General features: G+C 37.9%; 1 protein-coding gene across 4 annotated transcripts; it reads right to left on the bottom strand.

Moving 5' to 3' along the window:
- Nucleotides 1–32363: 32363 nt before the first annotated feature.
- LYPLAL1 (lysophospholipase like 1) lies at nt 32364–59883 on the bottom strand. Of its 4 annotated transcripts, none has more exons than XM_074897237.1 (5): nt 59757–59883; nt 55461–55577; nt 44757–44903; nt 33238–33353; nt 32364–32625 (listed from the first exon to the last, which is right to left on the bottom strand). In XM_074897237.1, exons 1-5 carry the CDS (start codon nt 59839–59841, stop codon nt 32386–32388), a joined length of 705 nt encoding a protein of 234 aa, XP_074753338.1. In that variant the 5' UTR covers nt 59842–59883; the 3' UTR covers nt 32364–32385. The 4 variants fall into 4 exon arrangements, with proteins under 4 accessions (XP_074753338.1, XP_074753340.1, XP_074753337.1 ...); XM_074897239.1 differs by lacking the exon at nt 44757–44903 and adding an exon at nt 45845–45861 and having other exon boundaries at nt 55478–55577; XM_074897236.1 differs by having other exon boundaries at nt 44757–44926; nt 55478–55577.
- Nucleotides 59884–72089: the final 12206 nt, after the last annotated feature.

The raw sequence follows: 72089 nt of genomic DNA, 5'->3' as shown, positions 1-72089 counted from the left end.
GGGTTTATGGTGGGGGTTTTTATAATCCTTCCTTCTGAAATGTGTGAAGGATGACACAAAAGGGCAGGAAAGGAAGCAGGAGAGGTATGTATAAGGAGACACCAAAGCAAACTTAAGAAATCGGCTGCTGTGTAATTTCCCAGGAATTTCAGAATAAGTGGCTTCAAAGCAGGATGACACTTCACCAAATAGAGATGATACAGCCTGTTCTTTCTTTTTGTTCTGCTTGTGGTGCTATACCATGTCTGTCACTACTGTATGTGGCTTTCTGTCAGTATTCAGTTTAATAGGTTGACTGCTGCATCACTGAAAATAAAGCCACCTCTCTTTAACTCGGTTTAAAAAAGTTTCCACCTCTGCATGCTGGTGGGCCAGTTGTCAATGGTTCTCGAACTCCTTCCCATATCACCATGCAGAGGCTGAAATGGCAAAGCTACTAACGCATTTACAGAGTGGATCTTGGACCTGTCTGTCCCTGTGTGGGAAAGGGATTCAAATGAGTGTACACTTACAAGGTCAGAAGAGGGAATCTTTGGCAATGACACCTTAGGTGGCTGTCATGTGCCTTCACATGTGCCTTTTTCATGTGCTGGCCCTGCTGGCAGACACTGAATGCTGTCAGAGTTCCATGGACTAAACTCTGCCAAAAGTGGCATTAGTGAGATCTGGTGTTTGTTGTTAATAATCTTCTGCAGGGCAGCACAGAGTGATGGTCAGAGTGGCCTCTGCTTGGTTTGCCATCAGCCTCATAATTGAAGTGCTAATCAACTGCCAGCAGCCCCGGTTCACATGATCTGCTTGTAGAGAACCATGTTAAACAACTCCAAGCAAAGGCAAAGCAAGGTTGTTTGTTAATTGGATCTCAGTCTGAGATGCTGCCAAATGCTACACGGCCCATATGCACATTACAAAACAATATGTTTTTGCTGTACTCCCACAAAGTCATGCTAGATATTTTCCTGTTCAAGCACAGAGCAGAACATTTGTGAATATAGGAAGCCTTCTATTTATTACAAATTCAATCTATTTTTATTGTAATGTTTCAGCAGGTTTTTTAACTTAAATCTGTCAGTGTCACACACAACGTGTATGTATGTGTATTTATTTTTTCCACAGAATTCCAAATCATAATTTTGGTGTAAGGCCATCAATAACCCCATGCGCTTCAGAGAGTAGGTAATCCTTTAGGAGTGGAAACAGAAGACAGATTTGCTTCCAATGGTGAGCTCATTCCTAGGTCACCACTGAAAGCAGAGAAAGAAACATGCTCCAAAATAAACAACAATTTGAACTCGAAAGCATTTTTCTTTTAGGGTGCCCAGCTTTGCATGAAGGCATTTCTGCAAATTCTCCTTAACTGTTCTGAGGGCTATTATGGTTTCCCAGGTCATTAGTGCGCATTTCCAGAGAGCACTGTGACAATGTACTGACTCTGATACATTTTGAAGAGGAGGATTTAAAAGAAATGGGTCACCAGATCCCTCACAGGATCACGGCTGGAGTTGCTTGGAGGGGGGAGCAGGGGGGTAGACACAAAAGCAGTTATGAACAATGCAAATGAACACCTTGACTTGGTGAGTAAAACAAACCCGAGAGAGTGCCAGGCAGTTTAACTTTTCCCAACCTAGAGTTTTGCAGCAACTATTGGCTAGCAGATTTGCATCTGTAAACTCTTGCAATCCTCCCATTAAGCAAATAAAATACAGTTTCAGGTAGGCTGCATAAAACTGATTAATGAAAACTCCATTGGTTACCATGAAATAAAGCAAGAAAAAGCATTTAGTTGTGAAGGTCACAAATGTGAGGAGTACCATGTTGTGTAGTACCAGGTGAGGGCTGCCTGGTGGGACTCCTTATCAGACTGAGGGATTTCTATGATAGAGGAAAGCCCAGACATAAAAAATAGGTTATTTTCCAATGATCTGACATTCAAAGGGATATCTGCCTTTTGGAAAGCCAAGTTTTTGGCTACCAGACTGGTAAGATACAGGCAGATAGCTGACAACTGGAAACAGCAGGAGAAAACCCCTCTGTCAGAGAGTGAAGTATTTGGTTTATGAAGAAGCAGAACAAATGGTTTCATGAGGTCAGATATCCCCAGTGGAGGACTCCAATGCAGAAAATAGATGGACTAATCTGCAATGACCAGCCAAGCCCACATTTGATAAGGGGAGTTAGGTAGGAAGGAGGTAGACAGTGACTGCAGTGGGGCGATGGTCCTTTCTCTGAAGAAACAGAGGATGAGACTCAACAGACCTATTAACTGAGTGAAAGGATTTTCACTTTTATGTTTAGGTATTTGAAAGTTAGGGCACTCTGCTGCTGTTAGGAAATGGGCAGTCTTTAATTTTCTTTTGGATGCCAAATTTTGGGAGAGCTGTTTTCAGAAAAAAGCAGACGTTCAATATGACAATATTCCATTAATTTGTCATGGGTTTATGAAATTGGTCTGGCTGATTTTTATTTTTTTTTCCAAGTTGATATATTTCTTTTCTGCATTTCTGAAAGAAAACATTTTAGTATTTGATAAGTTGCTTTACATTTAAAATATCACCCACTTTTATTAAAAAAAAAAGAAAAATAATTTGAAACAATGGAAAAAGAAAAAGCCAATGAATAAGAAAAGTTATTCATACATTTGTTTCAGAGACCTTAATCTCATGTTACCCCCCTGACTCATGCTCATATTTGTCCTGCTGAGGCAAAAGTATGCTTATGGGGTTGAAAGCTGTGTCCACTGGGGGATTCCTTCCTCCCTCCCCAATGGAGGCACAGGAAACTTGTCTTAAATATATTTCCTCCCATCCATCCATCTGCCTTAGAGACAAAGGGTGGCCTCCATCCAACTCATTCAGTGATCTGCTCTCAAAAGTCTTTTAAAATATGCTGTCAAATAAACAGATTATTTAAGTCCTGCTAATCAAATCAAATAATGCATAACTATCTTAAAAAAAAAAAAAAAAAAAAAAAGACTTCCTCACACAGTGATTTCTTAATTCCCAGCTCTCTAACTATACCAACCATCAGTATCTAGGCTTTGTAACAATAGTCTCTTATTCTCTTTATAACTGCAGTGATGAAGATTGTTTAACAAAATAATACAGCTATGAAGAAGAATTAAACACTAAAGATCCATAAGCATTAAATTTAATAGGTAAGCCAAAGCTGCTGGGAACAAAATTTGCTTGAGCAGAAGGTATCTACCTGCCTACTCCTGTTAGAGCTCACAGTCATAACCTCTGAGGTATTAGAGGGGATCTGCTGAGATCATCCAGACATTCTTCCTGCAAAGGATGGCTTTGTAAGTAATTTCTTGGCTTGTGACTCTCCTGGTAGAGACACCCTGAAATTCTGGAAAGAGAATGGCTTGTCATTGTATTCACTGCTGGGAAGGAGAGACATGTCACTGTTGTGGCAGTCTGCCACACTCGTGACTGACTTGCCACCTTATTCTTTGCCTTTTATTCATCAGGGGGTATGTAGCCACTATGGTTCTCCTTATTACTGCTGGTCTTGATTTTTTTTTTTTTTTTTTATCCCTCAGTTTAAACTGAGATCAGTCTCCTTTGGATCGTTCTGATCACAGGAACAAAAACCTGTCATAATAGGACTGAGGAAAGACACTGAATTTCCCAGTATGTGGTAATTGGATAGGTTTGGTACCAGTTGCCATTCTGAGAGGTTAAATGAAGAGTCCAGCCATGACTAGTGATCTTTGGAGGTTCTTTGTAACCCCTGTGACTGTGGGCTTGGGACCTGGGCTACAACCCAAGATCTCATTGCCCATGCTGCCTGCGTATGTCTGATCTGTACCCTGGTGCGAGCAGAGACAAAGGGGTTCCTTAGGTAGACAAATACAAATGCAATTTTGGGACTTGTTTGAAACAGATTCTCACTGCCACAAGTTTTGAATGATCATATAGGGAATTTAAGAAGTTTGGTATGACTAACAAACGGTATAGACAAGACCTACCTTAGTGAAAATTCACAAGCCAATTTTAAGCCTTTTTCTGTGGTTTCAGAGAAGACAGGATGATTTTTTCTTTTTACATCCTCTTTCTTCATTCTCCGCTCTGACTACTGCAAATATACACTGAAATCTTAATTCTCCCTTCTTGTGCTGGCCTCCCACTCTCCCAAGCATCTTTGACATTTGTACTTGCCTTCCAGCAGGAAGCTGGAGAGTCAGCTGAACAACCTGTATTCTGTATTTATTTACTACCAAAGTGCTCTTTGCATGGTCTCCACTCAGGATGAGGGGAGAGATGCTCACCCTGGAACCTCTGGCCAAGGTTTTTTATGGGTGACATAATCCAGTTGCAGATCTTGATTTATGGAAGAAAACTGGGCTGTGATGAGCAAATTACAGCTCCCACCACATATTCCAACTTCTTCATTCAGGCAGGAGCTTTTAGGCCTTGATTTGTACTTTCCTGAAAGTGGAAACATTTCCTTCTTGGAAAATGGGAGAGGAAGAGAGGACGTTTTTCTTCTAAAATATTTTTTTTTTTTGAAAGAGAGCGGTAGGATGAAGAGAAGCCACTAAAGTTCAATTTCATTTTTTTTCTGTTCCCATGAGCCTGTTCTTTTAATTCCTAATTTCTCCATTCTCCTGCTCTGTTCCTGAAGTGTTACTGAGTGCACCAGAAGGTGAATCAGGATTTTGCTTCATAATTACATCTTAATAAACAGTCATGGTTATACTGACCCATATTGTCCAACATCACTCTGAATCAACTGGTAAAAATTTTTGTAAAAAATCTGAACACATCTGGGAAATTGTGGCACTGAAATGATAACAAGGTGATGATTATGTTCCAGTTTCAATCTGAATACTCATGATGCTTAAGGGGAAGCAGATCCTGTTTTAACAGTTTCTGAAACCTCAGATTGCTTTCACCATTGGTTTCTGTCTAGATGCAGGACTAAAAATGCCATTACAGCATTTAAAAATAAATTTCAAGGTATTTTAGGCAAATGAAGCTACAAAAAAAAATATGATACACTATTTCTAGATCAATTATATATATAGGCTCAGCTGAATATACAAGCTGTCCAGATCTCAGGGACCCTTTCCAGAAGGTACTTCAGGAAAACTTGATGCAAAAGGAGTTTAAAAGGGATGACAGACATAGTGACTGTATGGCTTGTGCAAGGGACACTTCAGGTTAGGGGTAAGAGATTAAAAATGGGAATACTTTTTTAGATTAAAAAATCTTGTATGTTTGCCTGGAAAAATTTCCTGAGGAATACTCATCACTAATTATGAGATCTACATTATCTTAATTATTTTTTTCCATAAAAATGTACTTAAAATTCAACAGTGCTTTCTGAACGACAGAATTTGTAACATGCTATTAAAAAGAAGAGAAAAAAAACCCAAAACAAAACAGCAGAACCCAAGAGCTTTCTATTTCACAACTCACTATAACACTATATTTCAAAGTTTCAGCTTAGCTGTTGTGCCACAGGGACGTCAATATCTGGATTAAAACAAAACAAAACAAAACAAACCCAAAAAAACCCCAAAAAAACAACAGGGAAAAAATGGATAGTAAATATGGGTTCTTGAATGAAATCTTGTTTCAGATAAGAAGTGATGGTGTCTTTCTTTTAAAATTTCTACGTAGGAAGAAGTAAAATGATTGCCGCAGCACTTAAAAATAAGCCATATGGTATTACTTTGGCAAAAAATATTCATTTGAGTTGAGCAATTAATCAAATAAGTATGGTGGTAGGCACTACCTACGGTTAGTATGTGAGCTGTAACAAGGCTCCTGGTTTAAATTTCTAATTCTTCCAGTGACTCACAGACAAGTCAGTATGTCTATTCTCTCAAGAAGTTTTGTGAAACTTGCCTTGATAATAGCAGCACAGGTAGCCAAGTTACTGGTATTTCCCAAGAGGAGATGCAGCATCTATTGTATTTTCCTTGTCTGCAAATTTTGATAATATCATCTACCTTGTGCAAATGTTGTGAAACTCAACAGATTAACGTTAGTATAAGAAAGCGGGAGCAAAACAAACTTGAGCAAAGGTCAAATGAAAGCTACCACATATAAGGTGGAACGTGTTATTCACATTTTATCATCACTTTATGATCAGTATTAAAGTCATATGTATAGTCCCCTCTCACAACTGAGGATTCTGTGAAGAGTTCAAACAAATACCTTATTAAATACAATTTAAGTATCCTATTTAACCAAATGGCAAGGTCCACAATGACTAACTAAACTGAGACAAGCAGTTTGCCTTGCAGACTAGACAAATGCTCAGGAAATGACTAAAGTCAGACGTTCATGCTCACAGAAACTGGCAACAGGGAGAGAAGTCGATGGGCAAACCTTTTGGGTTTTGGATGACTGGCTGTGGTCGCTGCAAGTTGTTTTCCATTGCACTCACCAGTTACTTTCAAAATACCCTGTGGCAAGCAATAAATAAATAAAAAATTAGGTTCGGAGCCTTTACAATAAATTCCAACCATTAATCCAGTCCCATGATGGTAGGACATAGTTGGGGGCTGATACCTTCAAATGTCACTCTGTGTTTCAATAATGTCTTCAGAAAGAACATGAAATTCCAGTTGCTGTATAAAGAATGCTTTTTTTGTTTTGTTTTTCATTAATCCATCTTTTGTCAACATTGTACCTGTTGACAGTAAATTAATTCCTTTCAGACACTATCCTTAAAAAGCGCAGCTGAGAAGACAGGACAAACCAAAGTAAAAGAATGCTATTTTAAAAACTTTTTTTCATTGTAAGAGAATTTCTAGTGCTATATTAGTCTGATCAGTTTCCGCCTTTACAGTTAGAGAGTACACCATGAGCTGGATGTTTTACAACACGTATCACTTAAATGGATTTTTCTTTACTAGCAGCATTTTAGAGTTAAGCTTCTGCCAAGTCTGTCAGATTTGCATGAAAGTGATGTTGGCTTTTTTTATCAGACTTTTTATCAGACTTTTTATCAGACTTTTCGACAGCCACAACATTTGTTTGCAGCATTAAATACATGCTTGCAGCAAATGTTTTTTGCCAAAGGGAGGTATGTCTTCTGAGGAAGGTGGCAAGCATCTGCTTTCTGGTCATAGAGAAAATTAATGTAACATTTTCATGGAAATATATAGTGTCTGATGGGAACTAGATTTTGAATATATTAGAATTAAATTTCAAAGGCTTTCAGATTCTATTCTAAAGATGCAGACATGTCTGAGTAGGTTTTTCAAAAGTGCCTAGCCATATATGAATTATTTGTCTGAAAGACAGTTTCTTTAGGATCCCACTATTTCTGTCTCTTTTGGTGATTAAACATAAAATTAATCCATAAAATCTGGATCAGCTGGCTCTCCACGTAAAAGATCTCAAAATATTTTGTAATAAGCAAAATACCCTGTGTCTCTGCCTCGAACAAAATTTCCTAACTTCCATGGAAAGCAGGGTGAAATTTTGAGCTGAAAACTATTTTTACCATTTTAAATTTATTTTAAATTACTGTGTTAAAATCTCATTTTTTAGAAAAAAAGACAGTGACACTTAAACATCACAGAAATGTAATGTGTTTTCTTTTTACTTCAAATACTTAAATACATGGGTGCCTGTCTTAAGACATTATGGATTTTTTAGAGATTTAATCAGGGAAGAAGGGTTATGGCAATAACCTAACTGGATATACCACATGTTTTATTGTCTCTTCTTTGTCATTGTCTCACTCCTCCTTAGAGCTTAAGAAACACTTTGTAGTGCTTTGTCAAAATCCCAGCTACACAAAGACAGCTATATACTATTCACTGAAGAACTGATCTGTTTTGTATGGAGCTACTAATGAGCTAATGTGTTGTTACTGCTTTGGAAAGCTGATATATGTGCCCTGACATGGCCTTCAGCTGAACAGTGATGGGGACTGAAGCCTGCTTGATTGCCTTAACCGGAGGTTTTTTCAGAAAGGAGGCAGGCGCATAATGGAGACGCTAATCTACTGTACTTCTGATCTCCCCTGAATGACCTTATTGCTATAGACAAAAAGCTGTGCTATTAATCCTTGCCTGTGCTCAAATAATGCTTGGCTTCAACTAAAATTGCTTTGAAGGGTGTTAATTAGCATTCTGCAGATAACCGAATTTGTGATCCTGCCATTTATCCAATGAGAATGTGGATTAGGATCATTAGACAGCATGCACCTGCAATACTAGATGGAAATGATTGTAATCCACAATGCAAACATAGTTTTAGTCATCGTAATCAGAGCAGAAAGTCTTAATTTCACATTCTCAAAAAATCAGAATCTCTAAAAAAGGTCATGCAAATATCTTTGACTCCTTATTCTTCTTTTATTTCACTTTACTAAAAAATGAGAACATTTGGCCTACAATACAGGCTCTTGGTGAGATAACAAACATGCACAAGGAACAGAAAAGAGGGAAAAGAAAGAGACAGCTCCACTGTATTTTTCTCTTCTTTCAACAAATAGTTTTGTTGAAGTGCAGGGATTTTGTTAATTTAGCTTTTATTTAATCAAAGAAGAATAAAGTTACATATGAAAAGCAATGCAAACATTGAAGAAAGTGCTAGTTGTTGATATCCCTGTTAGGATGCTGCTATTGTTATTGTGCTCTCTGTAATACAGGGCCACAGGCTGGGGAGAGACCTCCTGGGCTCACTGGGCCACTCAATAACCGCATTATACAAGCTCCTTTTGTAACTAACCATGCTCCAACTGAAAGTAGGTCAGTGTTTCACCCATTTCTCCTGACTGCAAGACTGTTCTAGATCCCGTACTTTAGCTTATTCTGAAAGCTTAATTTCTTCAGGAATTGTTCAAGCTCATTTGTTCATGGGCCAGAAGTATCCTTTAATTATTCCCTTTCCCATTAATCCCCATGACTGGCTCACAGAGATCAGTCATCTTTCTCATTTTTCTGTGCTGCACAACCAAGGGTTCACTCTCTCTTCACAGGAGACACATGTATTAATTTAGTTAATTTTTCCATAGCACAGATGACCAGAGTTGTGTACTGCAGTTCAGATGCTATCTCACCAGCACCCTTCACAATGGCATTATTCCTTCTCTTATTGAAATCTAGTGAAGCAAGTAAGGTTGACATCTTCCCCAAAAAAGTTTATCAACATCAAACAGTTGCTTATATCCTAGGGAATTTTAGAAATGTGAATCCCTACTTTATTGAAAATTATTTGTGTAAGAAGAAACGGGCATAGTCCTAATCAGACCTGTATTTAACTGATTAACTACTTTCATCCAAAACAATTTAATGCTTATTTTCAGTTTTACCTGTCCATCTAGCTGTGGCCAGGATTTGGAAGGCAAGTTGTGCTTACTAATTCTGCAATGCTCCAACAGCAGCATTGCTTGGAACAAATTCAGGGATTCATTTGAGTTAAAGCAGTTGCCCAGTAATAGTCAAAAGTCTATTCTGCATCCAGCTCTCTTCTTAGGTCAGCAGATGAACTTAAGAAAAAAAAAAAAGTCAAAAGACAAACAGTTTCCAAGCAAACATTAATATCTTATTTAAATTTGTTTAAATAAATATTAAGATTTATAAAAATAATCCAAGTACAACCAACAACATTTTGTTCACACAAAAAGAAAGGTCCATTGTTTCATTCTTTGGCTAAGATTTTAAGACAGTATTTTCCTCTAAGATTCGAGGTAAATTTTTAACGGCACCTTGATAATGAGTTAGTCATGAAAAATGGCTAGCAACTTGAAACAGAATGTAAAAATAATCTGCATTTCAAAAAATGAAAAAACCCCCAAAGGCATTCCTGAAAGCAAATCCTGCATTAAAAAATTTTCACAGTGAATTACTTGGATGTTTTCTAAATCATTCCTGTCCTTTTTGGGATCAAAAACATGTAAAAAATCCAGTTGCTCACCTACAATGAGGGTAGGGCAAAGCAACCAAACTTCAAGGTAATGGAATTCTACACGTGACTTCAGGCACTCCCCTCCTGTACCAAGATCTCTGCAGCTGGAGAAGTTTGCAAATGTGGTTACAAAGCACCAGAGGCAGCTTCTTCTGCAGGCAGCCTGCACAGCTGGGGGGTTACCCAGAGAGCATGGGAAAAACATTTATATTTTGATCAGTGAATTGACTGCTCTGAGTCAGGATATGGCTGTTCTTCAAAGAGTGTAATTGTTAATGAGCAAACTCTATTTTGTGCTGAGAGAGATAGCACAGTTTCTCTCAGGATTTGGTTAATTCTGGGTCTTTAGATGAACTATAAAAATATTTGGAGGGCTCTGATAGAAATGAGCTAGAAATCATCTGTAAGATAATTTGTTCTGTGATTTATTTTGGGAAAAAATTACATATTGTCCCTAAGTTAAATATGTAACCTCAAGTACTGTAATAAATGCTTTGGTAACACTATTCTAATGGCTGTAGAATAAAAAAAAAAAACCTAATCTATTAAAAGAAATAATAAGTTTTCTATTTGTCTCTCTGGTGCTCAGGAACACAGATTTTATGAAAACTGCTTGGTCAATATATAAATCAAGTTTGACCGATGTTTCAATGAACAAATGGATTATGAACACTCTTTTACATAAGTAGAAATAGAAAATACACATAGGCATGATTTGTAATCTTACTATGCAAAAGAGGTTTTTAACCAAGACCAATAAAGATGTTTATTTTCAGGGAGCCATTAATCTCAGAGGAGGCTTGAAAATAGATGGAATTAGATTTCTTGATAATTTCTAACTTTTTAACTTCTTTTTTAAGTCCCTTGCCCTTTGTTTCCCTCTTTCCTAATTTACTGCGTCAAAGAGTCAGGAGCCATGGATTTCTACTGTGATGTTTAGGCCTCTGTTGTTTTTCTAGAATCATTACAACACAGGAAACTTCTCATAAGTTTCAAAACTTCACATCTCCAACCAAGATACCGCAATACTTGCTAAAGATTCTTTTGTGACTTCTATTTGTCCTTGAGGAAAGCACAAAGCACAGACTTTCCATCATAAATTTTAACAGAAAACATACTATCACACACTGCAAAGGAAGAGAAATGAAAGTCAAAATCAAACATGGCTAAGGCCATGCCTGAACTTGCTCCTTGATGAAATAAGGAGGCAAAAGGACGCACACCAAATTAAAGTAAATCTTGCCTGGCCATTTTTAAAATTCAGGCTGTAATCACCCCTGGAATGAGAGGAAACTAATGAGATGAACATTCAAAATGATCAAGATCATCACCATCCCCATACGGTCTAAGTGATGCTTCTGTGGATATCAGTGCTTTCTTTTAAATATATATGTTACACTATAACTTAATGATAGAAGGGAGTGTGACCAGTTAACCTAGAAGAAGAGATCCTGTTCCATAGACCTTACCACTTTGAAGGTTTCTTACAAGTGGACAAGTGTGTTTTGGTTTTAAAATATTGCACCCTAGTAAAACTATTCAATAGGTCAAAATTAAAATTGGCTTTGGTCAAGCAATGTAGAAAACTCTGTAAATTACCCTACTAGTGGTAACTGCTGGTAAAAGATTTCACCCCTGTAGATCTGTTGGTAACATGGCTGTGGCAATTATTTGGAATTAATTCTAATTTTTTTCTTTGCTAGAGAAGTCCTACACTTAAACCACACATTTGGCTTATGTTTGTAAGTAAAATATAAAATTAGTTTCATTTTTTCTCTGTCTTAGTACATAAATAAAACTCCCAAACTATTGAGCCCATTGTTATGTATAACCTCATTGCCTCATTTACTGATACACACCAAAGACAGCACTTTCACACAACTGGACTAACAGCTGGCAGCACTTTGAAGGCTTCACTCTTTATCTGACAATAGGTCAGTAAGTATATGATATTCTTTTTTCCTCACTTCTGCAAACTGAGAAATCTAGCTGTCATCTGGAAGTGGAAGGTACAGTAACAGCTTAACCTCTAATTTAAGATGGATTCTTCATTAATCGTTGTTCTTTGTCAACTCATCCCAGGGGTCTCAAAGACTGTATAGCTTCCTTTTGGAAAATTGGGGCATTCATACTTTCTACTTTTCTACAACTCTCAAAAAAATTGTAATATATCTATGGTGATGCTTTCTAACTTTCTTATTAGAAATATTTTTTGGTCAACTTACCCTAAGATGCTATTTGGTAACTTGGACTCCTTATGTGTAAATATGTTTCAAGAACAGAGCCCTTAGCAATCATATAATTTTATTTTCTGTATTGCCCCATTCCAATTCATAATAATGCTGACAGTGCCACTAAGTGTCAGAAGCAGCTGACCATAGTTTAACAATTGTGAGCTTATTCTGCACGAATTTCCTGAAGCAATGAGCTAGGAACTACTTTGTTTCTGCATCATACCAAATAGCTACAGAAGCATGGTAAGGTATAGTGAAAAATCCAATTAATGTTTTTGAGGGAACGTGTGGGTTTCAAAGATAAACCTATGCTGGGTTGGAATTAGCACACATTGCTTTCCAAGGGCAACAAAAGCTTATTTAGTATTTGGCAGATATTTCTGATATTTTAGAAAAACAAAATTAAAGTGACTGATTTCTATTACCAGTAGAGAGATCCACCCAGGCTCGCTGAAATTCTTGCAGGTTCTGATTCCCTTGGAGAAAGTAATTGAAGCTTCATCAAGTATACAAATCAACAACTGTCTATAACATTGAGGCTTTTCAAGAAGAATTCAAACAAAGTAAAAGCTTCCAAATATTAACCTAAGAAGTATTCAGAATGAATCAAAGAGATTAAGGAGCTGATGGACATCTCAGCATCCTCTGAAATATTACAGGGTATCTAAGCACACATCAGAAGGCTGAATTTATTGTTGACTTCTGCTAAGGATCCACTTCCGGCACTTGTTTTCTGTTTTTTCTTTTGCTTTTTGCTCCCTGCTGTCAAGAATGACTACTCAAGCTCAGCTGCTGTCATTCCCCTTCGCTGGCCTTTGTGGCAAGTCAGTCTGGATTTCTTCTTTTTCCACACTGTCATAACCCCCCAACTCATTATGTGTTCTCAGCCTACTGAGTCACTGGTCCACCATCTACTCTATTATGCAGAATTTCAGCCTCAGAGACCAGACTATTTCCTTTTTTTCCTATGCAGTGCACTCATCTTTATTGCATAAAAATTTAAAATCTGTTCCTTTGTTTTCATCTTCAGATCATAAACTTTGCCTTTCTCTTATCAAACTGGCATTTGTTGTTTTGCTACTATGTTGGTTTAAGCCCTGCTGGGACTGGAGACCACGTTGCCGTTGTACTTCCCCCACCCTCAGACACAAGTAGGGCACAAACCCCATGTTGAAATATGAAGAAATTTAATACAACAGTGTAATAAACAGTCTGAACAACAACAGTAAACAGCAATAACAGTGAACAAGACAAAAGATATACAGAGAAATACCGCAATGGTTACAGACAGCCCCGTGCTCCCCGTGACCAAAGCCACAAAGGAAAAAAGTTCCCTCGCTCCTGCGCCCGGACCTGATGTCAGCATGGTATGAATAACTCGGCTGGAGATCCCTTCCCCCTCTCTGCTGGGGAAACTTAACCCTATCCTAGCTGAACCAGGACAGCTACTCAAATTCATTCCTGTCTCAGTGACTTGAATACCACGGTTTACTGGGAATAACCACAATAGAAATAATTAACTGAAATCCCAGTCAGAGTTTGGGTCATCAAACTGTGAAATGACAAAAAGACAAGTCTTGTCTGATGGAGCTTGAGTCTCTAAGAGTTTGGCAAATGACATATGGTAGTAAAAACTACAGAGAGTAGGTGGAAGCAAAGAAGCAATTAGATTGTGATGCTACATTAGAATCAGTAATCCTAGAATCAACACTTCTGACATGCAAAGACAAATCTTCTAACTAAATCCTACCCAGAGATTGATGAATAAGGAAACTTTTATGAGAAATTTTACTGACAAAGGTAGTAAAGTGCTCCAGAGAAAGCTGGGCATATAAGCATAAGAAGCTGCAATCACCACCAGAGCTGAAATTAGAAATTATGACCCTAAACCACATAAAATAAGGAAGCCTTGACACAGATGAAGATCATTCTGTTTGGTCCTGAATAAATACAACAATTACCAAAAACAGAAGGGGGTTGTTTCAAAGTATCTTGCCACCACATGAGTATGCCAACAGGTAAATTACATGCTTTGGAGAGCATAAAGACAATAAACGATAGAGAAAAATCTCTGCCAGTCTGTCCCACTGGTGTTTTAAGCTGTCAACGGTTATGTTACAAATACACACAAATCATATGGATACCACATTTTATATATTGCCTTTTGCTGTCTAAGGGAAAAGTGAAATCACAATGAGGCTCCCCATCATGAATGAAGGGTATTGAAGTAGCCTGCACGTGCCCTGGCAGTGCCACATGACATCATAGGATAGCTCAAGATGGATTTCATGTTGACGTAAACCACTGTTTAATTTCAGGAGTATAGGTATCAAACAGCTCTAAGACTTGCTTCATGGACATTAAAAGAAATGTTTACTTTTTCAAGCAATTACTTAACTTTCCCAATTATCCAGAAAAATGACCTCATTGTAGCACGTAAATGTGCATTGGAGACTCTGTATGTAAGCTATAAAAAAAAAATATAGCTTTTAAAAATAGATATGCAACAGGATTGAGATACTTGAGCCCTAGACACATGCAGTATGTATGCAGTGAGACTAAAGGGATCTTTTCTACTGTCATTACCACCCAAGCCCCACTGAACTTTTACTAAAATATCTTGTGAAGTGTTTATAATGGTATCTACCATATTTTCAGGTAACCAGCCAGATGTGATGACAAAGATCAAGTTTTCAAACTGTGTGAAAAACAAACCTTTGCTTCCAACCTCCTCCTCCAACCCTTCAACAGCCCTTACTACTCTGTGTTGGCGCTTTGTTACCATACCATCATATAGATACAGTTGTGGGATGGGACCTTATTGGATCAAAAAAGATCTGAGCTATTGCATCTCTCAGCCTCTAAACTGAGTATAAAGAAGTAACGTGGGGCTTTTATTAATTCCATTTACCTTTAAACCTTTTTGTAGGCAGCATATAGTCATTCGTTGCTGCAGGTTTAGTGAAGACGGCAGCTGTAATATTCTCTAATAAAAAAGTATTTTGGTGTCTTGTACATGGTTTGAAAGGCTACCATCAATACAAGCATGATTTGGAAATAGCTTTCTTGGGCAAGCGGCTTGTGATACAAACTATTATAAAGATAACTAAATGCCTGCCTAAAATAATGAAAGGAACCTATTTGTGTGAGAGCTACTATAAGGTCAGGAAGTTGTCAGGCATTTCCTAAAAATTATTTTGTCCTTACTTGCAACCCCCTGTCCTCCATTCAGCTGTGTCTTTCCTTGTAAATCCTGCAGATTTAATCTGTGCAAATTAGGAAAGAGCAGGCAAAGGCTGGAAGACAATCAGTGATGCCAGCTACAAATTGCTTCTCACACTCTTCAACAGCCTCAAAGAGCCATGTAGGCATATGCACGCGCAATACACGTGTGAAAAAAAATGGGTTATGCGTCAGTTTACTAAATATCTATAGGATTCGGATCAGTCCTGTAGGTATTCTTTCTTCCAGGAGACATTGCATATATTTTCCCAAACAAAATAATACAGTGGAGACTGAAGGGATAAACTCACGGGTGGCACTGAAAAGTATGATGCAAACACAAGCTTTACTGTCACCTTCTAATGTCTCTCTGTAAAATATTAAAAGGAAAAATTATCATCAAAAGAAGTTTACATCCAATGTTTCGAGAGAGCTGGTTAATATGCACAGTTGTCCCAATAAATTGTTAAATGTGTTTGCAGTGAATTCGTAAATCACTGTGTGAGGCATTGAAATAACTGGCACTACTGTTTTGGCTCAGTTACCAGTTTTACATCAGGGACTTATTTTACAGTTTTTTTCCTCTAAGTTGCTCTAATCATGTGCTGCAGTTGAATCTAAACTGAATGGCATGCACAATAAATATGCTCCCTCACTGAGATCATGCAAGCACTATAAAATGTAAAAGAAAACAGTGGAAGGCATTGAAGTGGTTCACACTGTGACCTTTTATAAACCAAGAAGAGAAAAATAGCAGAAAAGCAAAATTTGTCAGATTTATCTGCTCCTTTTGGCATAACACAGACTATGTTTGCTTGTCTTGTGTGGACTTCTATAGAGTAGGAAAAAGCCTACCTGAGCAGAAAAAAAAAAAATCTCAGCTCTGAGCCTTCTTTCATCCACTCACAGATGCGACCCAACTGTGTATTTTTTTTCAGAATCATATATCTGAAGCGATGACCCTTATGTAAAAGGAGTCACTGGAGTGAGCAGACACTGACTTGCAAAGTAAGCAACATGTTTGGAGCCAAAAGACTCATTCTGTACCTCAACAGCAATCCTGTCTGTCACAGCTTTGTTATTGCTTGATCTTATGCCATGTAAAACCCACAAATCTTCAGAAAGCAAAATAGCTACAAATGCCAGAGGGACATTAGCATCTCTCAGTCTCTTCCAAATGTAAAGAGCTACAAATCAAAAACTGATCTCACAAAGTGCCCTTATCAGTGTTTAAAAACAATCAGGATCCTATAACATAAGGTTATCTGCTTTTGGTTGATTTGGGTTCTTGTATTAACAACAAATGTGCTGAGCAAGACAGAGAAAAGTGAGCTGGATTAGCCCAGAGCACAGAAGACCTAGTTTCTGATCCCAAATCTGCCTCCTGATTCCTGCACAAAAGAGCCTCCACAATCAGCACCGTGGAGCACCAATTCCTGTGTCTCTCATTGTTTATTCATCTGGTCAAGTTAGACTGTCTTACTGGGCAGTCGATCTTTCTGGTAAGCTTTAAAGTAAAGCTCATGTAAAGTGACAAGACTTTGATTGCTGTACGGGTGATATATTAGCAAAAGGCCAGTTCTCCACATTTCTTGCCTTCCATAACTGTGCTTCAGCTGAAGGAAACAAAAAAAGTCAGTAGTAACAGTAAATCACCTTAGTTTTTCATAATGTTATATAATTTTCTGAGTGCTGTTTTCCAAAACATCCTATATGACAACTCCAGGCTCACAATTTTTAAAATGCAAATCCTGTTCATTAAGTGACTGAAAAAGCATAAATCAAAGTTTATATATATTGAATATACACGCACATACACAAACACACTTGGAGAATGTGACTTTGATACTTCTCAATGCATATTAAGAAACATTAGTCATTCTCTGCTTTGTAATGGAAATACACTCTTTTTTAATGTTTTACTTTTGAAAAACAGAGCTAAAAATATTAAGCTCTTCTGATTGTAACTCGATTTCTCAATTTCAGACTCTAGACTATTCCTGATGTTATTTTCTAAAGGAACACTAAGCCAGTAAAAGTAAATAGCTGTAAATCTGTTTCTCTCAGTTGGCTGTATAGATATATACCTGTTTCTCAGATACTCAACTCTGTTGTTTTTGGTTTTTTCTCCCCGTGTTGATACTGCCTCTAGTAAAATGAATTCAGAGTCATAGAAAAAATTAGGTTGGAAAGGGCCTCAGGAGGTCACTTGCTCTAACCTCCTCAGAGCAGTGCCAGCTTCATAGTGTTCAAAGTGAGATCAGGTTCAGCTGAGGTTTAAAAACCTCAAGGAAATACTTTTCATGGTGTTCAGCCACTCTTATCATGAAGAATACATTCCTCGCATCCAAACACAATTCCCCTCATTACAATTTGTGATCATGACCTTGTGTCCCTTTGCCATGGTGTCCTTCATAGACTTTGATCCCATCTCTTCCAAAAGCTCCCTTTGGCTAGTGGAAGAAGGCAACTGTATCCCCTCAGCCACCCACAGCCTTCTCCAGACTAAGCAAACGCTCTCAGCAACTCCCAGCAGCTCTCATGGTCTAGGCTCCCTGACCATTGTGGTGGCTCTCCTCTGGGCGTGCTCCAGTTTATTACTATCTTTACTGGAGGATCAACACTACACAGAGATTTTCAGATACAACTACTAGAATTCACCTACAAAGCCAACTGGAATAGCTCAGCTCCTCAGTGAAAGGTAAAGAACTAACTTTTCTTGCAGATTATGGAGCTCGCATATGCTTCCATCCTGTGAAGAGCTACAGGTACCGTAACTTCTGAAAAATGACAGGTACAGTCTTCAGCCACATCTAGGTGAGGGTGTTTATCTCCTGTCTGGATCTAAAGTCCTTTTAAAAGGGTCTGAGTTTTGGAGATGCTTTATGCTGAAATCCACTAACTTTGCAGCAGAGAAGGAAGAAAATAAGGAAAAGCAGACTTGCGCAGTTTCTTAGTTGCTCAGTGTCATTATTGTAATTCCCCCATAAAGGCACAAAGTTTTCCAGTTGACTGGGAAAGAACAATTGTGTTTTTCACTACAATGGACTGCAGGCTTTGCTCCTACATCCAGGAAAAGGCAAGTGCAGAAATAGTATGGACATAGATAAAGCCTTCAGAAGGAATGCTAATCCAAACTAAGGTAATTCACTATTGGAAAATGATTCTCAGTCACCCAGGGCATACAGAAATCGCTTTTATCTATGACCTTAAGGCTAATTTTCAGGCACCTGTATCTCATATCTTGTGTTAGAATCATTCCCATTATGGCCCAAAGAGATTTACCTGCTGCCCATGGAGAACTCCAGAAGCAGAAGCAGCAAGCACATCCACATGCTAAAGTCCCAGATCCCTCGACAGCCTGGCAAGCTGTCACAGGGCTGAAGGCAAAACTGCATGGACAAAGCAGCTAAATACAAACCAGCTATGAATATATCATAGCCCTCAGCTGCTAGTGCCAGGAACCACCACAGATCTGTCGAGATGCAATAATAACAATAATAGTAATAAACAAAAAATGTCATCTTCAAGAAGGGACCTAAAACAGAAAAGCAAGGGTATGTCATTTGCTTATGCCCTGGCTCCATGATTTGAGAGGAATCCCATGGAGGCCAAATGAGTGGCACTGCAACTCTTGCCCTAAGGACTGAAGTAGCTAAACAGATCATTTGCACTGAAGTAATTTAGAAAATGGCTATAAATAACCCACATGTTGATCTTTGGCTTCCTGCAGCCTGAGCCAGTATGAGAAATGACTCTAGGAATAATTCCAGAAAAAAGCCCTGTCCACTTGCTGACTTCGATTCTCCCTTTTGCTTTAACATCCACTTTCAGATAAAATTACTCCTGTTGGAATACCCTAGCATATTTCAATGCTATGAAAAATCACATTGCTGCTCTGTTTCCCCTGCCTTGGGAAAGGAAAACAATCTTGATATTTTCTTCTTAGAGTGCCTTTGCATCTACTTTGTCAATGGATTTGGATAGTCTGGAAGAACACTTCTATTCTGCAGAACAGCATTGTAGGGATCCTTATCATTTCCCATGTTTTGTGAGTCCCATAACGCTCGTTCCAGCCCCATTTGCTGTAAATTTCTTCCATAAATCTTCACTGTAACTTTCCTCAAGCCAGCATTACATTTCCTAGCACCCTCTGCCCCAGTAAACAACACTTTGTTTGAGTATCTCCACTGGTAAATCTATTGATTGAATGAAACAAACTGCCTAGTCAAAAGTCCAACGGCAACATAGGAAGTCAGGAAACACTGGACAGATCCAGCAGAAATTACTGGGGGGAAAATCAAATGCCTGTACGGAAAGTGTTGCAATTTAGTTTTATTCCAGTTCTAAAAGTGGAAAAACTTAAAGCTTCATACTACTTTACAGCGGCGCCGTTCAGGGTTTTGCCAATGTTTCCATTATGAACTGCAATTTTCAGGGGTTTAAAACTCAGCCATAAAAATTTGCTTTGGGATGAAACTAGAAATAAAAGCTCTCCACCCAATAACTAAATCTCCCCCTCCTCTCCTTTTTTTGAAGGAGACTTAAATTGAATTTGCTTATTTTTAAGCCAGCTCAGTTAAAAAAAACACAGAAGATAATTTTTTTATAACTTTTAGTACTATTACAAAATATAGATTAACTGAGAAGGATCTGGGGTTATAGTGGATGAGAGACCAAATTCATGTCAATATTATTATGCTGCAAGAGGGCAAAGGGCTCTTTGGTTTGTATTAAAAATGTGAACATCATTCCTAAGAGACAGACAGTAGTTATTCTGTGCAACTTTGCAATGGCAAAGTCTCATCCAGACTAGTCTACCCAATTTGATCGTCACCTGTTAAAAAGGAGTAAACCACAGAAGGACAGTAAAAATTATACAGACCTAAAAAACATGACATAAGGAAAGACTGAAGAACTTTGATTTCATCTAGGGACAGAATATCAAGGGATAAGTGGCAACAGTTTCCAGGTACGGAAAAAAAAAAAATTAAAGTTGTAAGGAGAATGGTGACCAGATGCTTTCCAGGTTCACTTCATAAAGAATAAGAAAAAATTTTATCTGCAAGGATGAAGTTTTAAGTTACATGCCTGTAAATTCACATGGCAAGCAAGTCATACAATGGAATCACCCTCATCTTGACCTGGTCATATTACTTAGGAAATATTTCTCTTGAGGCTGGATAATCATTTTGAAGTAGGTGGTGAAACACAGCACTCAAATACAGTTTACTCAAATATACCCCTCAGATATATACCCTGAAGTTGTATGACCAGCTTAAAAAACCCCCACATTATCTTTTCTACTAAAGATCATTTGGAAGGTTTTTTCCCGTTGCTTTGTATTTCTAGAGTTTTTAGAACATATATTCAGACTAAAAACAATTCAATTTTTAGCAATTCAGACTAAAAAGATATGCTATTAAGTAAAAATTCTCTATATGAGCTACACATTTATCAAATACATCACAAAATCATTACATTTGCAACAAAACGACAAGAGTTTTTAGCTCTGCATTTATTCCATCATGAAAAATGACAAGTTTTTACTTCAGCATTTATTCCATTATGCAGTTGGTTTACTTTCCACATTTTATTTGGAACAGAGAAACGAGACTGAGCAGTTTCTCTTTTTTACAGTGTGACGTTTCACTTTGCTAAACTAACATAATTTCAAGTGCCTTTTAACTAGAAATTTTTTAACCTTAACCTAAAGAGTTATTCCCTATATAATCAAAGCACCACCGTTATCTACACCAGTTTGAACAGAATTTGGGAATAAATTTTTTCAGTCTTTTGGGAAAGAACTAGGAGTTTTTTCTGAGATTACTAGCAAGAAATATTTGCTGGCTTCTAGTCCTTTCAGTGGTAGTTTATCACAAAGGCTGGGAGTTTATGGTAATTTCAATACAGTTGTAAAAACACTGATTTATAATTTAAAAGATTATGAAGCTTTGAAAAGCTTCTGACTGTTTTACATTTGGCTGAGGGATCAGCTGACAAAGCATTTTATTTTATGTACATCACATAAATTTCAAATATTGCTAATTCTTTCCTAAAGAGAAGCTTATCTCCAAGTGGTGGCTGGGGAACCGATCATAACCTTCTGCCTCTCTCAAAGGCTTCTGACATTTTCTACTCCCTCTTTGGCCCTAAAAGTATTACATCTTCTCTGAACTGAGGTTATGGCTCCCAGGGTCTTTCTTCTGAAGGTTATTCACCACCTCTGCTGTCCTCCCTCACCCTCTCAACCATGTCTCATTGGATTGCATCATGCTTGTACTTCTGGTATCTGCTTCCCAAGTATTGACTGTCAATTTCAGCACTATCCTGGCTCACCAAATTATACATCACTTTTGATCCTAAAAATAAAAATTGAAAATTTTAACCCCCTCAAAAAACCAAACCAGCAGTGTTTGTCAATCTTCTTCCTAGGACTACGTTTCTCATCCACGCATACTGTTAAGACAACACCTCACTCAGTACACCTCAGGTTGCAAACACACTCAGGATCCAGATGTTTTGTCTCTGCATCTGGCTTGCGCAAGTAAAGCCCAGCTTACTGCTGACTGAATGGGCAAGATCATAAGCTACTCACAGCCAACAAACCTAACAGCATATTGACAGACTTAGGTTACTCTGATGCTGACCGAACACAATATCCTAATCATCCATACACCAAACATGCCCCTGAAAGCAGAAGAAACTTCTTGAACATTTGGCTCCCACCACTTCTGCAGTTCTGCTGTGAGTCCAAAGCTCATTTGCAGCAAGGAGATAAGGAGAGAGCGGGGCTCCATTCTGAAAACACCTTGGGAAGGGACTAGATATCTCTTCAAAGACAAGACCAAACAGAACACAGGGTGAGTACCTCAAAACTATTTTAGTTGACCAAATCAGCTTAAAGTGATCTATGACAGCACAGACCACACTGAAAGTTTGGTTTTGCTTGAAACAGTTCACGAGTTGGCCACTAGAGATGGGCTGAGACATGAGCCACAGCTTTCTTGCAGAAACATGGACCTAAGTATAAGGTTGCAGACAGACTCGGTGTACTCACCTAGTGAAAAAAAAGTACAGAAAGTCTGTGTGTCAGCAAACGTGTGATGACTGAGCTTGGATTTACACAATGAAGTCACGGAACTGCACAGATTCCCATTCTTGGTCCTGCTCCCGATGGTGCCCACAGAGCACACTGCTACCATACAATCACCACTCCACACTGCACCATAGGAGGACAACACACAAGACTCAATCCCCCAGACTGCTTCCACTCCTCATTATCCCCCTCCCACCAAGATTTTAACAAAATATACAGCAGATCATATTAGCTGCACAGAACTCATATTTCAGTCTGGCACATGAAGTCCCCTAGACCACATCTCACCTTCAGCTAAGAAATTTTCAAGAGAAATAACAAAATGAAGCAATACCGTTACAAGCAGTCCTTGGGTGGGTTACAAGTCAAGCTGCTGATGACTGAGTAAGTTTAATCACCTTCAGAGCCCTGTAACCTCCCTGAAATAGACCAAAATGTTATGAAATGGAATTTGTATTCAGAAAGCAAGGAAAACAGACCTTTTAATTTACCAGACTTACAACTATGATTATGACAATAATGGTGGGTCAGAATGTTCCCATTACATCAGTGGATCTATAATTAGTCCCTAACTTTGTTTTTGAGGGAGTAAGAACATCTTTCAGCTTGCCACTGGTGGCTGTATTAATTGCAGCTCTCCAGCTGTCAGCATCATGCCACCATTTCACCTACATTTTCTTGAGGCTTAAAAAAAAAAAAAAATTAAAAAATTGCACTGCTGAATTGCCCCTTTGACATTGTCTTCTACTTGACGTACTATCCAGGAGAAGCAGCTCCTCAGCTGGCACAGGGTCAAACCCCCAGTAACTCCACTCATGTCAGGTCCTCAGCTGATGTATATTGGCACAGTTCATCTGGTCCCAGAGGAGCTACACCAATTTACAGAAGGAACTGGCACAGACAACTCTGCTCTACGCTGTATAGCATTAACAGGTCCTCCTAATTATTTATTGAAAGAACATTTTATTTTCCTGCTGCTCTCTAAAGCCAAGTCCCTCCAAGGTGGTCTCAATCCAGTGCCTGAAGCTGGATGTTAAGCAATTTTTGAATGCCTGCAAGTTTTGTGTGCCACCACCAGGTTTAGACAGCCAGCCTGAAGTTAAATGCATTCAGAGCTCTGAATATGATGCTGGGCACAGATCTGGGAACATAATTTGTGCCATTTAATTGTCTCAGTAAGCCAAAACACAATTTTGACTACAAGAGACATCAGCGCACGCAGATGTTATCCATGTAAATTATTATAACACACTCACTTGTGGTTATAGCACTGGAGCGAATTTGACAAAGTAAAATGAGGCTCATCCTTCTTAGCACGACTTCAGCATTTACTTAAGTACAAAGGGAAGGTTTCAAAGAAATTAGTGAGTTAAATTTAAATTTAAATGACTTAAGGTAATTACAGTAGATAATTTTTAAAGCCCAACAACACACTGACTGCTATGGAGGAACACTGTATAAAACTTTGTCACTCATGTATGTTTCACTAAAAGAAAAGAGAAACACTGATTACAAATACTACTACACACAGCAATCAATGTAAGCATGCACAGAAGCATCTGGTAAACAAGGACTATGCTACTACTTCTGCTGCAAGTGTAACAAAACCTGTTGTGTTAGCCCGTTAAAGTTCTGTGGCTAAAAACAGGACGGCTGAAGAAGCTTTCCCAGTACTGCATCCTGTCAAAGAATAAACTGACACAACTAAGGAAAAAAAAAAAGGCAGTATTTTCTGGAAAAAAAAAAAATATTAGTAGAAATATATATTCCTACAATAATAATTTTAATACTGTAAAAAGACAAGGACAAAAGTATTTCCCTGTCTTCCATTTATCTCACTTTTCCCCCTTTTATCAATTTCCCTTGGTAAAATGGAAAGAAGTAGAAGAGAAATGGAGACAAAAATCCTTGAAGGAATGAAGAAGTGTTATGGCTTTTGAAGAAGAAACAAAACTCTTTTCCCAGCTGAAAGAAGTGGGGTCTGAGAGAAGAAAAGCTTTAGTCAAGTAAATTTTTTTTGAAAAGTAACTTAACAAAACAGAAATCATTGCACTGTATTTCCCCCCTCATCCATACTACTTGTTGCATTTCAAAACTTCATACAATAAGGGCAGCCAGCCTGCAAGTCTGGAAGGGAATTGGTGGATGATTTCAACATAGCCACAAGGGGAATGCATTTATAGATCCATATGTTTGGTTGGCACCAAATCAAGTTCCATTAAATAACACTGTATTCAGCTACACAACAAATTTACTTACCATACATTTCACATGAGAACTAATTTGTTTGATAGGAATATTGCTGATGTTTATATTGGTTTACTGTAATGAAAACAGTATTTTCCAAACTATGAACAAATGCATACCAGTAGCTTTACAGTGGCTTAACCAAAATACTGGTAGTACTTCAGGAAGGGAATTTATACAATACGTATGTTTCTCAGCACCGCTCACGCCAAACATAGCAAGAGGGTTCCACTACAAAGACAGAACTTGCTTGTAACACTGAGAGAGCAGACCAAAGGCTCCACATTGGCCATGGGGAGAGCTGCTGAGGCCAGCAGGACTACAGATAATTCCAGGCTTGACAGCTTGCTGTGTCTGAAAACGCCTTCAGGAAAACCAAACATCTATATGTTCAGCTCTGGTAGAATGGAGCATGACACGAGGCTCTCCTATCTCATGACACTCTACAGAAATTACGAGGGCAATCACCTACCCACTGTTTTAGCTGAACATCAAACCCCTAAATTTTAGATGTGAAACCAAGGGCCTTTACACAAAATGCAAAATCCACATACCATTGTCTATCCGGTCAACAATGCTGCCAAATATTTTCACATACATAAAAACACTAGCAACTGAGTTGTGCTATAAAAACAATAGAATATCTTGAGGATTTCACTTAGTAATTCCATGTGGTCTGGCATTAATCAGTTGGACATCTTCAGAAAAAAAATCTATTTCCTTAGTGGGGAAAAGACCAGTTCTTCCAAGAAAGTTACCTTCAGTATTTCATATGTTTATATTTTTGCTTAGAGAAGCATTGTTGAAAAAAAAAAAAAAAAAAAACCAAACCAAAAAAACCCAGCTGAGAAGGAGCCAAGCATGATTTAATGATGCACTTACTGAAATCTCTGCAAATTGTCTTTTTTGTCAGCTTTCGATATACAAAATCTGCCTTGGCACTTGTAGTCTTAATATCTATTCTTTTCTTTTCACCAGGACAGTTCTGACTTCTGGTTATGAGTCATGCTAAATTATAAATACAAACAGAAGCATGGGCCACATTTTTTCCAAAAAAATATGTCAACATATTATTAAATATACTGGCAGCACCATCCTTCATTTCTGATCCAGTTCATTACTGAATACATTATTCTGAATTAGCACATGGCACTCCACATCACCTTTGTATGTGCTGCAGGTGTCCATAGTACAAAAACCTCTTCCTGTAAATAAAAACCTGCACGGTTTTAAGTGTAAATCTGATGTGATGTGTCATGGGATCAAACATTTCTCTGCAGGCTGATTGCCCAACAGGAGAGGGAACCTACTTCCAAACAAGTTTCCTCCCCCTTCCCAAACCAACCAGTGGGGAAAAAAAGGTGGCAGTCAGACAGGCACCTGTAAGTCCTAACTGGAAAAGACTCCAGCGCATACCAAGGAAAGGGTTCATCCCATTTCCAAACCCCGAGGTTCTCACCAGGCATTTATTTAGCAGATTTAGACTGTAACCTGTTCAGTGGAAACACTGATAAACTCATTTCTCTGAAAAGTGCAGGATCGAGGCTTAAGTCAAGATGGATCTATGGATAAACCTGATTTAAATTATTGCACATTCGGAAAAATCCTATTGATGGTAATGCAATAGTTCTTGCCCAGAGGTCATCAATCAGCCATTACTTTTCTGCAGTGCAGAAAGAATGAAGGGAAGCTCTGCTTTGTTTTAGGTATAAATGAAGTTTGCTGCAAATTAATTTACATTTCATAAAAAAGTAAATCCTAAAGAGAGACCTTCCTCAGATATAAGCATACCTTAACTGGGCTAAAGATTAGCAATTAAAAATCACAGCTACGGAAGGGAAGGATGGCTGTGCATTCAACCATTCTTATTACTCTGGAAGTATTAAATCACTGCCTTTGCATTTTTGGCATACTACTGTGACTAAGGTTCAGAGTTATTTTGGCTGCCCCCCACAAGACCTTGGCTACATTAAGAACTTCACCCCAAACCCTCCAAACTCAAACAAAACAAACTCCCATCTTTGAAGCCAGACTTTCTACACAGATCCATCAGTGGAAACCATAGGCTCTAAGGCAGCAGAGGTTGTTCGTGTGCTTGAGTATCAGTATTTGGCTGAAATGAGTTCTGGAAAGGTTTTTTACACCACGATCAGCTATGACAGCAGGTAAGCCTTGCAGTCTGATTTAATTCTGCACATTTTAAAGGCCAAGAAGCAGCAGAAGTAATATTTTTATAAACTCTCTATTGTATGCATGACAATAACATCTCTTGAAGGTGTCTTTAATTCAAACTACAGTCTGATGTGCTTAATGTCTACCAGTACATAAATTCTGACAAACACTGTTAATGACAAGAGAGCAGAAGCAACCAATTAATTCTTCTATGGTTTTATTCTAAGCTTCAGAGTATTAGATTATTACTCCTTCATGTTGCATTTAATTTAAAACAATAAGCACTTTCAAGAATCCTGAGCAACATATCCTCCAACCACAAAATACCAGCCCTGTGAAGTAGTGGAAAAGTTGTAAGTATACTCTCTGGTCTATTTTGACTGTCCACACTATGTTTTAAGGCCCAGGTTACAAAGTCTCATTGGCTTTGTTCTCAGGAATCTAACTTCCCTGTCACTAGCAATTAATGATCCAAGTATAATGTTTAACACTTGTTACACAACTGGTCTTGAGAACTTAATAAGGAGCAAGCAACTTTTGCTTGCATTCTCAAAGGAGCCTACAGATTTACACAATGAACCCACAAAAGATTTCAGGTGTCTCCTCAACAGAGCAGTGTCTCAAGCCCTCACATGTTTAACAAAAAGAGTGGAATTTCTATACTTCAAATCAAACTCACAAAACCTATTTTGATGTCAGCAGGTCAGCCAAGGCTCACCGTTCTGCTCTGGGAAATAAGGGGTCTTCCTTCCTAGAACCACACCACGGCTCTTTTAAATTTTTTTTTAAATCTAACTGCTCAGTAACACAGTCCTCACCCAAGACATGGGGAACAAGCTCGTTTCCCACCTCTGCCTGAGGGTGCGGGTTGGTATCCCACACCTGCAGGAAATTACTCAAACCAGTGATCGGTAGACTGATGCAGGATGCTCTTTCTTCTCTACTTCAACCACAACAGTTAAACAATCCTTAGGAGAGAGATGGGGAACGAGAGTAACTTTTGCAGGTACTCACCTAAGCAAAGGAATATCTGGAATTCCTTCTCTGTTCTAGTGAACGGCAATACAGTTTATGCTAAAAAGATTAAATTATTTGACTACATAGGTAACATTGTAAGGCCTGGCACACAGGTGAACGTGCTCAGATGGGCAGAGGAATTAAATCCAGGTGCCTCAGATCTTTAGCTAACACTAGCCACTGAAGTACAGAATGGGGGTGGGGAAATGACTGCCTTTTCCTTCTGGATCTCATTTGTAAAGACAAATATTCTCACTCACAGCTCTGTACAGGAAAATCACTTGTCTCCCACATGCTGGGCGAGTGCTACTAATCAGTCAGTAACTAAGACGTGAACAGGATGCTGTTAAATCCCATTGCAGTGCATAGAGAAATATTTGAGCAGACAATCTGGTATTAAAAATAGAACTGCCAGCTGCTCTTTCTTCTTAGTAGCAATATGTGGTTCCCACAATGGAAGGGGGTTTGGAAAACAAACAAACAAACAAAAGTAGGAAACTACATGAATTGGTAATTGTGTTATTTCCTTTCTGTAGAGCACCTTTAACCAGCTGCATCACAAATGAAGGTTGACTCAAGTCGTAAAACTCACAGAATAGGTTTTTCTTCTAAGATCTCCCAAATAACCTTCTCAGCTGTCCTAGAATGTGTGTCAACTGGGAAGTAAACTCCTATTTCTTTCCTCCACCTATGTCTTAACAGATTTCATTCTAACACTGTCCACTAGGTTCTCATTTCTGTGTTTTGCCATCTGGATCTCATCTTTATAAATACAAGTTACATTCACCCACTTGGCTCACTTCAGCTGCAGAGACTTGTTAAATGGCTTTAAAGATGATTTACTAAAAAAGCTAGAGTTAAAGATTTAACATGAGAAGAGATTAATTTAAGTAGAGAACTTCTAACTTTAATGTCAAAATTACGTTACCAACGACTTTTGGCTTCCCACATTGATCAGCTGATTTCTGCCTTATTCACATTTGTTCTCTGGCTCTATATGTCTGTACTAGCACATTAACTACTCAAAAGGCACCCGAGTTCACAGCAATGATCTAGACACAAATTTCAAACATTTGAAATACAAATGTGTAATGTCAGAAAATTAGAAAGAAAAAAAGAGTACAAACACTAGTGCTTTGTTTCTGAAGCAGTATGGAACACCCTAACTGAACCCAAGAGAGTTAAATTTTAAACTAGTTTTCTTCTGCTTACTGAATTGTGTTTTTCACCAAAACAGTATCAAGCTCCAACAATGTAACATCAATCTGAATGAATTTACTCAGTTATTTATTATATTTTTAAATGGTGTTAAAAGTTTGTGCTTAAATGCCAAACTCTAAGTTTGAAAGGAAAAAAAGGGAAAAAAGGCAATGAAAGAGTTACAGTAGGAACATAAACAACATGCCAACTAATTGCTCCTGCCTCCTCTGGATCAGCACAGCACAGAGTAGCCTTCTTTCTAGTTTATGTTCTCATATCTTCAGCAGGTCAAGTGATACAGGTCCATGCCTGGCACTGAAATTTTGCAATTTATTCCCCAGAATGATGTACAGGACTGTACCTTTAAACATGTTTTTCTCCTTCAATCTGTAAGGGAGAAACAGGAGAAAGCACATGTACAAGAGAGAAGGAAAAATACCCAAGAGTCAGAGCCCTGAGTTTGCTCCTCCTAAGTGTACAGGACATCCATCTACTTCCTTATCTTCATATGATATGCAAACACCCCTGAAGATATCAGAGTGAAAGATTAGGGATGAATGAAAACAGTTGCATTCTTTTCCATTCTCTTCATCTAAATCTAGATACAAGTGGTGAGACATACCAGTTCAGGGCTGCTACTCTAACTCTACCCTAACAACATGCAACCAGTTAGTCAAAGGGAACTCTTTTTGATTCTTAAAGATTCTGTGAAGTACTTCAAACTCCACCCAGCAATCACAGGTAGATCCTGGAGCTGTAGTGCCATAAGTGTTCTTGAGATGCACTTTCAGCAAATGAACCCCTGCCCTGTACCTCAGTATCAACTTGAAAATTAATTTTTTAAAGTGTAGTAAAAAGGGGGCAGTCAGTCAAAAACCTATCTGGTTTACTTCTGAAGCATGCTGTCAAGCTGCTGGGCTAATTTTGACTATCAGAGCTTTCATTTGACTAGAGATCTAACAGCAGGCCCACTGTCTTCAAGCACTAATATTGCCTCTGGCTGCTTCTCAATACCAAGAAGCAGTCCAGCTTTTTCTGGGCTGAACTTCAACCTGTTTGTCCACCCTGAGCTAGGAACCATCTGGGACACAGAGCCACAGCATCCTCAGCAAAGGGCTAGGCAAGTCACTCTGTTCTTACTGTAGCTACCTGCAGACTAAAGGAAAACTCTATTGAGAAGTTTTTCAGCATCCCAAAAGCAACTCCTTTACAGCATAAACCTAACAGATTTCCAATCTTATGCCACAATGCATCCCCTTATTGGCTGGCATTTCACTCACAAGCTGAGGAAGATTGAAGAAAACAGATGCAAACTGGGGACTTCGCTGTCTTCTAAGAACATCACAGAACACAGACCTTTGTAATTGCTTCTCAGCCTACACCAAGGGAACAAAACCAAACTCTGTATCCAATTTATTTGCAATTATTGAGACTGCAAAAACAACTGAAAGAAATGGGTTTGGCTTGGTAATAATGTCTATTCCCTCCCTGATCTTATTTAAACTTTTTTGCGCTGTTCTCTGACCTTGTTAAAAGCCACCTTGCCAGAAGCCTGCCACTTTCCCATCTGAACACAGTTGTCACCAAAATTAATTATCACCCTACATTAGCGGTTCAAACAGCCTCCTGATAGGAACACCAGGAAGAGCAGAAAGTGAAAACTCAAAATGATGTATTATCACTAAAATGCTACAACTTCACTTGTCAGGGATTGTAATTAGAGTTTGGCCAAGGCAATGTTAGCTCAGCTGCCTCTGAACACACCTGTTTCAATTTAATTTGTAGTAATTAGGAAGACTAGGGCACCAAGAAAAAATGCTGTTCAGTTACTGTTTCAAATAGCTGAGTTTTCATGTGCCATTTAAAATCCTGTTTTTCAGAACAGTCTGCTGACTTGCTAATGCTAGCAAAATGAAATAAAGCAAAATATTTTTAGCAGCAGGAAGTTGTTACTTGCTACTGCCAATTACATGCCTTGTACTTGAACAGTGACTTTTTTCCCCTTCGCTCATTCTTCAAGATAGGTAAAAGCTGGCTTCAGTCTCAGCGCATGAGGATTCGAACAAAACTCTTAGTCCCCTGGAGTTGGCTGACACTTCTGGAGTCATAGCCAATACTGGCAGCAATCTACTGTGACAGAGCAAACAACAGTGTCCTAGATCCACTCTTTAGAAAAGGGGGAAGGAGAAGATTAAGCAAGAGACTTGGATCTATTGACTTTGGCAAAAGGCTGAATACCCTGTCATGCTAATAAAATTATTGAATTTGGGGAGGAGAAAATGGGGCAGAGGGAGGAAAATAAAAAAAAGTATTAAAATTACATAAGAATAGATATTTATACTCTGAGTTAATTTATCAAACTGACACAGAGATGAATCATCCACCATTAAAATAGTGGGATACAAGTTTTCTTTATATCACAATCATTATTTACAACTCTTAAATATTCACAGAGGAGTCTAGTATCCTCATCTTTTAATTTAAAATGTGATCTTGCAGGCCAAAATAAAACTGTTGGCAAAAATAAGTTTCTACAGGACCAGTGCCCAAAGAATGATTTCTTCAAAACCAAGATAGATCTTAAGAATCACGATGGTACTTTTTTTTTTTTTTTTTTTTAAATCTACACTATAAGCCACACAGGGCTCAAGCAACTCACATAAAGCTAGTTCTCTGAGCAACAAAAAACAATGAGAATGGGTAATAACAAGAGCCTATGGTATAGCCTGACACAGCTACTTATGACTTTTAAAAATATAATACAAACCTCTATTTTTTGAGGTGACATACAACTCTGGTTTGATGCAGGTTCATTCCCACATGCTGAGAACCCAACAGAGTTCCTCTCAGTGAACTGACTTGAATATACGCATGTAGTTCTACAAGTCCATAATTTTAATAATTGGCCTTTTTCTCCTGTAATGTCATTAGAAAGACAACCATACCACTGGATATTTTTCCATCTTAGAACACACACCAAAAAAAAAAAAAAAAAAGATATCTGGGAAATTCAGAGCAATGTTTCCTGAACAGAATGTTGATTATTTAGGAACAGTTTTAGTATTTTCATGGCATGTTCTACAGACTGATGTGGATGTGCATTTAAAAACTGGACAAGAAAACAGAAAAATAAACCCATGTGATGAGTGTTAATAGTCAGCACCATCATTTCACCATTTCAGTGAACTTCATGGAATGTAACAGTGTCTACCCGAAGCTGTGCTTACATAACGTATATGGGACACCCATACACATGCTACACATGATCTTAAAAACACAAAAATCAGAAAGTATATAAAAGCTACATCTTCCTTTATTCACTTGTCTTTGCTGCTTCAGCAGGTAATTTCTTTACAATCCAGGCTTTTAGCTTTTCTATTTCAGTTCTGCTTAACTCATGATTAAGGTTTGGAAAAGTATGAAGTGATGTTGATACTCCCAGTGACTTTAACATCTTGTTGGTCTCTTCACCCCATGAGTAGAGAACTAGTTCATCAGCAGTTCCATGACACTGAAATAGTTCTGGAAGGACACTGTCATTCCTTTTCAAAGCCTAGGTGGAGAAGAAACACTGTCAGACACATCACTAAGAATTTTAAAACAACAGTTACAATTACAGGGTGACCATTTACATAGCATTTCATTTATGATCCTGCATTTTAGTGGTCATATCTCTACAAAAGCCAACAAGGAAACACTGGAAAAAACCCTGCACTTCAAATTCTAATGTACTAACTCTTGACAAATGATAGGGTTTACTTTAAGGTCTATATCCCTCTCCAAATAAGATAAATGAAAAAACTTTATGACAGCAGATGGAGCCCATGAGTATTATAATTCATCACCATTTTCCAGAGAATAGTTACACTTATAGGGACTCTCTAACAAGTAAGGACAACTTGAAAAGCATTTAATTTCCTAATCTCCCTTCTACACTGACTTACTTTGAATAAAATAATTGTACTGTCTGCAAAAAAGCAACAAAACACAGGACAGCTTTAAAGCCTCCCTTCCCTAATACACTGTTTATCTATTTCCAGGAAATGTCATAAGTTTAGAATATTAATCAACTGCCTCAGATGAATAAACATGATATACTCAATTTTAATTACAGTGTTTTTCTTTTATCTAAGCAGTTTTTCTGTAAAGTCTACCACACACTCACCTGGTAAACAGCAGAGTCTTTATTGAGAAAACTAGACAAAGCAAAGACTCCTGCCAGATCTTGATGAAACCTATATGCTAAATGCATTGCCATTCCACCTCCCATCGAAAAGCCTCCTAGGATGCAACAAAAGAAACAGATTGGATGTTGCTATGTGTCTTTAACTCACCAACCAATTTTTTTTATCTTCAGACTTTTTCTTTTATACACGTGCAATCAAAAAACACCTTGAATAACATAAAGGTTACAATGATCTTAAATCAAAGTATGATTCAGTTAAGAAGTTGGATAGCTAAAGTACTCCTGAAGATTCATTAATGAAAGAGAAAAATAAATAAATTTAAAAGACGACCAAAATACCAATACATTAGAAGCCATTTGTGTATGGTCCCTACCAGGTAGTTTAACACTGTGGCCACGTATTCTCTGACATTAACAAAGCAAAACTGTACGAACAGATAATTCTCACTGTTTTTTTACTCAGGTTGGTTTTCCCCTAGGCTAGTAGCATTCACACATGAAAGATCTGTATCACTACTACAAATAATCAATGAACATTCACCACATTACACTAGTCTACAGAGGCTGAGGGGCTGTTTTATTGTTACACCTTAAGATATATAATAAATAGGGAAAAATTACAACATATCCCACCTGAGCTCTAATAGGATCTCTTAATTAATGGCCTTCTGTGTTCAATGTGTCTCTTTAGCTGCACTAATTCCTTACACAATATAATTCATCAGGGATGATTTTTACATGAGAAATGCTTATTCATTAGGAAAAAAATCCAGATTACTGCATTACTTCACAAGGACACAGTACATTTGCTATTATATTTACTGTATCCAGATAATGACTAGGGTGAAGAATGACTGGCTGCTGAAATCCCTTTTATCACAGGGATGGCAAGCAGCAGAAAGGTTACGACTGCAGCTCTACTTAGTGCAGCATTAGCATCTCCAGCACTGATGATACAATTGGTTTGTGCCAGGTAGTTAATTGGTGTTAATTAGTTGCAAAATTCTGAGACAAGAAATTAGTGATTGAAAAAGAAATGCAAATATTGTAGACAAAATACCAAACCATTTCAGATTATCTTTCTGAAGAGATTAAAATGAAATTCCAGAATGGGAATGGCTCTTTTGCAAGGGCTACATAAACCCTCTGGAGCTGCCTCCTGTGCTATGCAGAAGTTTGACAAGGGTGCTAAACAATACCCAGCCAGGAAGCAGGACCCCTGCAGCCCTGAAACTGAGCCTAATAACACCCTGCAACATCAGTACTTCACTGGATCCTTGGACCACACAGGAAATCTCTGGCACATGGAAGCTCAAGAGACAGAAAATGCTGCACCGTAAACATTAGCTAGGTCACAGTGAGACTGTTCCTAATGGGGAATCCTCTTCCAGCATGCTTATCTGCAAGTCCCAGCAGGTCTGAAGCCTTCTAGCTCACACTTCATCCCATGCTATGACTGGAAGATTTGGATGGATTTGTGCAGGAAATTTTCCTGAAAACACTAGACTAGTCCAGACATGAAGTGCTTTCTTTCTTTCTCCCACACAACAATATTTTTTGATTTCTGATGCATTTCTGATCAGAATTTCTACCAAATTTCTGATTCTTCTTTCTACTTACTGTCACCTTGTAGTCTTCAGATGACTATGGTCAAAAGCAGTAACTACAGGTTCTTAACTTTACAGAACTTGGATCTTAAAGGAGAAAGAGCAAGACCACACTATGTGGCAGACTGGAGTCTTGCTTTCCTTTTTCAAACACAGCCCTTAATTGAATTAGGAGACCTGTACCCTCAGACTAAGAGATATAACTGGGACTCCCTAGCTATTCACATAGGGAGCTGATAATATCCTGATATTTATCTTTGGTAAATAAAGTCAGGACCTCTTATTTACCCTGCAAATCAATTTTTTAACCAGTTCAAAGTTAAATGTAGTATGTCTAAGTGCCAACTGGCAGATCAGAAACAAAGGCAGTTGAAGAAAAGAAGGAATGAATGTGGGTAAACAAGTTCAGAGCATACCTTAGAAACTCACACAGCCCACATCACCAGAAATTTTGAATAAACTTCTCTTCACAAAAATAAAAATACTGAAAATACTACTGCAAGCCTTTCATCTGCATCATTATTTCCTACCAAACATGTTCTTGTCACACGTAAAAGAATTCTACAATGAAAAAAAAGAAAATATATTGCACAAGTGTCACACTAATCACAAAAATCCAACACCATTGATCCCACATTCACAGAGACAGAAAAATACAGCCTTCTGAGAAAACATATAAAATGCAACAGCTACAAGAAGTTACTATGTAAACAATGTCTTGTGCTGAAGTTTCCTGTATTCTCCTCTGTGGAATCTGATCATTCACTTCATCTCCTTTTGATCATTCTGAATGATGCTGTCATCCCCAAACCCAAAAAGTAGCACTAAGAGTATGAGACTATTTTGTATTTGCTTACAAATAAATACAGATACACTTTGTCCACATATAAAATGAAGTCCATTTTAAGTATTTTAAAATCCAGGAAAAAAAGCTGCATTGAAAACTCATTACTAGTTTGTAAATGATTTAATCTAAAATTTTGTACCCAGTTAGTCACAATCTGGCAACACTGTGCAATTACTCACCAGCAGTCTTTGACAATGCAGTCACCTTCTGTTTAGAAGAATATTAGGTAATGGTTCTTTTATGTGGCTCATACTACTACGAGAAAATGTAATACAAAGGACTAGTTCTTTGAATTTGGTTTTCCAGGGGAAAACCTGAAGTTTACCACTTGATACCACAATAATCTCCGAGTAAAGTCCATATAGTAAACATACAGAAACATTTGAAAGCATTCAGAATTCAGAAAATTTGAATAAGCATTTGTAGCTGGAGACATTTTTTTTTCTATTACAAGAGGTATTTCAGTATAAGTGTAAATTTGACATGACATACAAAAGATGTGCTCCGTCCAGAAATTTTATAAGAACTCAAATTTTGGATTAAGGAAAAATAAGAGGCAGGTACCGGTATCACACACAAAAAAGTATGAAGTGACAGAATATAAGCAAAACACAAAAGTACAAGTATGCTTGTGTACACTAATGATCTCAGCATAAATAATACATAAAACTCACAGCATTGCTAAGCAGATTGTGTCACAAGTTAACTGAGATCAAAAATGACATGGCAACATTTCATTTCTTAGATGGGCAGAACACAGTAAACCCTCTGCCTGAGACCAATCCAAGAAGTACAAAGGGTATGTGCAGAAATTCAGGATTTGCCAACAGGTTTCACTTAAGAAGCACATTCATTTTCCTTTTTTTCCCCCCCCTTACAGCTATTTTTAAAGAGATGTGTGATTAATGCTTCAAAACACTTAAAAAGAGTTGGTTCTACAATGCTCAGGATACCACTTCAGTAAAGCATCTAACTCTTTGTATTAACTTTGCTGCCTTACAAAGGAGGTTCACGCACAGGCTAAGACATAAGCAGATACAAAACAGACTCAATTAAGTAAAGTACTTGCTTTTAGTTGCAAAGAAACTTCACTCGAGTATGCATTTATGATCTCAGATCTGCTTGTAGTTCTGTTTTCTAGAAAATATCCCTCTGCAGTGAGAAGAAAGCTACTTGTAACTTTGCTTTGCTAGTTGAGAAAGATCCGCTGAAATCACAGGATCGTCACACTTCCAAATTAAGAATTTGAAACAGAAGGAAACTCCCATGCAATACTTTACTAAAAACAAAACCTTATTTGCTGGAATTTCATCTGTAACTATGTTAAGGTAACTCCAGTCATACAATGATGTAACACTGACTGAATAGAGATGGAATTTCTCGAATGTAATTCATTCCACTGTGAATAAAACCGAAACCCTTATCACAGCTGCCATTTTTCAGTGATAAAACCTTCTTTCCAGAGCTTGTAAATGGCCTTAGGAGCCCTTTAAACATCAAAGTGTTTGTATAAAAACCTTGAGCTCACTTCTGATAAAGATCTTAATTTATATTAATTTGCTCCTCATTTGTATCCGTCTGAAATGATAACCTGCTCCATGATGACACTTTGACATTATATCAAGTTCAGCAAATCAAGTATTTACCTACTGTCAAAGTGCAGCTTTTAAAATTTCTTTGTATTTGGGTTTGTATCTCAGAAAGAGTAACTATTATCTAGCACAAAGGTTTCTTTATTTAGTCTCCCTCTCTCTCTAGTGTCCTGTATACATAAGAGAATGCTAAAGACTCTGCCTTCTCCCCCATGCTCCACTTTAGTGCTTGCAACGACCTATTCCTGAGTTGAGAAAGGTCTTTAGGTTTTCATTCTTGTTTACAGAAACAACACCTCCGACAAACACAGGTTTCACATTGCCAATTGCTTCGTGAGTCATATAGATCTGACTGTAAAATGCCTTAGTCAATTTGTTATAAATAATGATTATGGAGTTAGGAAGCAACAAACCAGATCACTTCTTCTGTCCTTCCAGTATAATTTTAAAAGGGGATCAAAGATCCACACAAAACGGGACTTAGATCCATACTAGAAACCACAGGTGCAGGAAACAATTTTTAGTTATTACATTTAGTGCATGAATTTTGCCATCTGCACTGAGTACAGAACTTCTGCTCCTTGCAGAGACAGACCTTGAGCTCTTCTCACATGAATCTGAGTGGCTGAGGCAGAAACTGCTTCATTACAGCACAGAATCATGAGGAAGAAGAGAGGCTAAGCTCCAGACTTTGATGCAACAAGGATTCGGACATGGGTGCAGGGGCGGGTTTTGGAGTGTTTTATTTTAAACAGTATTTCTTCACTATTTTCTCTCTAGTAGTTGTTCTTCATCATCCCTGTATTTCTTCAAATATGTCAGTATAGCTTTGGTAACAAAGTGGCAAAAGATGAATGCTATGGCATACAATGCCTATGCCAGCACAGTACAAGGAGAGACAAACACTCTTCTGTCATATAAAGCTCCACCAGCACAGTTAGAAATTGTCTTTACCTGTTCTGTTGTTATCACAATACATTATATACTCTTGTTTTATTTTCTTTCCATTCTCCCACCATTTTTCATTCTCAGTTTCTCCTTTCTTTAGGTATTTCAACTTGAGTTACCTTAATCAGTTTGTTATCAGGAATTTTTCCCTAAAGCTACTTTCAGTTTACTTTCTGCTCTCCTTAGGGACTTTCTGTGATTTACCGCCTATTAATGGTAACAGCAAAACCTTGTTCTACACATCATCTGCAAAGAAGCTGACTTTTCGTTTTGACCTTCCTTTTTTATCCATGAATGGAAGTATTATATACATTTAATCATGTTCGCATATATCAGTGAAGAGTACAAATACCAGTGGAACAGCAAGTTCCCTTCTCCACAGAACTCTCTGAACACTGCTCCTGTGTAAGTGCTCAAACACGTACTTTGTCTCAAGTGAATTTCCTCATAGCAGTGATTTTCTCCTTTTAATCTCTTCATGAAACTTCACTAAACACTTACCTTACACACTAGCAGAATGGCAATGAATGGTTTCCACCTTCGATAGCCTTTTTCTTATGTTTGTTACTCAGTAACAGTCTTTACAAGAACAAAGGCAACTTCCCTTGACTGGCTCAGCCACTTCCTCTTGCTAGGAACATGAATCAATTTGCTATCCAAATTTCTCACCAGCCAGAAAACATTCTGAAATGCATATTTAAGTGGTACAACTTTTACCACTTTCTTGTATAATGTACAGACTTAGAGTAAAACCAGAGCCAGTAACAGTTTTATTTTCAACTGATATAGGCAGTAGAAGGGAACCCAACAGGTGTACCTGAGGAATCATAATTTTTAGCACTAAAAGGAAAATAAACTCCATGAAAAGTCTCAAATAAATTTTTCTAAGATGTTACTTTATCAAATCTATGGCTTGCTTTATTTACCTCCTGTGTTTTCTCAGCTGTTTCTGAGGACAACAGCACAGCCCTCCTGCAACAATTACCTGTCATTTTTACAGTCAACATAAATGCACAATATGGAAAAAGGAAGAGGATAACCTATTCTTTGCGCTCAAGGTATTCACAGATTTAAATTTAATCACAAAAAAGAAACTAGAAATTAGGCTCTCTAAAGTGAAAAATAGTGAAGTACAGGTTTTCTTGGAAAGCTGTGAACCTTCTGTTAATGGAGATCTTTTAGAACAAGTCTGAAAAGCCATGTCAAGGATTTGACTAAGTAGAGCTGAACCTGCACTGACACATGAAGACGGATTAGTCAGTGCTGTTAAGCTTCACTCTTCTATGATCCTGCATGCACAACTGTGAAGAAATTACAGGTTAATATGCACCCTGTGGCATGTCTACACATGACTCTCAAGCATTCTAAAAGCTCATCCATCCATTTAATTTTGCATTGAAGCACAAGCATTTATTAAAGATGAGTAAGCATATATTTTTAACAGAGTTTCTACTAAGGCTGAGAAGATCAGAATTCGATTCACTTTATAATTCTTTTCTTTCCAAAGTCACTATCTGATGATAACATCTGATGACAATACCATGACTGAGTTATTTTTGGTTTTACTCCTATGAGCCTTATCTACTAATCTTTACTACCATTTGCTAAGCTTGTCATTCATCATGGAGATTGAAACAGAGAATGTGCCACCTTTCAAAGACTCTACATTAATGGGGACACCATCAAGAGCTGGGAAGCAAAGTAACAAGTGGTGGATCCTACTCTCTGATTAAAATTATTAACATTTTTATCTCCTACTGAATGATTTATGAAGGAAACAGAAACATTTCTTTATTAATGTCTCTTGCTTGCACATCAAAAAGCAGTGGAGATCCAAAAGAAAAATAAACGGCCAATTCACGTGCAAACAAGTAAGGAGAGCAAACCTTTTCCCTGAAGTACAAATGCAATGAAAATTCGTACTGATGCACTAAAAATTAATTAAATGTCTGCTGGTATTATGAGGGATGTGGGCTAACAGTACTTCTTTGAGCCCATTCTCTAATAGGCATAATTTAGATAAACCACAAAGCCATGTAATGGGTGGTACAGAAAGAGATATCTCATTCGAATTGCAGTGACAAATGGCAATATAAACCCATAAATTTACTCTGTGAGACAAAGGTAATAAGTGCCTCTAAATGAACCACGACATTTTCCTAATAAAGACAAATGATACAAGATAGGATAAGTGATAGCAAAAGGCTTAGAAGCCAGACATAAAATACCAAGATTGTAGGTGAAGTAGTTTGCCCAATATTTTTATGATTTATTGTTGTTTTTTCGGTCTTCCCATATTTACAGAATCCTCTTTCTTTGCAATGTCAAAGCCAAGATATTTCCTCCTCATCCCATTCTCACACACACTGAGAAAGATGGAAATGCTAATATTTACAAGAAGCACAGAGCTTTCATGTTACTTCCACTATGGTTCAGTAGCTATGTAAGAAGTCTAGCAACAAACAAAAAGTGGTTGTGTGTCCTGTGTTATTGTTACAGTACAAGGGGTCAGGAATCATGCATGTGTGCTTTGGCATACAGTCAAATCTACAGGACTGTTATAGAAAGTTTATTTTCGCTGGCTGCTTACACAAGTGACTACAGGTGGCAGAGACCAACATGCCTGGATCAGCATTTCTGCGCTACACAAAAAATGACCCGTAAAAGTAGGAAAGCAGTGCTAAATTAAGAATAATAAAAGAACAAAAAGACTAGTCAACTACACTTCAGTGAAAGGCAAAGTGACCACTATTAGAACGCTCCAAATGTGAAGTGGCCTTTTCTTTCAAGGGCTTCTAACATATTATTGAATAAGATAGTTGAAAACTTTGACAATTTCCACCTAAGTGGAATTATTTTATAGTGCACTATCACAATGGAAGCAGTTTAAAAAAAACACCACCAACCAAACACAAGAAAACAAAACAAAGCAAAACCATCACCACCTGAAAAACCAACCAAACTTTAAATAGAAAAAGCAATTATTGTCCCACATTTCAAACTGTGGTTATTTGCTTGTTTAGCTAATTTAGCAATGAATCCAGGCATTTATAAAGGAGGAATACATCCAGTTTTTAAGAAGGGATATTATCAAAGCCCCAAGTGTCAGAATTTGACTAATTTTATCATCCTCTTTTATCTCCAAAGTCAACATAAACCTACTCAAAGGATTATTTGCAAGAAGTGTTTTAGCCAGGAAGACCAGTAAGAGTAACTCAAGAAGAATGTTTTGCTAAAAAGTGACCTCCATTATCATATTCTAAGGATGATATAGTTATTTTTGAATAATTATATATTGAAGTCAGTCTCCCTTCCTTCCTTCTCCAAGGTCAGGGGAAATAAACCTCAATGAACCAGAAGTCTACTTCCTTCAAAAGACTTCTGTATTAATAGGAAAGCAACTCATGAAACTATCGGGAAATAGGAATGGGTAGACAAGCTAGCTGTGTACTGCTGTGTGCTGGTTGTTTCACTGAATTGATATGAAGGTTTTCATAATAAGATTTTATTTACCTCAAGTAAATTAAGTAATTTAATTCTTTATAAGTAGATTCATAGAACAGCTGTTAAAAACAAGGCGGCACCAATATTTTTCTTGATATAGGAAATAAGGAGTGGCATCACACATCCTGGACTCCACAGCCAGCTTAAGAGCTCTGTTCTACAAACAGCCACTTGCAGATTCCAGAGCTAACTGTGCTACTGAAACAAACAATGCAGGCTATAATTTCTTTCAGACCAAATGATCTTACTGTACCCACAATCTTGAGCCTTGTGGAAAGTTTGAATGGCTCCAGAAGGAGAATCATCCCCCAGAACACCAGGTGTTGAGCTTCTCATTTTCCACTGATGGAGAGCCTGTTCCTGCTTCCCCTCTCTTCCCACTTTCTCTCCTTTGCACAGTGCTCCCTCAGACCTTTCCTTCTTACCCCACACCTCTGAGCTGTCAGCAGCTACCCACCTTTCTGCTTGCCTAACACCTCGCTCGCCCTCATCTAACAATATCTGACACTCATCTTCAGCCTGTAATTTCTAGTCCGCTATTCCATATAAAACCATAACCTTCAATCTTGTTACCCTCCTCATACTCATTTTGTTTTCTTTCCACTCACTAAAACTCCCACTCATTACAAAACAGACAGTCCCACAACCCAGTTCTTCTTAACTCTTTAACAACCATTTAAATTCCCTGTAACTAGCTCTTCCCACAGCTGTTCTGCTCTCTTGGCTTCCGTGACATAGCTGAAAAGGCCCCCAGTGCTTTTCACAGACTCCCAAGTCCTCCAGTCTCTTCTCTCAACTATTTTGTCTCTACTTTACATAATAAGATACATACCAGTATACCCATTGTGGATCTCCAACAGGACTCAACATCACTGAACACACTGAGGAAATTCATATCAAAATTTCACCATTGCTTCCTCTGCTCTAATTGTCTTATTTTTCCCTTCACCTCAAAAAGGCTGCTTCCTCCAGCTCTGTGGAACCAGCAGTCATAAATCCACTGTCCACTCCCCACCTGTTACCTTAGCTGCCTTTTCCTGTACTCAGTGGATATTCCTGACTTTTTCAAAAAAAAAAATACAAAGATCTGACAGGACTTAGTTCTTTGACATTCTAAGCAAGGGACCATATCTTACATTATCTCCTGTACATCAATCGTTTCCCAATCTCAGAAAAAAAAATCAGGCCACCCAGTTCTCCCTTTCCAGTGGACACTGCAGTTTGGTGCAGACCTATTGACTATATCTTCATAACCAAACCTTGGGCTCATATTCTCTTTTGATAAAAAACATTATAAAACTGCCAGGTGCCTTTACAGAATTCCTCATTTCCTGTAAGAAACAATGTCAGAAGACGGACAGTTATTTGCACCAAGTCCCATCTAAAACAGGTAAGAATGTCACATTAGGCTGACTCAGACTCATACTAAACCCAGCCTTTATTCCCAGAAACCTTACAGGATCTCTAAAATTAATTCTCCACTGCATCACACACTGGTTAATCATCAAAACCAATGCAGAGAAGGCACAAAGTTCTTGTGGAAGAACACTTGATCTCATGCAACCACAAGTGACAGAATTCATTTTCCACTAGCAGATTTCTTACACATCCACATGGGTCCCCTTCTTCACTTTGGATGGAGCCAATTCAGGGCTGCCTTACTTTGCTCTTTGCACAAATATTAGATTCAACTGCGACGATGCATGTGTATAGTCTCTGTCACAGAGGCAAGAAAACAGTCTCACTCTACAAGCCTGAAATCAAAGCTCTCAAGAGTGAGAAAATAAGTATAATTATTTCTGATTTACAGATGAGGAATCCGAACACAGAGATGGGGACTTCCAAAGAATCTATGGGCTGAAACAATCAGTGCATACCAACTACCTTAGTCTGCTTACGACTTGTAAAACAACTTTCATACTCCACAGTCTCAATGGTTCTGATTTTGAAGGCTACAGAGAAAGGAGAAAAGCCTAGTAGCAAGCTGGATCCGTACACAAAACATCTCCCAGCTCACTCTATAGAAAAGCACCTGCCCTTCTTCAGCTGTTTCCAAGCCAGCAGGTATAACACAGGAAAGACAGATCAAAGAGACTGTGCTGACAGCCATCCAAAACAATGCATTCTGCAGCCAGGGCAATGAGCCAGAAAGGGAAAGTAAACAGAGGCCTTCAAAGAACAACATGGGGCTGGACCAAGAAAACATGTAGGCTGAATGGTAGTGGCTCCACCACTCAGGATTTTGATGGCATGACTCAGTTGGCCATAAATTTCTAAGTTCCCACATTAAGAGTTTTTTCCCCAACCTGAAATAGTTTGTGGTCTAGGGATGGGACAGGGAGCCAAGGACTTGTGAATTCTCCTTCTCTCTCTCACACAGGCTACTCCATTGCCCTAAACTCCTGTGCCTCAGTACCCCACCAGCTATTTCACAGAAGTATTGGGGAAGTTACTGGAAATTACCAGGGACACGTATGAACTATGACAGCTAATACTTCATTTGTTAGCAAGTGTTAAACTTTAGTGATGTTTTTTGCCCATGAATTAACTTAACCCAAAACTATTAGAGCAGTAAGGAAAAGCTCATGATTATTTATATGCTACATCTCCCCTTTTCAAAACACAAGTAATTTTGGACAAGCATACTTTTCCATCCTTGAAAAGGGCTAAAAGGAAATAGTAAAAATACATACTTTTTAAAGCAAATCACTGCCCACTCTGTATTTTAAATAATGATTACAAATATTTACAATAAAATTATTTACAATAAAAACAGTTTTAAGTTACATTTTTGAGGACACTGCTTATAGTTAGCCACATTCCCCACCTGATACTGTTTAAATAAGTATTCAATATTCTTGAGGATTGGCTGCTGAAGAGGCCATTCAGCAGTTGCAAGGCATGCTCATGAGCTTTCAGGATGGAGTAAATTCAAAGTAGGTGATCTCTTAACATTTAAAAACCATTAAAATAAACACATTAAAAATAAGTCTCTCTTACCTATTAGTATCCTATTCTTTGCAATGCCATTTTTAATCTCATCGTTGATCAAGTCTGTAAGTCCTTGGCACATAGAATCAATACTTTCAATGTGTTCTGGACAGTCATTAGAGATCTTATACCTGTCAAACCACACAGTGGAAAAGGCTCCTTTCATAGGTGTATACGGCCTGAAGTGGTGGAAGAAAAGATAACAAATTATTAACCAAGTCTTCAGCATATGTGATAAATAAAAATAATTCAGTATCTCTCCAGCAAAGGAGAGAAGGAACCTCTTTTGGGTATAACTCAATTTATATCCAGTCAGATTGCATTTCCCTGCATTCAAAACAGGGATTCTTAATCCTAAACAAGGTTACAGTTGAAATCCACCTTGGAATAGGACAAACTAAGTAACTGCTAAACAATACAGCTTTGCAGGAGCTAACTATGGGGCCCAGTTGTCTTATTCTTGTTGAAATTGACAGGACACAGGTATTACAAACCTCTAGGTATTCAAAAAACCAACTTCCTTCTGTCAATTTTTCTTTTTCTTAAGTACAGCCATCCTCACCCTCATGGAGCAGGTATCTCAATAACTGAGAGAAATGCCATGTGCTTACTGGTGCACAGACACAAATTAGAGACGTGATACTCCTCTCTGCCATAATGCTGTGTTGTCAGATTAGTATTTTAAGTGTTTTAACATACTGCTCAAACCTCAGATAATCAAGAAAGCTACAATTCAAAGCAGTCTTTTCTTTGTTTTTAAATAAAGATGATGAATAGAGCCCTGAAATCCCAAGAAAGGTGATCTAATTGCCTTGCAATGGCTCTACAATTTAATACCAAACATACTGCTATGAGATCGATGCTTCATCTTAAAACCAAGCCCCTTAAAATACTTAATTGCAATGTTTAATCAGGGGGCACATTTTTCATTTTTACTTAAACTCAGATGAGCACAGATCAGATTACAATCATTGCCTACAAACAGACAGCCTTTGATAAATTTGTCTGGATGGGAACCCACTGAAAATGCTAACACTGACTTCTGTGATCTCTCTAGATTTTTTTCAGTACTAGGATTAAACACAACCACAACTAACCTAAAATGAGAAAACCACTGTTTCAATTACTCTTAATGAAGTAACAAATTCTGCTTTTATTAATACCAGGGAGGCTTCACATATGTAAATGGCTATTCCTAAACAAGAAATACTACCACTAGTACAAGTGTAGAAGAGGCAGTACCCTGCTTCAAATTTTGAACACAGCTTCAGGAACCTAAAATCTACTCTTATTCAAAATGGCATATAACTATGCGGTCTAGTTTAGTACAATGTGTGCCTTAAGCAGTCCCTCATTTGCTTAATTCAAAACAAACCACATACTTAAGCATCAGAATTAACAACTTTTTTTTTTTTTTCCAAGTTAGCCCTTATTTGTCTATTAAAAAAAGGTAACTCCTAAATTGAAGGAAAGTCGGTGGAAATACTTTGTACACCCAACAAACTAAACCTAAATTTAAGAAATGTTATTAAAAGGCTTTTGCTTGCTTTGGTTTCTTTTTTCTTTTTTTTTTTAATTTCTCTTTAGTAATACCACTGATTTCAGGATTCTTCCCAAATGAACAGACAACACCTAAGAAACAAGATTACAAATTTCTAATTTACTGAAGTCAGTTTCTAACAGGAGACATTGTCAAAAATATCAACAACAGCAGAATCAGTGGATTTTCTGGGAGTTACTTGGACAATGTGATGCACAACAAAGTGTTTGGGCAAACACCACCTAATTCATGGTTTTAGCTTCTCTCAAACACTTGTATAGCAATTCTGGTTAAAATGCTTAGCAGTGAGAGTGCTTCATTTTCTAGTAAAACCAGAGTACCTTATATTTAGGTGAAAAAAGATGTGTAAGATTCTAGTATTTTTTAGTATTATTAGAGGATAATGACGACTCAGGATTTCCATGGAATGAAGATACATATTTATATTACAGAAATATTAAAACAGGTTTCCCCACAACTGAAAGACAGAATCATATAATTTATAAACAGGACAAAATCCATGGTGAGATTATAATACTTGATCGGATGTCAAAACTCAGGACTTTTACCTGCTGTCTTTGTAAATTATTCAGTAAAATAGATGAAAGACTAATGTGGGTTTAGCCCACAGGAAAAGACCCCCAAGCAAATGGACAAGATGTTTTCAGCTGTCTCAAAAACATCCTTGCAACCACTCTTTATTTCTCAGAAATGCATTAAAAATAACCTTTACATAAAGCTGAGAAGTAAGATTCTTTTAATGGTTCACCCAACTGGCACATCTGTTTTAGTCATTCACCTTGTTCCTTAAATAAATCTCTTTATTAGTTGGCACACTACAACTCAGACATTACCACGGTAAACAAATATGTTTGGCATGGAACCATCTGTACAGCTCCAAGAATACAGCACAATATTTTTTCATACAATTAAACCACAAAAGAAAAAAATTAGAAAGATCTCTATATTACAGTGACACAAGAGGCTGGACAGAAATACACAAAAGTAAAGAAATTGAGAGTAGAGTGAAAACTCCATCTGGTAAGATCAGCATGGTCACTTAAGAAAAGTCTCATAGCAAATGGTCAGCTTTAAGTTTGGATGTTTTGCTTTCCTAAATTTAATCAAAACTGATAACATTAGTTCCCATGATTTTTTCTTCTCTGCCTCACTTTCTTCAGTCTCTTTTTTAAATAATACTAAAAATAAAGCTCCATGTCTCTCAAATGTATGCTGTTGAAACTCAAAATGAAAATAGATAGCCCCCCAAGTTGTTTGGGGTTTTTTTTGTTGTTGTTGTTTCTTTAAAGGGAATATGCATTTTTGTTTTGCTTGCTCTGGAGCACAGAAAAGATTCAAATCTATATAAGAAAACAAGAATTAAGAACTCTCTCTCTGGGTAGGTCCAACTTCTAAACTTGTACCCATTTTTAAGAGACATTTGAAATACAATTTCCTATGGACTGAACTAACTTTTAATATTTAAAAATAAAAAGAAGACTTTAAAGGAGACATGGCTAATATCAACCAGCATTTAAGAAACTGCAGACATCCTGAGGAAAAGAATCTTTAACACACTTCCCAACATCCTCAAATCACTCTAGACCATGTTTTCGGATTATAGGTATTATTTTTTAAGGGTGTGCATTGATTTACAATTGTTTCCTCACACATACACTTCTTGCATGAGACTGTAGTTTCAAGATCCTACATGCCTAATATTTGAATGTCTTAAAAGGAAAAATATTTCCTGTAATATTTCTACGTATTTATCCTCCTTTCAATCTTTTACACACGTATTCAAACAGAAGTAATTTTCACTGCTGATTTCACTGCAAAGTTTCCAAGTAATACAGATCATTCAAGTTTTCACAAACTGAAGATAGGTTAGTTCCTGCTAATGTAAGTTATGTGCTAATGATGAAAATATAATGAAAGCAGGAAGCAATAGCACCACTTTTTTCCCCCTTCCTGGAGCATAGACTGTATACTTTGGACCTTCTTAATCATGTTTAGAATTGTGTTAAATAGTTTGAAATTATCTTAACAGAAGCAGAGAGCAAAGAAATGATGCTACACAAGGTTCAAATTCAAATCTAAACCCACATCACATTCTATCTCCAAAATTATACTATTAGCATTGCAATTCACATAAAACTACAGGTGTTTGTGCTCATTATCCAATAAATCACTGTCCCTATCCAATATATTAAAAGAGAAGCCAGCACCACTAGCTGCTTTAAGAAACATAAGAGTAGCAGACAGCATGTTGATAAACAGTAAATATTATTCCTTCTTCCCTTCCTCACTTTTTCTCCTGATGCACAATTGAATTACTGCTGTCACACTCAGCGCTATGATTACCCTGCTAATGCAGTCACATAAAACCCAGACCACTGGTGCTGGCTTACAGCTTTCTTGAAATTCCAGACAGAACTTCCTGAGATGTCAGACAGAACTGAGAATTTATAGTGAAGTTAGGCTTTGAGATTCCAATAAAGAAAGAGAAAGATCAAAATTTTTGAAATCCTCACTTTTGCTTGCTTCCCAAATCCATCTCCTCTCAGTTAGGAGGCATAGCTGCGTAAGACATTGTAATGTTGTCTTTTGGAAGACTATGCATCCCTTCAAGACAATCTACAGAGCACACTGCCAGACTGCTTATGTTCTACTTTGCTCTGGTGAGACCCCACCTGGAGTACTGCATCCAGCTCTGGAGCCCTCAGCAGAGGAAAGACTTGGACCTGTTGGGGCAGGTCCAAAAGAGGCCACAAAAACTATCAGAGGGATGGAACACCTCTCCTGTGAAGAAAGGCTGAGAGTGTTGGCATCGTTCAGGCTGGTGAAGGCTCCAGGGAAGACCCCATTGCAGCCTTTAAATACTGAAAGCAGTACTTAAAAGGGGCCTATAAGAAACATGGAGACAAATTTTTAAACTAAGAGCGGATTTAGACTAGATATAAGGATGAAATTTTTTACGATGAGGGTGGTGAAACCCTAGAACAGGTTGCCCAGAGAGTTGGTAGATGACCCCTCCCTGGAAATACCCAACCTGACCTTGGTTCTGAGTAACCCAATGTAGTTGAAGGTGTCTCTGATCACTGCAGGGGGGATTGGACGAGATGACTTTTAAAGGTCCCATCCAACCCAAACTATTCTATGGTTTTATGATCCTAGAAGCAAGCCTTGACTCTCTTAAAGCTGATGGCAGGTTTTTGTAGTGAAAGCAAAGTCACTCCCCAGTTGCAAATTCTCTCCTAGCATAATCTCACTCCTGATACTAGTACATGGCAACAGAAAATCTAGTTCCTAATTCTACCTTTTAATTCCCTCTGTCTGAAGCAGAAAGTGAATTTTAAAAAAGGGCAGAGAAACCATCCATTCAAATAAAAAGTGTAATTCTAAACTCCAGTCCAAGGCATATCTTAAGTTAAAACTGAGGTTCAACACACATTAACGATGAAGCTTTGCGGTATGGTAACAGAGCATGAGATGTGTCAGATATTCAAACAGCTTAAACTTGGAAGTATACTTTTAAAAATAAAATTTAAAAAAAGGCAGGAAAGAGTCATCTCCATAAGGAGTAATTTCAACTGTTCCTCTGAAAAGGCTGTGCCTGTTCACTCAACCACAGGTAAATGCTTTATCTTGATAGAGTTGTTCTGGATGTATATTGCCCGAAATGAGAGCAAAGTGAGCCCCTACAGAATGGGTACCTGAAGAAATAGTATGTTGACAGCTCTTGTTACTTGGGACAGAACTTATTCATTCAAGACAAAGGAAGACACAATAGAAGCTGACATAAAACTCAGCATGACAAATTCTGAGTTTGTTTCTGCTGGTTTGTTGGTTGGTTCTGTGGGGGTTTTTCTGAGGAGGTAGGTGGGTTGTGCAAGTTGTGGAGATTTGTACTAATCACATTAATGGCAATAATGTTATGGATGAGAAGACTATAAATGACCTTTTCTACACAGCATCAGTCCCTTAGCAACCAACTAATAGTGGTTGTTTTATGAATTCACTGAAAGTGGCAAGAGGCAAAGCAGGGTCAAATCTGTATCAGTTCTCCATTATGGGGTTTGAAAGACACTCCAAGATTCAAGTTGGTGGAAAACAACACTGAGGATGGATGACACAAGCTAAGCACAGAAACCCCTGAAAAGACTGTAAAGCAAGAGCACAGAATGACATATAACTTAGAAGCCCACAACTGCCTGCTGGAGGGGCCACATAAAAACACCTTCTCCAATTCTTCTGTATTGGAAAATGGTTGAGAGAAAAAAAAAAGAGGAAGGATGTCTACGGGCATGATGTAATTAAAGGGATTAGAAATACAGGATTATTGCACCACGTACTGCTTTGTTTTCCCCAACCATGACTAAAGTATCACTGACAAATGTTTACTGGATTTCACATGGTGTTTAGTATATCATGTAAGCACTGCATGTATGCATATCCATGTGTTCCTCACCTAATGCAAGAGAAGAAATAAAAGGAAAATATTAAGTTTATCCAAGCATGCCTCCATCATTATTACGCAGAATATGTTAAGTTTCTACTTACAGAACGAGATGAAAGAACCATCCTGTGATACCAACCAAACCCCTTTCCATTTGTCCCTCAAACTTCCACCTCTAAACACTTTTTTCGTTAAATTTATGAATGAGGTTAGGGCTTAGAGAAATGAAGGATTAATAACATTTGCTTGAGCCAAAAATAGTATGATAGGCACCGTGCACGGTCCCCTACACAGCTCTGCCAATCCATCTCAAGTCTGACCTGCAGTACCCCTGCTGCTTTTCCAGTCCTGGGCCTCTCATGAGTAGAGACTGCCAAGGTAGCTGAATGGTGCCAAACTGTCTGGTGGTTTTGCGATATAGCCAAATGGGGACTACGATGAGATGAAACTCATTTCCATCCATGAGCTGAGCAAAGATGTGAACTTAGGTGACAGGATGGAGTACCAGGCCATAGAATGCTGAGCAGACCTTACCAGCAACACACTTATAGACAAGCTAAATTAGAATAAACTGGGGGGGGGGGGGAACAAACCAAAAAACAAACTCTGCATAGAGACTTACTGGCCATAGAAAGGTATGTTGAGAGAATGTCAAAAAGATCCACAGAATAGCCCAAGTAGTATTTATAGTTTACTTTCTGACTTCCAGAAGAGAAGGACTGTCAGAATGGAATGCTAGACAACGCAAAGAATCTTTGACCTAGATTTTTTAATGGAATTATAGAAGGTAAGGTATACTTATTAAAACAAGTAGAGTCTAAATGGTTTTAACTTTACCACGTTAGCTCCTGCAATGCCAATTTAAACTATCACTTTCTATTAAAAAAAAAAAAGGTTAAATTGGGTAGTATTCAGTTCTGATTTAGAAACTCAATAGAAACCTAATGTTTAAGTCACAGTTGTAGCAGCTGAAACAGTATTTAAAGCTGTAGCCATCCTGACCCAAATAAAAAAGGAAAAAGGAAACTCTTTCCTTTAAAACTATTACTGCAGACGTGGCTTTAGTGATTGCATCAGCTGCTAGGGCTACAATTTGAACTTCTTTTCTTTAATTAAATGTACATATTAACATGAGAGAGGAAACAGAATTCTGTTGTTTAATCTATGTACAGAAGCACTGATCTTTAAAGAAGGCTAGATAAAGTTAGAAGAACTTATTAAAACAAGTTCTCTAAAAATGTTCATTTGTAAAGTAAAATTTGCATGTCCCAGCTACATGTATTTAATTTCCAAACATATTCCAAATTAAGATGCCACTACTCTTACTATATTACACTGAGACTTCAAATCCACATATCTTCCCTTTTTTTTATCTAAGCATGCTTTTTACCATAAGCATTTTACGTAGAAATTTTGTAAGTTTTTATTTTTTAATAGGAAATTGCACTATCTACATTGTGTTATTTTTGCTCAGGAAACAAACAAGAGACTCATAGGACTTTCCAAAGTGATTTGGGATGAGTGTGACATAATGCTGGAACCCTTCTGCTGTCAGGGGACAAATGGAAATCATTCTCTATGCAGGCCCTGCACATTATAAAAGTGATTAAAGAAAAGCAAATCTTTTTTTAAAAGAGTAACTTTTTACAGAGACCTATAGAGAACGGTAAAACACAGTTTTATAAAATGTAGTTCAATAACATTCTATTGCCTTTAACTGTAAAATGGAAGTATCCTCTCTAGTGTTTGCTGAAATCAATGTTAATGAAGCCAGAGAACATGTTTTAGAAATCTCAAACATATAGAATTTTCAAATATATTGACTCTTGAATTAAAACATGTCTGAAACTCTGATGATGTAATAAGTGAAATATATTTATGTTTTGTTTAGACTTTATTCCAGGCATTGACACACACATATAAACCCCATGCACACTCCACAAAGAAAAAATAATTCCTCAATGTTCTGTTGAAAAATGTGAATTCCACTGCTTTTCAGAACTCTTATTTAATAGAGGTGAATAATGTATAAGACCAAATCTATAGATCTATCAGCAAAACTATCTATCAAAAATAGAGAGGTATTCCTGACCTGCAGTTTATCCTGCCGAAGCCTCAAGCATTGCAGTTATATCATCAAACCTGCTTTTACTGGCATAACTACTTTGACGGAGAGTGTTCAATGTGTATGTGGTAAGTTATGCTGGAAAAGACAGTAGTTCACAAAGCATGAACTACATCCACATTAACAGTATTCTGCCAGAAGAGCACATTAGCCAAGCAATCCTAGTAAGGTCTTGCCTAACTTCAAACTTTTCTTCAATTTCACCATCAGCGTAAAAACCTGTTGGCAAGCTTTGCACTCTGCTCTGATAATCGACAACGCAGTGGCAGGTTGTGCCACCCACAGAAATGCTCACTCACACAGGTGTAGCCTTCCATCAGGATATCACTGTCTCTATGCAATCAAGGAATGGATCAGAACCTTTTTCAGCATATCTGCATACCCACAACCATCGACTTACGGGTCTCATTATCAAGGATGATGAATTCGCCCACTGCTGCCAGAAGCATCTGGAATTCTTATCAAAACATATATACATACACACACATACAAGTTCAGACTATAGATTCAAGTTCCTAACACAGATATAATTATTTTAATGTCTGCCATTCAAGTTTGAACGTTCTAGGCCTTGGGTTGTTTTTTTTTTTTCTTTCTGTGGAAAAAAGAGCAACCATTACAAATGTTTCAAAAAGCATAGTTTGTTTTGGACTTGAATACCAAAACAACATGAAATGGGTCTGTAAAGGCTTCTTATTTTGGTTTCAACCAGTAACAAATATCTTCACAAACTTCACTTCAGCACTGCTGCAAACAGTGGCAAACATTATTGTACATAAGGGCATCTGTTTTATTTCACTATGTCAGCTAATGGTGCTTATCAGCAACAGAGGGCTGTACACTAATATTCCCAAGCATTCTTCATATTGCCAGTCAAAGACAAGCAGTGTGGGTACTTTTTATTCTTTGAATATACAACTTTTCAGTTTTGCTAAAAAACACTTCTGAATCAACTCATGCATGGCTTCTATCTGTTCTAGAGAAGAACAAGAGTAACCTCAACTTTAAAAAAAAAAGTGGAATTCACTATTTATTCACATCTTTTAATTACAAAAGTATCTTTCTTCCCATCTGTTTACCAAAGTACTGAAATCCAAAGTCTTAAGATAAAAAAAAAAATTCCCCACAAATGCCACTCATTTGAGTCAGGAGATCTTGCTGGTTAATCATTTACACATAGTTTACATCTGTAGTTATCCAAAGAAATCAAAACAAATGAGAAAAGGATTGGACCTCAGACGCACAGTGGGATGGAAAAGTGAAGCACTGGCCTAACAGATGTGGTCTGAGCTGCTCTGCCTGCAGAGAACATGCAAAGAAAGATTGTTTCATAGGGAAGCAAAAGCTCCTGCATTCCTCCAGTACCTGCTGTGTTGACTGAGAAAAAATGGAGCCTGTCACTACGTGTGATGTGCCACTGATAACTCCAGCATCACTTTAGCCTGTCATCAGTGAAGCAATGAGTAATTATTTACATAAAATCACATTCACTACCTACTAACCCAAAACACACTGCTTCAAAGACTTCCACTCACAGGCTTGATTTTTCTGTAACACAGTGAGTACATTCACACTGCAACCTCTCGATTGCTTTTCCTGCCTAAGTAGATCATAAAAATACATGGTCAAGGAAAGGTTTTTTTCATGTATTAGTGAGTGCCAGACAAAATCTGCTATTATACTTGTTTATATGCTCCAAGAAAATTTTTTCTGACTTTCAAACCTCTGTACCTCGAAAGCCCGTGTAGAATGCCACAATTTCCTTTTCCTTTCAGCATTCATCCACACTTACACACAAATTCAGCCCCATTACCTTTCAGCCCCATTACCTTTCAAGGAAACATTTTTCTAACTTAGAGATGCTTCATTTTTCTTAATATAAATTCATTTTTAAGGTGGCTGCAGCTCTGAAATACAAAGCCATGTCTTTAGGTAGCTAAATATGGATGTAGGTATCCAACTTTTAGCATTCAGGTTTGACCTCATTAACTTCTGAATTCCCAGAGGCAGATATTTTTATCTATATTTCCAATCTACCACTGAACACACAGTGCCATTTAATAACAAGATTTGTGCCTACAGCGAACGTTGAACTCAATTCTCTTTGAAACAGTTCGATCGGTATTCAAACTAAAAGCAATGTGTAATTTTAAACTCCAGGTCCTTTCTCCAGCAGCTGACACATCCTACTTGCCACAAAGACCAATCACCTTCAGGACTGAAACCTGGCATTAAATACAACAGAATATTTTAGTGGTTAATTTATAGGAGTTAATATAGGTAGGACTGTGATCCAGAACATGGCTCTATAATGCCATTAGAACACACACTGGAGCATCATCTTCTAATCAAGGAGATTAAAAGATACAATGAGGAAAATTTGAATTAGAGACACTGACTTCTGTGAAGTCTTAACCATTTAGAGCCTTAACCACTTAAAATCACAGTCCCTGGGCAGCAATTCACTGTTGAGCCTGTTTTGCCGAAAAGCATATACATGAGAAAGAAAGATGTGTTATGACAGTCTGTACCAATATTCACAAGTGTAACTTACAGTACTGGAATAGAGTAATTTAATCCTACAGTTACAATATATTAAGCAATACCTGGCAGGAGCTGTTGGGTAAATTACTTTTATATGTTGGAAAACCATGTCTTGACTCAAAATTTGTTTTATCCATGTTCTTGCTCCTTGGCCAGTATCACCTGTATCACACAGAAAAGTACAACAAGAATTATCCTGTGCATTTAGAAAGAAAACTGCAATGTCAAATATATTTATACCAGATTGACCTAATTTCTAAACCATAAAGTTAATCCTCCAAAATGATAAAAAAGAATTTTCTAGAATAACCTCAATCCCTTTTCCTAAAGAGGATGGACTCAAAACTTCCTAGAAATAGACTACTTAAGAGGTCCCATAGCATAAATTTAATAAATACTTTACTACAGCCAATGGCTTAAGTACCTCCTAATCGGGAATAAAGCCTTACCTCTTACTTGCAACTTACCTTATTGGCTGATAACAGTGATAAACAAAAAATACTGATGAACATCTTAAAAAGTGAGATAAAATGCCTGCTGCTCCTCTCAGAAAAGATAATTACTTTTTACCTCAGAATTCTGTGCTAACCAACTTCAAAACCTAGTCAAGAGCAATAAAAAGGATCTTCATATTTAATTACACTAATATTACACATAGACTTTAAGGGAAGTATCAGTCAAACACTCCCAATGTTTTATAGCAGTGCTCAAGAGATGAGTTTGGGTTAAAATATCTCACAGGGTCCTCAGAAAACTTAATCCCACTGTTCTGTTTAAAAGGTAGTTGAGATCTGACTCTTAATGTGTTTTTTCTAATCATCTCAACTCAACCTATGGCCCTACAGACTGAAGTGCTATGAACAGATATACAGGATGAACTCTTATGCAGACAGCACGTTCCTTTCAAATAAACATACATACACCAGACAGGTTCTAGAGCTTGTCTTTGCATCACTGGTATCTTCAGCTGTAACTTCACTGCCACCCCTCTGAACACCACACATACACAAGTCCCCAGTAAGAGCTGAACAATGCTTCAGGCTTGAGGAAGCTGGCCCATCAAGGAAGATGGCTTACAGTAGGCAGTCATACAACACATAGTAATATTCAATCTAAAAATCTAGTGGGAATTCAGCAAACTGGAGCTTCACTACTGCCACTCATGCCAAAGGACTTTAGACTTGTTGGAAGACAAGGCTCTTGTGTATTATCAACTCAAACTGCGAATCTGAGTTAACAGCATTCTCTATTACTTTATCACAAGTTGGTCTGTTTGACTTTAGAACTCATCCTATTCTTTTCAAGAAAATGGCCAAATCACTAGAGAAAGTATCACTGCCTTAAGCCGGGCTTACTGCCACGTTACATGGGTTCATCTGAAGAATGTTACATCAATATACCAATTTATTGTTACAATGATTATAACTCCCCAGTGGAGATTTGCTTTTGTTTTAGCACTCAAAACAAGATCTTTATTTACACATACAATTAATGCATTGTCAAAATTAAAATAGAAGACAAGAAGAAATTTATTTTTTTTTTCCCTGTTGAGCACAAACAGCGTAACCATGAAGTTCTCTATTTGACCTAAATACTCCAAGGGACAAATAAGCAACAGGGTCACAAAACTGACACAAATCCTATTCTGTGCTATGTTAAACAGTAAAATCAAAGTTAAAGATATAACTGTATGGTTCAGAACACATTCCCACAAGCACTTTGCTTATGTGAGTAGTATGGTCTGAAGTCCAAACACCCCTCTGATTCTTGGTAGACACTTGACATGTAAGGGTTTTCTCATGGTTGTTGACACCTAGTTTATGAACAACATATCTTAAGGAGGCTCAAATAAACACTTCCTATACACTCCTCTTTTTTTCGGTTAGAAAGCAAAAGTCTAGGCTTTGCAAATAATTGCACAGTACCAACCCTCAGGTAGGTCAACCTAAGCAGCTATCTGAATGCTTATGGAATTGGGACTTACTTTGGTCTTTACAAACTTCACGGTTCAGGAAACATCTCTTATTATTTATTCACATTCTTAAGCTTTGCCAAGATCTGAAGAAACATTTACAGTTAATGAAGCTAGTTTGTCCATGGAAAGTTCATAGAAAATTAGTTAAGTAAGAGAAAATTTAACTATGACCTTCTTAACTATGACCTTCTGTGTATCAAGAGTCCCCATGGTCCAAATGCTCTCAGCTGCTGAGAGTACTTGCCTACAGAGGTAATGCATTTTGATTTAAGAATAGAATTTTAAGGGGAGGGAGAAAGAGAGGAGACTGTGACACCAAACAAAATCCAGCAACCTTCTGAGAGGCTTATCTTTCAGGCTGTTCTTACATTTTAGCATTGTGTGTTCAGAAAAACATTACTAAGAGGCAGCAAAGCCAATTCTGCTTTGAGTCTGTTTACAAACCTGAAATAGACTGATGCCAGCAATACTATCTCTTTCTCCCTTCTCAAGTAAAATACAAATTATTTTCCTTTCAAATATAGCACGGATTTCCAAATGTTATTTCTGTGTGAAGTTTAAATTAACAACATATGAATGTAGATTGGCTATTAGGAAAAATTGCACCGCCAAAAGGGTTGTCAAGCATTTGAACAGGCTGCACAGGGAAGTGGTGGAGTCACCAACACTGGAAGTATTTAAAAGACATGTAGATGTAGTGTTTAGAGACATGCTTTAGTAGTGGACTTGGCAGTGTTTGAACTCAATGGTCTTGAAGGTCTTTTCCAACCTAAATGATTCTGTGATTCTATGCATGTTACAACATGCTAAGCTGTAAACCTAAGTCTAAAAAATTATTATACATTTATGTCCATTTGCCTTCCCTGTTGAGCTACCAAATGGATCCTCTACCTAGATATGATGTACAGTACTAGGAATTTTCTAATATTTTTCTATATTATTTTTGCATTCTCCACTAGTCATAGTTTGTCTGGAGTCAGCATTATGAACAAAGTGAGTTCATGCCACTTGACTGCCACATTCCATCACAAGCACTGTACAGGTTTATAATTCAGGTTTATAGGCCAGCCCACAGCAACAGCACTGCTGCTACTTCTGTTTTAAATTCTATTCTGTGGAACTGCTAAACAAAACCAAATAAAAGCATGCTCATACTTACCCACTGCAAACATTATGAATGAAATCCTATCAAAAATGAAAAATTGTAGAGTACTTTAACCACATGTGGAATCAACCTCTAACCATAATATTCCCTTACTCCTCCAACATGAGAGAAAATTATTTCTCAAGTTCTCAATTATTTCTCAAATTCTCAAGCATTAGTATTAACTAGAAGGCTGAACATGTCTTATGAGCTCTCACATTAACTCACAGGATTCGAGAACAAAAAAATTAAACTAGATTATAAAAATTAAACTAATTTAATAAGGATGTACATTTTTGTTAAACTAAAAGAGGCATTGGCTAAAAGCAAAACTGAGGAAGCCACTGAAAGAGTTGAGCATGTTGCCACATGGACAGCTCAACAGAACTAATTCCCAAGGCCTTAATCCAATAAAGATGTATGCTGTTGTTTTTATTAAAAAAAAAAAACCCAACAACACAACACCAAACTCGTGGACTTTGTTGTTGTTATTCTGCAGGTTAGAAATAACATTTAAGAAAAAAACCTCAACAGAACACACACTTCCCTCCTGCCCTCAGCCTGGTCCCTGATGCAGTAACTAACTCCCTTCTGGAGACGGTAGCCACGAAGCCAGTTTGGAGGTGGCTAGGAGCCTTCTGAACGGAGCTTTTAAAAGGTGACAACAATACTCTCAGTTTGATCCCCAAATCGTCAAGAGCCATTTTAATGCTGAAAGCCACCCTTTACACGTGGTTACCCTTCGCACGGACGAATTAAAAGAGTATCTTCTGGAAGGCTTGTTCTCAGGGAAAAGCAAGCCAGGCTGGTGTGTAACAGCACCGTCCCAAAACACACCCCACGGGCCCACCTCAGGCCCGGGGAGGCCGAGGCCCCAGCCCCAGCCCGCGCACACGCCCATTGCTCTGCCCTCGGGGGCTCCTCCTCGCCGGCCCAGGCCGCACTGTCCCCGGCGGGGACGCGGGCACGTCTCACCCCTTCTCGCTTTCCAGCCACCGTCCCGCCGGTCCCTCACGCCCCTCCAGCCGGGCCGCCGCGGCCTGAGGGGACCGACCCCGGTCCCCTCCCCGCCGCGCTCGAGGAGGCGGCGGCGGCCAGCCCGGCCCGGCGGCCGGAGGGCGGCAGCCCTGCGCCCTTCCCCAGCGAGAAGCGATGCCCGCCGAGCCCCGCGCCCCGGCCCCACCGCGGGGTAGCAGGGGAGAGGAGGGGGAAAAGCAGCCACCTGAGCCGTGCAGGAAGATGAGGGAGGCGGTGTGCCTGCCCGCGGGGGACACCACACTTCTCTGCAACGCTGCGGGCGCCGCCATGCCCGCTGCTCTCCTCTTCCTCCTTCCTCTTCTTTCTCCTCCTCCGCCCGGCCGGTAACACGGCGCCGGCGCAGAGGCGGCTCTGCGCCCGCCGCGCCTCTTCCAGCGTCTGGTACCGCCGGGCCGCGTCTTTTTTACCGCCCGGTCCCTTCAGGCGCAGCTGCTCAGGGGAGCAGCTCTTGACAGAAGAGTTCTGCCTCTTTATAGGAAATACTGTGCTTCTGCAGACCCCGCATTTACAGATGTCACTATGGTACACGAACTGGAGATCAAACAGTAAAGGGAGGGTTTCCCCTTGCATGCCGTAGGTAGTGTGAGTTTGGAAAGGCCATTAGGCTTCGGCCTCGCAAGGTGCACGCTCTCAAGGGTAAAGGCCTGGCTGGCAGCGGAACTGAGGCCAGGCATGTAGCTGGGGGGGCGTCACTGATGGCTCCTTCAGGGTGCTTCAGAGAGCAAAGGGCCTACAAGGACCAACATTGTAAAGGTCCAGTAGATGTCTGAAAGCTTGTCTGACCTTCATCCATGTCTGAGCACAGCTGCTATGATGCTCTTGGTAGTTTCTACTGAACTGCTGTAGGGGGATGAGGAGTAGGAGCTTGCTTTTTCATTTTTATGTAACCTAAACACATTCAATATTGTAAGACTCCTTTCTTTCCTAGTGATGTGTCGATTAACCACCTGCCCTGGTGCTTTGAGGTCCGTGGCAGTGGAACAAGGATGACCATGCATAAACTCTGCTATTGCCGTTTCACTAGCCAGGTGCAGCGTGAGCCAGGGGGTGAGCAGCAAGTTTACAGATTAGTTTTGCAGTTCATCATGAAGTATTTTGGCAAGCTGTAGGGGCACACCTGTTAGTCCTTAAAAACGTAATGAAACCTTACCCTCTTGAGGTAGCATGTTATTACCTTCAGAATGGCCTGTGGGTTAAGTAGATGAAATATCAGTGTGTGTGTAATATGAAGAGCATGCTGTGCTTGTATTTCTGTTCAAATTACTGTCCTGACTACTATTTTCCTTCATATTTAATTAGGGCACCAGTTGAATGTAGACTGACAAATGGCATATTATGATGCCCCTTCAAAACCCGTGCAGCTGTCTTTTGAATATATCTAGAAGCATTCTGTAGTGGGTCCAAAAAGTAAATAGAAAATAATCTGATAGTTGGGGAAGTGAGAAAATTGCATGGTGGGGAGGGATGAAAGAAATACAGACAATTTTCTACAGTCTCAGTTGCCCAATTCAGGAATACAAAATCTCAGCAAAGTAGTGCCACCACAAACAAGTCAGTATTGCCAGTGGCTAATACCTAAGACACCTTACTTTTCATTTGACTTCACTATAAAAAAAAACCCAAAAAAAGGTATTGGAGAATTGGTGCTTTTTTTTTTTTTTTTTTTTTTTAATTGGCTTAGCAGTAAAGTTTAATCATAATTATAGGACATTCACTCAATTATACTTATTTGTAATAATTTATCTTGCTATCTTTCATGAGTATTGTAATTTTTGAAGGCTATTATATCTGAAGTATCACTGAACAAAGGTGATGTGTAGCTTTGGACAAGCTCTTCTGCACAGTTAAACCATGATCAAGCCTTTTTAAAGCTTATGGTTTATCATTCCCTGCCTCTGAGTTACAGGCTTGGAGGTACAAGATTTCTTTGTGCCAACAAATAAATCTTGATGCCAGGGACAAAACAAGGGATAAAATAGCAGACCATGCAAAAACAATACTCTAGGTTTGCAGGATTTTTTGTGTTGGTTTTGGTTTGTTTGGTTTTGGGTTTTGTTGTTGTTGTTGTTCTTAGAGAAATAGTCAAGGAATAAGATTTATTTTTTCTTTTACATTAGAAAACAAGCAAAGGCCTATCTTTATCTTTCCCTGAAGGGAGAGGACTCCAGGGCTTCAGGGGAAAGACCAATATTTTTCAAAAATTAAAGACAAAATAGTGAACTGCATAGTAAACTGTGAGAGAATAGAAGCTCTGAACAGAAGCTCTGAACAAACTAATGGAAGAGCCGAGTTATAATTCTGATGACAACAAATTTACTGTTATTTATGCCAGAGGAAAAGCCTGTCTTGGGAGGTCTTTAAGTATATTAATGATATTGAATATTATTTGTATTTTAATGATATTTGGAAAAAAAAAAAAAACCAAACATGGAAGAAAAAATCTTCTAACAGTGATAGCTCTAATCAAGTTATCAGAAAAGGCGAGGAAAGAATTCTTTCATTTTTGGGAGTTTTCTATTGTTAGAGGTGTGATATGAGTTCACTCCCCTGACAGTTTTGCCTTCTACCTGAAGAAGAAGAGAAAGGAGGGAACATGCTTGGAATGAAAACTAGAAAAGGGTTATAACTACTTCCCTGGGCCAAACCTGTAAAGTCTATGAAGCAGACAGATGTAACCCATGAAAGCCATGAAAATTGTGGATGTTGCTAAAACTTAGACCTACTAACTGAAAGGACTATTCTGAATGGATTAACAGTATGTTAATAACTGTAGAAAATTACAGGCAATATGAAAACAGCCTGCAAATTTTGTTAAACTAACATATGCTTAAATTCCGATGCTTATGGCTTTTTACAAGTCTTGCACTGCTGACATGAAACATCTCCAAAAGGAATTTATTACATTTCACAGTGTCAATAAAATGTCCTCCCACACCCTTAAAAACATACTCTGTTGCAATTTCTTCTCTTTTTATTTTTTTTTCTGGGCTTAATGAAATAAATGGATTAAATTTTGACTTAAATGCTAAATAAGTATTGAGATGTAGATATTTGGCCATATTTAATCTTTTTAGAGAAAGGCAATGTTAAGTGTGAGCTGTTTAGTTTTGTTCCTTCGGATAGACTCTTGCTCACAGCGCTCTCTGTTCTGACTCTGTTCTCTCACATTGACTTTATTCAGGATAAACCAGAAGAGTTTAATTTACTTGCAACCATTTTGATATTTTTCTCATTTAAAATGGCTTTGCACTTTAAAATTAACTTTAGCTGAAAACAGTATGTTGCGGAGTAATTTTTATGTTCAGCATATGTACATATATAACATCCAGAAACATTATTATAACTGTATATGCAGAACCTTGCTCCCCAAATTAAAAAATGGTTTGTAGGTGTTGTACAGTTGCTGTTGGGTTTTTTTAGTAGGTGTGTTAGTCCACAGATGCTTCATTGGTGATTACAAAGTATATCTGATTTCTAGTTGATTATATTTACATTTAGGTGATTTTGACAGAAGCAGGGATTTTGGTATGAAAATAAATATATCAAGTATTTGGATCTTTCCACATACACCCTTTATTTCTTTCTTAGTGTCATGACAGTATCATCACCATATCAGAAGACCACATCATTAATTTCTGGTCTTTATTGCTTGAGTGATAGCTACCCTATACTGGCTTTCTTCTTTATAAAGGCTTTAAAATTAAATGCTGAATTTCTTTGACTCTTTTGTGCATTGCTTCTCTCTCCTATCCTTCTCCCAGTTTTTTACAGGCTGAAGGGTCCGTCCACTATTTTTAACACCATCATGCCAGTTTACTGTGATCTGATAAAAATAAGCAACTATCCTTAAACTTGCAGGTGGTTTCATTAACTGGAAATCAATGGCAATACTTTGACATAGAATTTATATGGCATGGAGGTTTTTTTAGGTCTCCTCTTTCAGTGTACATCTTGGCATAATTTATTCTAAAAAGTTTTTGTAAACAGTTCTCTGCACAACTTGCACAACTGCAGCAGTAGAGGTAGGAAGTGTCATAGGGGCTGCTATTCAGCTGCACAGCCTAGTGGTCCATTTATCATGCTGAACTATTTATATCCTCACCAAACCAAATGAAAAATGTATTTCCATACATGTATTTTAATTTTTTTAATGAGGTTTTTAGCAAATTATCAATGTTCAAAATAGGTAGATTTTGAAAAGTTGTTTTCCTGTTCGGTGAGAAGTGTATTTTGATGCTGGGTTCTCCTGTTCATTACTAGAAAAAAAGCTTCCTGGCTAGGCTACATCCCTAATATTGTGCATTGCAGATGTGATTTGCCATGGAGTTTGGTGGGAGAAGTCAGTCCACAAAGCAAAAAGAAATTTGTGTTCTGTGTCTGAATACTGTCTGGCACAATGGAACCTTGACCCAGTGTTTCTAGTTACCACAGCAAGGTAAACAAGTAATAAATAAAAAAATCATGTTCTTTTTGGCCCAAGAGATAATTGGTATTTAGGGTCTTGTGAGATAATTTTGCTAGTAGGAGCCAGATATTTACTGTATGCCATCCAATTTGTTTAAAAACAAATGAGGGCACAGTCCCAGGGACAACAGGAGGCAGTTCCCTTCTTCAGAAATATGAGCCTGCAGCAAGCCAACACCCTGCCAAAACAAATCCAGGCTTGGCCACATTACTGGTGCCTGTGTGTTTCTTCTGCTTGTTCTTTGCAGCGGGTTTGCTGCTTCTGAGTCATTTGGACGTCCACTCAGCTGCTGCATCTGCAGGCATCTCCCAGGCAAGCTTTTTGGCCCATCTTGTTCAGCTTATAGCCTGCTGGAGCCTGGAGGGATGTTCCTCAACCGGAATTCCCCAAGGAATCTTGCAGACATGTTCAGAGCTTACCAAGAACACAACAAGAGTATTCTCAGCGAATGATGAAGCTGCTTTCTATTAATATGTGGACTGGTGGTATCTGCCTTTTATTTAATACATCGGTGATTAGAGCTATGACTGCTAACTGGTATGACTGGTTTTACATTGACCTGACAGCTGCTGGCAGAGCTGCTTTATATGTCAGACAGTATTTCAAAGATGCTCACCCTGGGTAGTGAACTCACCTGGGCTGTGGGAGATTGAGTTCAGGACTTTCTGGGGAAGTTTGAAGTCCTGTGGAATGGTTTGGCCCCATTGGAGATTTGCCTGTAGGAAGATGTTGGTACTGGGACCACAATACTACTACAGTCTTCAGTAACATTTCTGGACTCAGAATGAAGGATACTTCATTGATCTGAACTGTGTATCTGGCAAGTTTGTTATACCTTGTGATTTTGTTGTGTGTTTTCATATTTCTCTTGAGAACCAATGTTCTTACATATGTTACTGAGTATGAATCTCAGGTTCTTGTTCCTTGAAAAGGACATAAGCACTCTGAATTGAGGAAAAAGCTGTGAAAATATGAACCTTAAATCCAGCCGTACAAGAAATTATTCCCAAGATTCTTATTTTAAAACTCTCATACTTCTGACTCATTTTTTAAAGTTCTGATTTATGAATTAGGAACTCTAGAGATTAACAGGAACGCTCTAGTGAGATTACTGCACTGGAGTTCATAAATGAGTGTACCCAGACCTGTGCTGCACCATTCTGCATTCATGTGTATGTGAATCAGGAGTGTTAAACATATCACACTCTCAAATAACATAGCTCTGCTAGCAAGCTCTCTTGTTTTCTTCATAGAAATGCAATCTATCCAACCAAAGTATCTCATGTTGATGTGGAGTACTTTTGCCAGTATAAATTGAAAGTCTGAAAGAGGGCTTTGCTCATATAAATATATTGGCAAGACTTTATACAGTCACAACAAAATCTAAATTTGCTTTCTTAATGCTAAAATCTGGTTTTGGTTACATTATTGTCCGTCTGGAGTAAGTCCCCCTGGTTGACCCAAAGATAAGTTGAACCCAACAAAGAGTCTTTTGGACTCACAACCCTGTAATGACTTTAGAACATGGATATTACAGAAATCACTTCTTTAATCTACAACTAGAAAGTATCTGTGTTCACATTGGGTTTGGTTGGTGTACCCCTTCTGACCCTGAGCAGGTGAAATGTAGAAATTTATATCAACACTGGAAACGTATAATACCCTCTGACAGACCTATTTGTTTCATTCCTCCAGCTTTCATACCAGTGGAACTTTGTTTGTATGGCTTCCACATTTTGGCATTTATTCGTCAAAACTGGGGCGTAGGTGCAAACATTTTTTTTTTTGGTGCCAATTTACGTGATGCCATAAAGCAGCATTTTTAATTTTTCAACACTTATTAGCTCAGATCCTCAGCTGTTCAGCACCACACCCTGGTGTGAAACTTATAGAGGGATAATTCTGACAGGTTTATATTGGCCAAAATTTATAGCATTTCATTTGGGAAAATTAGTATCTTGTTCACATTTCCAGTACAATGTTGTGACTATTTGACAAGACCAACCACCAAGACCTTTTGAAGACTGCAAATCAGAGGGTGTCCTAAAGATATATAGTTCTACTTTCAGAGAGTGGATTAATGGAAACCCCATTTCTTTAAATTGAATGTGGTATGTTTAAAATCATTTTAGTGTCAGTGCAACAATTTCTTCCAAAGCAGAACATCCAACATGTATATATATACATATAATATTAATATTGAAGTAAACTGAATGGTGCAATACTGTGCTCCAAGCTTTTAAGATAACATCTGTGACACCTTAAGATAAAACACTGTGGTGTATCTTTTTCATCATAGACCAGATATGGTATTAGGACATAAAGTATACATCAATACATTTTTCCTACATACAGATTTATAATTGAATATAAAACCAATATGCAAAGTGACTATCATATATATGTTTGTTACCTTTTATTTATTTTTCTAAAATGAAATATGTCCCAAAAGAGTAGTTCTGTAATCTCTGCTAATGAGTTCTGGATGTACTATTTTTCCTGTGTGTTAAGAATAAAATCTATGGCTGGTCCTTACTATTTTGTTTTATTGGACTTTAAGGGTGCAGGTGTCTTTTTCTGGGTCTGTAACCCTGTCCCTTTCCTGTAGTCAGTAGAGGCAGCAGGTCGTCTCTGTGGTCTGAAAAGGATGCCTATGGCCATGGGCTCAGCTGAGCTACGTGCAACTGGAGTCTGGACATCTCAAGTTAGGTGACATTAAGTACATCTGAAGTTTCTGCTTCAGTTTTGTGTTGTTGGATTCCAGGTCATGGACATTCCATTATGAGCAGGCCACTGAAAATGATGTCTCTCAGAAGTCTAACTGGGTCCCAGTTTGGATCTGTAAACTCTAGTAGTTGTAGTGTGGTGGTTGACAACAAAATAGTTATGACCCACTTCTCTCAAATCCCAAATGTACCTGCATTTTAAAATCAAGCTAGCAATAACAAGGATTTGTTTTGTTTCCTGCAGCAGAGGAGCTATGGAATTAGAGTATGAAAAATATGAGCAGGTCACTGTAGAAAGGTTACCCACCAGGGTGTTGGATCTGCTCTAAGCCTTGCTGTAGAGCAGTTTTTCCATTACATATCTGAATGAATTCTCACGCATGTGGAAACTGCAAAACCAGGCCACCTGTGGATAACTGGATGACTCCATCCTGAGTCAATTAACACAGAGAGAATTATGTGGAAAATTAAATAATTAGATTTTCAGACAATGTGAAACATGTAAGTTACATTTGTGTAACATAATCAGTGTTTTCAGAAACAGTTGCAAAGAGACCTAGGAATGAAGTATGTGAACAAGCCCAGCATGAAGTGTTACATGTTATATTGGTGCAGATTGCTCTTGAAATGTGGCCTTTATTAGATACCTGTGAGTTACAATAGAATTTGATACATTAATGACATTAGAACCATATTGCTTTAAAAGAACCGGCACCAAAACACTTGAGTGTTTGAATTAAGAAGATCTTTGTCTGGAATTCTGTATTTTCCGTTATGCAAAATTTAGCCGATATTTCAAATGAATTGTGTAGTCTTTCAGATTCGCAGGCAATTACTCAATTGAATAACCCTGCTGTAAGTTGGTCCTGTCCAAATGAAAGTCAGTATTACGTGAGAGCAATTACTTTTCATGGTCTTTAGCATAAACCATGTGATGTTGGGAAGTTCTGAACGTTTGAATATGCTAATTATTCTTCCTTTTGCTCTGTGGTAGATGCTGTTTTGCTATATAAATTGGCTCGGGAATCTGCATGTTTTTGTGATGTGCTAGTTGCCATCTGCTTTGGAGATATTCCCATGCACTTTTGTTGATGAAACAGCTATAGTGTTTTCAAATGTTGATACTTCGAACATGTAATGTGATTGGGCTTGGACAGGTGCCTTAAACAGACCACCCATCATATTTATTTTGCCGCCAGTCAGAACAGGCAAACTTGGGTAAATTGCTGAAGTGCTTTGAACTTTCCAGTTAGATAGTGAATAATTTGCAGTTCATTTTAAATGAGATTTTGACAGTCCTGAAAAAAAGTCCTGCTTAACTAAAAGCCACCACTATGATCCAAATTTTCAAAGCTTACTATTTAATTGGATTTTATTTTTCAGTTTTGTAATTATTTTCACAAAACAATTTAGTTCAAATGCCTTATTTTTGGTAGTAGAGAAAGTAACTTGTTAAAGAGTAAGCTGGAACAGGATAAATATATTAGTATTATTACTCTAAGTCAAATGCAGAGCAAGCAGCTATATTTGCTTATGTTTATTAAATGACTGGATTTGGTGCACAAGGTACATCAAAGATTCTGTGTATATATGTAAACAATAATGTTTAATGTAGACACAGATGCTTAGATATGATGTGGACACTGAAGCTTAGATATGCTTGTGTCACGAACATACTTGGAAGTCATTGGTTTTAAATCCAGTAGGAACATTTTATTGCTGCCAGTTCTAGAAAAATAACAAAGTCAGGGTTCAAACCACTAATACAAACTATATACACAATAATATTCACTCGTGCATGTGGTGTCTTGGGTTTACCTTAATGGTAAGCAGAGGCAAAAGCTTTGACTTGAAATCTTAACCTTTTCAAGTGTTAAGCACTGGAAGAGACCGATACAAAATTTCTGGGTGGAAAACTAGTGGTTAAAATAGATTGAAATATAAGTAGTCATAGTGGAACAGAGTGTTATCATCACAGATCTGGAAAATTATCTAATATTGGATTAAAAAAAAAAAAAAATTCAGAACAGGAATGCTTCTTGTGGTAACTGATATCACAGTTACCAGAAACAGAATAGCACAGATGGAAAAGAAGGATCAAGTGAAAATAACAAAGCAGACAGTCAGGTTCTTGTTCTCTGAAAGGTAAGATGCAATTAAGAGTAATTCACTTAAATTATGGCACAGGAAGATTGACATAAATGAGAAGAGAATTTTGCGTATGGTCACTCCAGCAAAAATATGGTCCTTGGAGTTTAATTTTGAGGTGACCTTAAAAAAAGAAGCTTGTTTTCACATAAATATTCAGTAATCATTCTTGAAAAGAAAAAGTGTGCTATAGAAAAAGGATTGTCTATGAAGATTTTCATAAGGAGTATAAGGTTCTTCAGAACGATAGCCATATTTTGGACTTAATATTAGCCAGTGTTGTGCCAGAGAGAAAGAGAAGACTTAGGTGAGGTTGGTTGTTTCTGAAAAAGAGATAGTGTTGACAATTATTAATTAGAAAAATGAAGTCTCGAGAGAGGATGGCCTAATGGCAGGGCTATTAGCTACATCTAAAAAGATGGTCTCACATCCTTGCTGAAACGTTCAAATTATATGAGAACACAGTGTGTTTTCCCAGATGGGTGAAGGGGAAACATAATAATCTCTGCCTTTAAAAATGATGACAGAAATAGCTGAGAAAATTATACCTCAATTATCTTGATCGATCTCGTAATAAACTCTGCACACAATATATCTGTCTTTGCTAGGAAAGAGGTCAGGAAGAAAAAATAAACCTTTTTTTTTAAGAAGAGGACCAAGACAATCTTGGGGTGAAGTTTTTTCAAATGTGTGTATTTATTAGAGATACTGTGGAAGCAAAAGTGGCTGCTATTTACTTTTTTTTATATTAATCAAAAGTTCAGTACAGGATCAGGTAAGAGATTTCTGTTATAGTCTTGTTTTATAATGAACAAAATCAGTATTTTATACTGAAGAGTCTCACCCAAAATATTGCAGTAAGATCCTGAACCAGTGACTGCTAATTTACAAGTGTTCAAACAGCAATTTGAATGTGTAAGGATTTGAGCTTAGCTTTGGTTAGTAATCAAGATATGGTTTTTATATCACGTTTTGCTGTTCAGATGCAAAGACTGAAAAAGTCCTGAGGTCCATAACATGGAGTCAGCATTTATCATCTACCAGGCAAGACTGGTTCAAGTAAAATTCTGGTGTGTATATATACACACACACACACACACACACACATATATATACATATACATAGCACCTTTGGGTATGCTGTCACAGTGAGTGTAGACACAAATTGTTCTCATACTTCAGTTAAACACTGTGGGCTTTGAACCATTGTATATTTATTCAATATGGTTGGTCCTAATTAATTTATGAGTGTAGAGAAATGGTCTAGAGATCATTGGTGTGAAGAAGATGCTCTTCTCATCACACCAGTGGACTGAAAAAATCGTTCAGAAAAGTAAATGAGGAATTATAAGTACTGAAAGGGTCTTGCAAGCCAGGTGAAAGCTGCAGAACAGGAATGAGTTGTCCTGTTATATAAATTGATGTTATAGGCAGTGAGCTTGAGAAGATAGGACTTCATAGCAATGGAATATGAAAAATAAATACCTTTGTCACAACATCACATTCCCTTTCTTTTATTCCATGAGGTCGTATATGAACTTATCTCTACTGACTGAATACAGAATTTATAGATTTAAAAGGAATCTCACCTTTTTTTTTTTTTTTTTTTTTTTTTTTTTTTTTCCAATAGAATGGGCCACAAGAGATTTCCACAGAAAAGTACTGGAAACGCTCCTCTTACCCTGGTCTGATTAGCTCAGGGTACTGAAATTAGATTGATTTTCCTCAGATGGGTAACAGAGAGATACATAGTAGGAATTTCAGAGTACATGCAACTGTTATGTGTCTGGTGCCAAAGCTTAGGAGTGCAGCTCCAAAAATCCAGGGCACTATGACCTGTTTGAGTCAGCTGAAGTGGTTTAATACTAGAGCCTTTGTGATAATCATGTACAAGAGTTACTGGTTTAGACACCCCGATTTTTGAGTTTTACCAGTATCTTTCAGCCTTTTGATACATGAAGGTGAAATGTGTGGATTTACTAAAGCTTTCGATTATACTATATTTTATTAAGGAAGAAGCAAGAAAACTGAAAGATGCTCAAATTCTCCAGTACCTTGTCTTGTCAAAAAGTTGGGGGAGGAAGGAGGAGAAAGACATTACTGACTGTCAGTCAGAATTGTAGATTTGATCTAATTTATAGCTCCTTTTGTTACAGTTCTGTTTTCTAGTGGCATAGAAAACACCTATCAATGTTTTAAATATTAAACTAAAACCTTCAGTGAATTAAGTCCTGCCCTAATATTTTAGCAGAACTGGAAACCTGCAGTTTACATGTCATCCATGTACCAGAGCCTTTGATAACACTACAAAAGGATCTGTTTTACCAAGCTGGTTCTCATACAAAAAAGCTGTGACTTCAAATTATTTCCCCCTTTTAAAATTCCTAGTGATTATTTTTTCTTAATACTTGTGTTGTTATATTTGTTTCCTAAGGGTATCCAGGTGTTTTCACTGAAATAATGCAATTTCGAGACATTTCTTTTCTGCATGCCAAATTCATTGAATTAATCACTGTATGCAAATGCACTCTCAGCACTGTCCATTGACCGTAATGAGATGCAGCTTCTCAGTGGATGGTTTCCAAGTTGGCAGAGGGCAATGGGGAGTGACAGCCATCACCATCTTCTGCTGGTTTGGCTGTGGGACATGGGGCGAGAGCTGCAACACACTTGGGCCAAAACATGGCACAAATCCCCGCATCCATAGTGGGCGGTAATCAGCAATAATCCAAGCAAAGCAATAACGCAACCATGTTGCTTCTTGCCCGGAGACACAGTCTTTTGAGAACAACATGAAAACATCTTCTGAAGACTGAGAAGAGAAACTTGGACTGAGAGTTGTCCTGTGTGTAAACAGAGGGTTGTCGTCCAGCATGTTTGGGCAGTATCTGAACATGTGAGCATCGTGCCTCATGGCAAATATTAGAACTGAGAGAGAGTAGAGCTGTTGAAGAAGAAATCGAATGTACTTCCATATTTTTAGTGACACTAAGTATTTAACACTACTTTCAAAGACTGTGTCACAACATACATTTTCTGGGTATAGGGTATATGCACTTTTTCAGCTCATCTTTAGGGAATAAACAGAGGGAACGACACACTCAGTGAGTGTAAATCAATGTGACACCAGTAAAGCAATTGAGAAGCAGGCCCTGAGAAAGGTCTAAGTTTCAAATTT

The sequence above is a fragment of the Athene noctua genome, chromosome 1 (genome assembly GCF_965140245.1).
Source record: "Athene noctua chromosome 1, bAthNoc1.hap1.1, whole genome shotgun sequence".
In the NCBI taxonomy this organism is placed as follows: domain Eukaryota; kingdom Metazoa; phylum Chordata; class Aves; order Strigiformes; family Strigidae; genus Athene; species Athene noctua.
This window is presented reverse-complemented; position numbering and strand designations above follow the sequence as displayed.

What these genes read in the sequence shown, in the direction of transcription:
- LYPLAL1 (XM_074897236.1), bottom strand. Translation starts at nt 59,841, where the DNA reads ATGGCGGCGCCCGCAGCGTTGCAGAGAAGTGTGGTGTCCCCCGCGGGC. An exon ending in AAAGAATAGGATACTAATAG is followed by an intron (nt 33,354 to 44,756) that starts GTAAGAGAGACT and finishes GTTGCATCCTAG; the next exon opens with GAGGCTTTTCGATGGGAGGT. An exon ending in AAGACTCTGCTGTTTACCAG is followed by an intron (nt 32,626 to 33,237) that starts GTGAGTGTGTGG and finishes TTCTCCACCTAG; the next exon opens with GCTTTGAAAAGGAATGACAG.